This window comes from Aulonocara sp. 'chitande type north' Nkhata Bay, linkage group LG3, assembly GCF_057382095.1.
Source record: "Aulonocara sp. 'chitande type north' Nkhata Bay isolate Kocher_YH1m ecotype deep benthic linkage group LG3, A_spYH_male_GT1.1, whole genome shotgun sequence".
In the NCBI taxonomy this organism is placed as follows: domain Eukaryota; kingdom Metazoa; phylum Chordata; class Actinopteri; order Cichliformes; family Cichlidae; genus Aulonocara; species Aulonocara sp. 'chitande type north' Nkhata Bay.
The window spans coordinates 6,567,872-6,629,477 of NC_141346.1; the positions used below are offsets into that span (position 1 = coordinate 6,567,872).

The window sequence follows — 61,606 nt, forward strand, 5'->3', positions numbered from 1 at the left end:
GCGATAAGCAGAGTTCTGTCCTTTCCTTCTAAGATTCCTAATTATTTAAAGTAACACTCAGGTATGCCATTCAGCGTGTTAGTACGAGCTCGGGAGCAGCTTGGGAGAACAAGAAAACAGAGACTGCTTTAGGTTGCCTTCCCAATCGACTCAAAGGTTTATTAAGTATACAACAGCTTATATAGAGAAAAAAAGGTTCGTGTGTCAGCAAGTTCCGGTACAGACCAAATAAGGAAACGTCTTCCTGCCTTGTGAGCAAAGAAGTATCCTGTGTGTAGTTTATCAGTTCAGCTACATTTTATGATCATCCCAGCAAAATACACTCCTAGACATAGAATACAGAGTTCTTTCATTAGTGAATTCTGAAACAAACCACCTGGCCTTTAACGAGCCTTTTTCTAAGAGATAAAGAAAAAGGGAGGATGGGAGTAAGGAAGTGGTCTCGTCTCTGTGGTGTTTTCGACCTTGGGGTACCAGCCTGTGAGTCTTACACATCAATTCTTGGGTCAGAGAGAAAGAGAAAAACAACTAGTAAATGGGCCTTATTGAGTAACTCTTTTCTGTATAATATCACAATAAAACAATATCCTGTAAATGCTACGATGGTATCAAAATATCACAACACCACCTATTCCCCATCTTCTCGTAGTTCTGCTTGTGTATTTAAGCCTTGTGTTTCTCTGTTAGTTGTTGTGTTGTACCCTCACTGTACTGTGTTTTGTTTTCTATGTGCTTCTGGTAATGTTCTGGTTCACTCTTTCCTGGTTTGATTTTCTACTTTCCCGGGTTTCTAGTTTGGGCTTAAGTTTTGAGTTTCTAGTTTTGTTTTCTTCTATTTCTATTTGAATGTTCTCCAGCAATAAAGCTGCCACTTTAGTTAATCATTCTGTCTCTGGGTCCTGCGTAGTGATGGTGAGATGAAGCCTCATGATGAACTGAAGCTTTCCATCCAATTGGTCGACTCATGGTTCGAAGCATTGTGATGATTCATTTGTTCTACTACTCAATTCAAGTGAAGCGGGCTCTTTGATTATAATGATGTGTAAACCTTATGTACATCTGGATAATGACACAAACTAGTGTTTGGTGCTTCACTTTTTAATAAACTAAAAGACAGAAATCAGATTATAGGATGTGTAGTGTTGTTTATTTATATTTTGGTGTTTATCATTTGTGATATTTATTACTGTGTGCATACTTTATTAGGAGAGACAAAATTAAAAAAAAAAAATCTCTTCCTTGCTGGTTCCATCGAAGAAGAAATGCACAAGTAACTATGTAGCACGTACATAATCCAATTCCACAACACGGTGTGATGGGGAATCAGCTGTTTTCCTGCCCATGTTATTTCGAATCTGGCGCGAACCGGTGAACCAGTCCCTGAATCAGTTACGTGGTACGGACTGCCCGCGAGGCCTCGAACGTCACTGCATACGTAATCAAAGCAAGCCTCGATACGCGCTTCAGAAAAACGCCCCCGCGATTACCCGACGCACGATTCGAAGCTTCGACACACAGGACACATCACTAGTCCTGCGTTTGGGTCCTACATCCTGCCTGCCACCTCAACACCTTTAATTTTACAGCTTCTTAGTTATTATAAACTGCTGCAACTCATAATGTTTTCTAAGATAGTAAAACCAGATTTAAACCGACTACTTCTACAAAGATGGAGCTAAAGTGATGATATACATTTAGTGTTTGGACTTGGACACATACAGTCTGTTTTTCCTTATAACTACATGTGAGTTCAATTAACATTTTGTAGGAAAAGGGAATTTGTTTTTTAAAAGGATTATAGATTCGGAGCTGAATTACCCAACGGAACATCTCATTCACTGACGTTTGCTGGAGAAGCTGCTCTGCCTCTTTGTGATGGAGCAGCAGCGTGACGTACTGAAGACTGTTAACGGGGAAGTGCTGAAGCTGAAGGCGTCTCTCTGCTGCTCAGACTGACGTTCAGTCGTCATCCAGACAACATGAAGACTGCACCGGTCTCTCTGCTCCTCGGTGAGTCAAACACTAAAATCACCGATTTATTTATCACAGCTCCAACAAGCAATATGGCAGGAAAACAACCTTTCAGCAGTTACAAGCTTGCAGCTACTGACTTTAAAGTTCATGTAAAAATTCTGAAAAGTTTCGTCAAGGCGAGAGGAACAGTTCATTCTCCTTCTTATGTCTTTCTGGTTTCATTGGATTGGTGGCTGTGAAGTTGGGCAGGAACCAAGAAGTGATGTTAATGTTGAATAATGGAGCTCACAGTTTTAACTGAAATGTATGAAGAGTGATAGAAAATGGTTTCAAACATGCATGATGAAAGTTTTTCGGTTTAAATCGATCTCATCATCACTGCAAACCTCTCAGAGGTTCAGACTCTCAGCAGTTTAACCTGGAATCCTGCAGGAAAGTCACCATATAGTCTGGACTAAGTCAGCGATTAAACTTTCTGCCCAGCTAAGTGTCAGTAACATGAAGACCAAAAGAACAAAAGAGACTTGACCTCTTTTCATCAAACATCTCTTCAGTCAGGAAACCACAGCCTCTGACTGCATGAAGCACAGGGTCCTCTGACTGCGTCCCTTCTTTTATCTAGTCTTCACTTCCTCTATTCACAGCCAATTTTCCATTAAGAGGACTGAGTGTATTCAAACAACCACAGATGGTTTTGACTGTTAAAGTTCCCATTCCCATTGACATGATGACCTTTAAACAGCAGCAGTGTGGGAGTGAAACAGGCCGCAAATCTGAAAATAAAAACTGTGCTTTTGAAGGGTGGCTTCTTAGTCCCACACTTTCTTCTCTGCACATGAATGAAAGCTCATCCATGCACAGTTCCTTCTCCATTGTTTACAATGCTGTGCACTGTGATGTTTACCGTTGATTGCCATCTGATCAAAAAATGTATAGAAAACAGGAAAAGACAGGCTAACCTGCGTTGCTGTCTCGGTGGTATTTTATAACTTCCTGTTCCTGTTACAGTGCACGGTGGTGTTTGTGTAGTTTAATCTGCGTGGCTCACAGATCTGGCAAAAATACAGACCTTCCATAATTAAGTAGAAGTACAAATACTACTGTTCAAAAATACTCCAGTAAAAGATGAAGTACTGATTCAACTTATTAACTCAAGTAAAAGTAAAAAAAAGTACAGACTAGGAAATGTACTCAAAGTAAGAAAGTACAAAGTAGTAGCAGTAAAACCCTGGCTGATTGTGACCCACACCCATTACCACACCTTGGCTCATGTGATTAGGTAGAGGATCATCAGGGGGTCCATTGTCCCTCTCAGGGGGAAACTCCCACTGAGCTTAAATGTGGGTCTCTTCACCGTTTGATCCTAGAACTGAAGAAGCTTCTCAGATGAGAGGTGAAACGTCTTCAAGCAACTTAAAGAAGTCCAGACGCTTTTCTTTCCAAGCTCCTTAGATTGTGGCAGATACTTCAGGAGATTAAAAAGTTTCCTGAGAGAAAAAAAACAACAACAAAAAAAAACTGTGCAGCCTCAGTCTTTCTTTAAATGACCTCTGACCTTCAGTGACCTCTGACCTCCTGTTGCAGGTGTGTGTGTGCTGCTGCTGTCTGCACTGGCTGTTTGTGCAGGTGAGTAGATGAAGTGCACCATGGTCCAGGACAAACACTGAGTGTAAACACTGATAGAAACTGTCCGTCTGTCCTCCAGTCTCTCTGAGCGTCAGTCCAAACCTTCAGCAGTTCTTCACAGCAGCCTCAGTGTCTCTGACATGTGATGGTCAGCTGGGCTCTGATGGATGGACAGTGAAGAGGGACACAGGAAGTGGGACTGAGTCATGTGGAGCAGGTGGGCGGGGCTTCGGGAGGTTAAATGGTTCATCCTGTTTGCTTGATAAGCAAAGCGAGCCAATCAGTGGAGTTTACTGGTGTGAAGGTGAAGCTGGAGAGAAGAGTGAAGAAGTCAACATCACTGTATCAGGTAATGAAGTCATTCATTTCATCAGACTAACAGCAGACTGTTATACCACCTCTACATCACTCTGTGGGTCTTTTCCTCAGATAAAGAAGTGATTCCTGGAGATCCCTGCACTTCCTGTGAGGACAGGAAGTGATGTCACGCTACGCTGTAAAAAGAAAATTGGTGGCACAGCTGCAGCTTATTTCTACTTTAATGGACGTCCTGTTGGACCTAAATCAGAGAAAAACATCACCATTAACGTGCAGCAGTCTGATGAAGGTCTGTATTGGTGTGCTACTGATGAGTTTGGATCATCTCCTCAGAGCTTTCTGAGGGTCAGAGGTCAGAACACTGACATCACTTCCTGTTTAAAGCAAACCTGCTGAGCTTATAATAAATTCAATGACCCAGTTTTATCATCTCTCCTGCAGATGTCTATGACACCACCACCATTTCACCAAGTGCCACCAAACCACCACCAACAACAACTATCAATCTCAATTCCCCTCCTTCTACATCGTCCTCCTCCATCATCTCACCTGTAGCTGCTCTGGGTTCTCTGGGTCTTCTAGATCTTATTCTGGTTGCAGCTTTGCTGTTTTGGAACAAAAAACAAGGTATAAAGTGTGTCAAACCCCCCAGAGCTCATTAGATTAAACATTTTACATGGAAAAATAAATTTTCCTTAATAATTATGTAATTATATACTATAATTCAATTATAAACTGTCCCCATTCACATTGTTTAGCAGAGAACTTATCTTACATGAAAAATATAGATATATATTACACACAGAGAAAGACGTCCAGGTTAGGGATAGTCTCAAACTCACAGATACAGGTTCAGGTCCGCCGTCATAAATAGTGCTCCAAATCAGCTGGGATCGGCTGCAGGTGTGACGGTGAGCACAGGTGCGTGGGCCAGGGGCGGGAGCCCGTAATGAGCACCGCCCCAGCAGAGGAGAGAGAGCGCAAAGGAAACAAAACAAACAAAACATGTTGCCAAACACAGAGTGAGCCAGCGAGGCACGAGGACCACGACACAAAGCACGTGCAAACTCCAAAACACATTTCTAGCTTTAACTGAACTTCCAAACAGAGCTACTAGATCACTTAAATTACACAATTGAAAGCATGAAAGCATGTGTGTATTGTTTGTGTATTTATAGTCAAATAATTGAAAAAATATGTTCATTTACCTGTTACTACCACACACCAAAGAGTCAAAGAGTCGGCTCTGAGCGTTTCCTTCGCGACCGACACATCACTAGCAAAATCAAAGATGGCGCTGGAGTGACGGCAGCCTTTCCAAGTAGCTCTGCAACACCGCACCTTTTTTGTTAACTTTAACTTTTTTAGACTAGGCTTTTCAAACTTTTTTTCACCTTCCTCTACTTATACCTCTTAGATATAGCGATACAAGATGGATAATGCACTTTTCAAAACTTCTGGAACCAGCTCCTTCATCTATTCGAGAGCGGAGCTGCTGGCACTAAAAACAAAGGGACAGACCGGCATGCGACACAACATCCCGGCCGAGCTAAAGAGGAGCTACAGAGGCTGCAAAGCTGGAGCGAGGAGAGCGGATCACCGGAGGTGATTCAAACCATCAATCCCGACAGTGATCATGGGCAACGTGAACTCGTTACAGAATAAGATTGACGAACTGTGCGCTCTGAACAACCACAGACTATACCGTGAGTGCAGCTTGTTTATCTTCACGGAGACGTGGCTAACCGAGCTAACGCCGCAGGCTAACGTAGACCTATGCGGTTTCACATCCGTGAGAGCCGATAGGGACACGCAGCCCAGCGGAAAAAGCAGAGGTGGGGGACTCATTGTCTACGTTAACAACAGATACTGTAACCCTGGACACGTCTCCGTTAAAGTTTCGGTATGCCGTCCGGACCTGGAGCTGCTAGCTGTTAGCTTGCGGCCATATTATCTACCTCGGGAGTTCAGTCATGTGATCTGTGTGTGTGTTTACATCCCTCCGAGGGCCGACGCAACAGCTGCCTGTGAGAAAATACACACAGTCACAGCAAGACTTCAGACACAAAACCCTGAGGCTTTCATTATTATATCTGGAGACTTTAACCATGCCACACTGGACTCTACTCTGGCTGCTTTTCACCAGTTTGTGAATTGTCCCACAAGGAGCAACAGGACAATTGACCTACTGTATGCTAATGTGAGAGATGCATACAGAGCCACCCCCCTCCCCCCACTAGGGAAGTCAGACCACAACCTGGTTTACCTACAGCCACAATACACACCCCTCGTCCAAAGGCAGCCGGTCACAACGCGCTCCATCTGGAGATGGACCCCAGAAAAGGAGGATGCTCTGAGGGACTGTTATGACACCACAGACTGGGATGTGCTCCTGAGCCCACATGGTGAGGACATAGAGGGGGCGACACACTGTCTTACAGACTACCTCAACTTTTGTGTGGACACGGTCGCCCCTGCTAAGACGGTACGGTGTTATCCTAATAACAAACCGTGGGTAACACAGGAAGTCAAAGCTGTCCTCAACATGAAGAAGAAGGCTTTCAGGAGCAAAGTGAAGGAGGAGATGAAAGCAGCACAGCGGGAGGTGAAACGCTGCCTGAGGGAAGCAAAGGACACCTACAGGAGGAAGGTGGAGCAGAAGTTGGAGAGGAACAATATGAGGGAGGTCTGGAATGGTGTGAAAACCATCACAGGCCACAACACCAAGAAAAGCACAGTGGGGGGGACTGTGGAGAAGGCAAACGAACTCAACAACTTCTTCAACAGGTTTGACCAGCCCACAACCCCCCCACCCTCACCCTCACCTTCACTACAGAGTCCAATCCCCACTCTCCTACCTCCCTCGCTTCCCCCCCTTCCTGACACCATGACACCCCCCTCCTCCAATCCCTCTCTCAGCAGCAAGACATCCCCCCCCCTTCCCTCCTCCCAAACATCTCCCAGTGTCACAGTGGATCAGGTCAGGAGACAACTGAGGAAGCTTCGCCCCAGAAAGGCAGCAGGCCCAGACAAGGTGTGTCCCAGGATGCTAAAGGCGTGTGCTGCTGAACTTGGGGAGCCGCTACAACGAGTCTTCAATCTCAGTCTGCGACTGGGGAGAGTGCCCACCCTATGGAAGACATCCTGCATCGTCCCGGTCCCCAAAAGGAACCGGCCCAATGAGCTGAATGACTTCCGACCGGTGGCACTGACGTCACATCTTATGAAGACTCTAGAGCGGCTCTTCCTCAACCTCCTCTGACCACAGGTACAACATGCCCAGGACCCACTACAGTTTGCATACAAGGCGGGTGTCGGAGTGGAGGATGCCATCCTGTACCTCCTACACAGAGCCCACTCACACCTGGATGGGGGAAAAGGCACGGTCAGGATCCTGTTTCTTGACTTTTCCAGTGCCTTTAATACCATCCGGCCCTGTATGCTTCAGGAAAAACTGAACAGGATGGAGGTGGACCCCTGCCTGGTGGCTTGGATCTCCGACTACCTCACCGACAGACCACAGTACGTCAGGCTGAAGGACATCACGTCTGACACTGTGGTCAGCAGCACAGGAGCCCCACAGGGAACTGTGCTGTCCCCTCTTCTCTTCACCCTGTACACCTCTGACTTCTGCTACAACTCTGAATTATGCCACATTCAGAAGTTTGCAGACGACACAGCCATCATGGGGTGTATCTGGAATGATCAGGAAGAGGAGTACAGAAGTCTGGTGAGGAACTTTGTCGCATGGAGTCACACAAACCACCTGCAACTCAACACCTCAAAGACTAAGGAACTGGTTGTGGACTTCGGGAGGTCCAGAGAAGGTCCACTGCCAGTTCAGATAGAGGGGGAGGAGGTGGAGGTGGTCAACAAGTACAAGTACCTCGGGCTGTGGGTGGACAATAAACTGGACTGGTCATGCAACACAGAGCACCTGTATAAAAAAGCCCAAAGCCGACTGTACTTCCTCAGGAGGCTGAGGTCTTTTAACATCTGCAGGAAGCTCCTGAGGATGTTTTACCAGTCGGTGGTTGCTGGAGTACTTTTCTATGCTGTGGTGTGCTGGGGGAGCAGCACAGCAAAGAAGGACTCATCCAGGCTGGAGAAACTGATCAGGAGGGCTGGCTCTGTGGTCGGCATGAAGCTGGACACTCTGGTGACAGTGGCAGAGAAAAGGACACTAAAGAAACTGATGGACATTATGAACAATGCTGGGCATCCTCTGCACACGGCCATAAACAATCAGAAGAGTCTGTTCAGTGACAGGTTGCTTCTCCCCAAGACAAGAACTAACAGACTTAAAAACTCCTTTGTCCCACACGCCATCAGACTGTTTAACTCCTCTCTGGAGGGGAGAGGGAGGGGAAACAGGAGGACAAAGGAGGGGGGAACAACTAAGCTGTAGTGCCTCTTCACCTCACTGTGCAATACCTTTGTGCAATACTTTTGTAAATAGTCAACAGTGCAATAGACTCAATACTTGAAATGTGCAATTCACTTGTATTTTTATTTTTTATTCCTATTTATTCTATTTATCCCCTTTGTATATTTTATTTATATTGTCTCTGTATTTATATATGTGTGTGTGTGTGTGTGAATATATATATATATATATATATATATATATATATATATATATATAATATTCTGTAACTCTGTAACTTCTGTCGGTGCTGTGCTTTTTTGGAAATCGAATTTCCCAGAGGAACCCACCCGAAGCCTGGGGATGCTAGTGTTAATAAAGTTCTATCTAATCTAATCTAATCTAATCTAACTAGCTGGGATAACCACATTTACTCAGGGCCTTCTTGATGTGATGTTCCTCCTGGCTGCTGTGTCTGTGGGGATGGTGTTCGCTCTGTGTTGTAGCGTCCTGATGACTCCCAGTTTGTGCTCCATGCCGGCAGACGTCTTCGGTTTAGAATCTTTTATTATTTGTCTCGTGTTTAAATCCTCGTCTTTCTCATTCCTGCAGAAAGGACGCTGTCATCAAGTCTGAGTCAAGTCACCTATCAGGATATGAACTTCAGACAGTCAGCCAATAAAATTACAGATACACACTCACATGTTGTTTTCTCCAGTCCGAGGACACTGCAGGTACACATTCAGCTGTTATCCAACAAGTTATTGCTTCACAAAATATGATTATGACCCTTTGTCCACTGTGGGTCCTTGTGATAATTTCTCTGCTCCTCTATTCGTCTTGTCTTTCCATCTCCTGGATTCTCTTTTAACCATCTACTCATTCTCGTTCTCTTGCGCATCAGGGCTGAGTTATTGATGGAGTTTCCCAGATCAAATTTAAAGGAGGATGGGAAGAAGAGGATTTTCTCTCTGCCAGTCCCGTCAGCTCCCTGCTAAGATTTAGAGCTTGTCCTGTTTTTCAGTATGAAGGCCCTGCTCATCTGTTTTTCTTGCCATTGCTTAAAAAGTGTACATTCTGCATCCAAATGTCCAGCTGCCTTCAACTTTGATGTTTGTCTTGACCAAAAATAAGCCTTCATTTTATTACTTTGTTTAAATAAAAATCTCTTGCTGATAAACTGAACCCAGGCTGTGGCGTCACAGTAGCGCTATATAAGTGCTGCATAAGAACCAGTCCTTCTACCATTTACTAAAAGCAGGCTTTTGCCAGGGCTGCAAAGGGATTTGTAAAGAATGAATTTTTAGTGTACTATGCTTCAGGCAGTTGTTGCATGGAAGTGGCTGTTACTGAAAGTCCAGCACAGACCTGTAGTGACAGCCAGTGATTGGCATTTTGAAATGATAATAATAGCATAATGATTAAAAATTCCAGGTTCCTAATGAAGGTCTTGCAGATAAACAGTAACACATTCTATAATTTATTATTAATAAATAATAAACAGGTGGAGCCGGTAGCTCAGCATGTTTGATTTGGCAGTTTTGCACTAGATGAGCTTCCTGAGGCAACTCAAACGGGATCTGTGTTTCCAGGTGGAACTGAACAACAACCTCTCCATTGGAGCCAATAATAAAAACATGAATAACAATAAGCTTTATTTGGGGCTCTGATCTGAGGATGTAACATCATTTGTAATGTGGGTCTCAACAAGCTCAAGGAATGCTTTAAAAGTAGCCATTAATATGGTAAAATCACAGGTAGCCAGATTTCCTGATGTTGTATCTCCAATAACAGGTCACGGCATTTCGCTCTCGAGGCAGCCAGTGCCCTCCCTGCAGTCCCAAAAGGTTGATTCGGTTCATCTTGACGCACACCTGTGTGCACTTATATTCAAAAGGTTTTTCCGTGTAAAGATCTGATAGTGGGTGTGGGGAGCCATAGATTCTGCCCCCCCAAGGACCACCGGATGGGCGGATGCTCCACCCTCTTTGAAAGAGCTGAGGAGATGCCTATATGGGATGTCACCCAGCAGCCACAGTACAGAAGTCAGAGAGGGCCGGCAGCCAGCTGCACCAGAGCGGCCCGAGGTTTGAGGGCCCTCCACCCCCCAAAGTAGCCTGACAGAGTCACGGATGCCAAGCAGCCGCCGGGAGTGAGCCAGTATGTGAGACCTGACTTGACACATAGACATAGACAAACATGCACACACAGACACAAACATACACCACCCTCATACACACATATACAAATATTCAGCACTCACCCAGTGTGGAGACAAGATGAACCCACACTCCCCAAACACACTCTGAACCCCAAGTCCATTTCTTTTAGGGGAGAAATGTTTGATTTTGGGGTGGGGGTAAATTTCATGATACATGATCACATGGTCAAATATTTTTAGATGTTTGGCTCCTCCCACGGGATGGTGTGCATCTTTCTCTGCTTTCTCTGAGATGTGAGTATGGATATGTGTGTGTTGACTGTTGAGGCAGGTGGATGCTGCTGATTGCTGGTTTGAAAGAGTTCCTAAGTGTTGATTGGATGATTGGATGTACAGCAGCTTCTTAAACCCCAGCTCACAGCCACCTCCGCCCTCTACTTCCCTCCTCTGTACCAAATAAGGAGCCAGCTTTGATCCAAATCAGCTAACTGCGCATCACCAGCTCTTCCTCGTCCTCGCTGTCCAGAAGCAGCAGCGTGATGATCTTGACAGGGAAGTGGTGAAGCTGAAGGTGTCACTCTGCTGCCAGTCGTCGTCCCGACAACATGAAGACTTCATCTGTGTCTCTGCTCCTCGGTGAGTCAAACGCTGAAATCCTTCACTCACTCATAGCGTTCATTTATCTTATAACACAGTAACAGAGTGTGTGCTGGATGCTCTCACTGACTGACTCTAAAATGAAATCTCTTCAGGTCTGTCCAAAGTCTGAAGTTACGTTTATGCGAGAAGAAGAGTTCACTCTTCTTCTTTAGTGTTTTTGTTGTTTTAAAGTTCAGATCCATCGTGTGTTCTGGACTCAGAGAGTTGGACCTTCATATCCAGTTTGTTGTCTGTAACATGTTGACTTGTAGAGAAGTCAGGCAACCTCTTTTTTTTATCGAAGATCAATTTTCATTCAGGAAACCACAGCTGCTAGCTGCAGGTACCACATGCTCCTCTGGTCTGTTATGTAGTCTTCACTTCCACTATAGAGAGCAAACTTTCCTTCATGTGGACTCTAATGAAAGGACTGGAGACTGTTTTTGTCATTTACCTTACTTTTGTGTATTTTGTTTTCTCATGATGAGCTTCAAACAGAAGCAAACTGGGACTCAAACCTGTGAATAAAGATCAATGAAGCAGCTTCTCCAGGTTTTTATTCAGCAGCTGATGCTGAATAAACAACTAACCCTTATCCCATGGCTTTGGTTTATAAGTTCTGACTGTTTAATCCTGAGAATGCTTTTCTTGCCTGCTGTACCCCTTACTCTTTTATTCCCCATTGCCCATCCATCCAAACTGCTGAGTCTTCATGAAGCCTGAGTGGGGAGCAGTTTCTCTTCTGCTGCCAATAATCAACAATTCCCCAAAATCTGCTTAGTTTGGGAAATATTTAGGTGCAGGGTGTTGGAGTGTCAAAACAGATATGACGCCCACCTCATTCAGACCAAGTGTACCAACATAGTTTCGTCAGCATGTGTTAAAACTGAGCTGGCGCTTTGTGTGATGTTTATAAGTCTAAATGTACTTTTAAAACCTAAACAGAACCTTCAAAGCGAATTAAAGGTCTCCCCCCTTTAATGTGATGTTTTTGGAACAAGACCAGATTGAAACAGGTTCCGGCCCTCTGACCTTCAGTGACCTCTGACCTCCTGTTGCAGGTGTGTGTGTGCTGCTGCTGTCTGCACTGACTGTTTGTGCAGGTGAGTAGATGAAGTGCACCATGGTCCAGGACAAACACTGAGTGTAAACACTGATAGAAACTGTCCGTCTGTCCTCCAGTCTCTCTGAGCGTCAGTCCAAACCTTCAGCAGTTCTTCACAGCAGCCTCAGTGTCTCTGACATGTGACGGTCAGCTGGGCTCTGATGGATGGACGGTGAAGAGGGACACAGGAAGTGCGACTGAGTCATGTGGAGCAGGGGGGCGGGGCTTTGGGAAGATAAATGGTCCATCCTGTGTTTTTGATGAGTTCAGCCCAGTCAGTGGAGTTTACTGGTGTGAAGGTGAAGCTGGAGAGAAGAGTGAAGAAGTCAACATCACTGTATCAGGTAATGAAGTCATTCATTTCATCAGACTAACAGCAGACTGTTATACCACCTCTACATCACTCTGTGGGTCTTTTCTTCAGATAAACATGTGATCCTGGAGATCCCTGCACTTCCTGTGAGGACAGGAAGTGATGTCACTCTACGCTGTAAAAACAAAATTGGTGGCACAGCCGCAGCTTATTTCTACTTTAATGGACGTCCTGTTGGACCTACATCAGAGCACATAATCACCATTAACGTGCAGCAGTCTGATGAAGGTCTCTACTGGTGTTCTACTGATGAGTTTGGATCATCTCCTCAGAGCTTTCTGAGGGTCAGAGGTCAGATCACTGTTTCCTCTTAAAGCTTAAACCTGTTGAGCTGATAACAAACTGAATGACCCAGCTTCATATCTTTCCTGCAGATCCTACAACACCAACACCACCAACAACAAAAACATCAGCAAACATCCATATCTCCTGTTCTCCTCCTCCTCTTCCTAATCCCTCCTTCATCATCCCAGTCATAGTTACTGTAGGTTCTCTGGTCCTTGTGGTTCTGGTTTTGGTTCTAGTTCAGCTTCTTTGGAAGAAACGCACAGGTATGATATCTGTCTGACCCACCTGGGCTCTTTTGGTTCAAGCAGCAAATTAAAATATTTTGAAATTTCACTTGAGAAAATCTGAGGGACTTTCCTGTCTGCATTTATTTTGTAGAGCACTGGGTCCCAACATCTTTAGACTGATGCGTTCCCATGGCCCAATTGAAAAGTTTTAAAAGTTCTGGAAGTGGGTCCATAAAAATGAAAAGTATTACTGATATAAACTTGGCTTATCTCTCATTCAAAGTCACGTCCAGACAGCTTCCATCAGGGTTTCAATTTTAGGATCGCTCCCTAGAAATTAGATTCAGACTAAAACCCCACAGACACAAACACCAGTGTGGGTTGTTTTTCCTGATTGGCTGTCACTTGTTAAGGTGGTATGATACGGGAACAGTGTTCTGTGGTCTCATCACTCTGATGCTGCCATCATGGCTCTGCTTAATCCATAATCAACGAGTCTTTGCTCCTGAATCCTGTACCTGTAACATCAGACTGTCTATGAAAGTCTTCTAAACATCCTACAGCAGTGAAGTGATCACCAATGTTCATTCACATCACATCATTTCTGCAGGGAGACACCAGCCAGCCTCTACAAATGATGTCGCATATGCCGAGGTCACCATTAGAGAGTCAGCCAATAAGATGTCAGTCATCCAACCAGAAGTGATTTACTCCAGCCTGACCATAAACACTACAGGTACACATTCTAGCAGGTGACATAAATGAGCGATAAAAGCAAGAGAAATTGAGAGTTGAAGAAGATGAGACTTTTTTTCTCCTCGTCATGCTGCGATGTGTATTTGACCTCTGTCTCTAAATTAATCTGAAAGCTTCTTGTTCTGGACAAATTTAAATGTAAACCCATTTTCTAAAAATTTTAAATTTAAAAAATGTGTAAATAAACAAAGAATACAAAGATTTGTAAATCTTATATTTTAAATAAAATATTGTAAAAGCCAACTTCTTCCAGCTCAGGGCAAAAAATAAGAACATTTTGTAATCTGCTGACTTTAGAAAGTTATTCATGCATTTATTTAATCCAGGCTTGATTACTGTGATAGTCTTTATTTTGGTATCAGCCAGGCTCTGCTCTCTCATCTTCAGCTTGTTCAGAATGCTGAATCCCAGTGGGATAAGGTAGAGATTTCCTGTCCTCTGTTGATTTCCCCTCCACGATATTCATTTGATCTTAATGCGCCTTGCTGCTGCATTTATGGTGACCCATGAAGGATTCGCGAGACCCATCCTTCAAATCTGGGGAGACAGAGGACGCATTTGTGGGCCACATTTGGAGGAGCCTTCAAATATGAACAACCTTCATCGCCTCACTGTGACGTATTCGGCCTACAAATGCGGCCTCTGAATTTGGCAACAGCCAAAGACTATGTGACTGTAACATTAAATTAACAGTGTCTTTAAATGACCTTTGACCTTTAGTGACCTCTGACCTTCAGTGACCTCTGACCTCCTGTTGCAGGTGTGTGTGTGCTGCTGCTGTCTGCACTGCAGGTGAGTTGATGAAGTGAACCATGGTCCAGGACAAACACTGAGTGTAAACACTGAAGTGCTTCACTCATCTGTCACAGATAGACACACTAACAGAGTGTGAGCTCTCACTGACTGACTCTCAAATCAAATCTGTTCAGGTCTGTCCACAGTTTCATGTGTTGTTTAGGCGACAGGAAGAGTTCACTCATCTTCTTTTGTGTTTTGGTTTTATTTGATATTTGTTTGTCATATTGTGAAGAGGAAATCAAGTAGAGATGTTTTCAGTTTCTGTAACATGATGGTTTGTATAGATATCAGCCAACAATCATCAGATATCAGCTTTCACTCAGGAAACCACAGCTGCTAGCTGCATGTATTAAATGTTTGTCTGACCGGCCTTTGTTGTATAGTCTTCACTTCCTCTTCTGTTTACAAATTTTCCATCATGTCAACTGAGTCAAATTTAATTTCTCTCAGAGTTTGTATGCTTTGTTACTTTCTGATGATGAGCTTCAAATATGAGCAAAGTGAGACTCAAACAGGACGTAAACCTGCAAATAGAATCCATGAAACAGCTTTTTCACACTGTTCATCCCACAGCTGAGGTGGAATAAACATCTAACCTTCAAGAATGTGCTTTTTTATTTTGCAAGACCTGCCTGCAGTACCTTTACTGTCCACTTAGCCAAAGCTGCTGAGAGCCTGAGTGGGGAGCATCAACTCAAACAAACAACAAATCAGTGGAGTTTACTGGTGTGTCATTCCGTTACAATCGAGGTGAGTGGCTGCAAATTTCCACCAGGTTCTTGAACCTCTTTCATATCCGCCCCAAGCAGGCCCATAATCTCTTCATCTGCTCCACTCACCTGGAGCTGATTTTTGGCAATCAGGCTGGAGATATTTAAGCCTCACACTGACGTTCCTTCTCCACCAGTTAGTCAGCTACTCCATGTTGGAGCTGGCTTTTATGTCCCTTGTTCTCGTGTGCCTTAGTTTTCCACGTCTCTTACTCTACCTTAAGCTCATCCCTTGGACCTCGAACAACTTACCTTCACTCTGGAAATCTCTCCGTGCCTCACCGGCCTGCCATCCCGCTCCATCCAAACCTGTGGAACGTAGATCAGCCAGCTCACACCATCCAACTGACCTGGACTCACACTGCCCCTCCCTCAAAGCGTTTTTCACTCCAACTCCCAGTGAGCTATAAATACAGCTAAACTTACCCTCTCCAGTGTTTCCCCTTCTTCTAACTCCGTTCTCCTGACAGCTAGACCTAAGCTGTCACGCTCCAGTTACCCTTCCAGCCCAATTTCCGCCTTTGGTCCACAACCACGTTACCAGGTTTCTCACGCCAAGTCACTGTTGCATTCTGTGTGGCTGTTTTCTGCTACTGCCAAGTGTTAACCTGTGCTAGACCAATAAATGTTGTTAAACCCTGCTTCTCCTCCAGGGTTCTGCTCAGTTCTGGCCCTCATGACACGTTCATTTAATCATCAGAATAACAGCACGCTGTTTTAATTTTTATATAAAGAAAGGATCCTGACATCCTGACACTTCCTGAAAAGACAGGAAGTGATGTCACTCTACGCTGCAAAGACAAAACTGGTGGCATAGTCACTGCTTATTTCTACTTTAATGGACAACTAACCAAAACAGAGCATCATGATTAATGTGCAGCAGTCTGATGAAGGTCTCTGCAAAGCGGTCATTAAGAGTAACTGTGTCTGTTTCTACATTGAAACTGTGACACTAACCTCTGTCCTGAAGGTCATTGACCGAATATTGATCATGTGAGTCATCACACGAGCAGAGGTGTGAATACAGGCGTAGGTCATTACAGGTGAACAGGTGACGCCTCCATGAGACATTGATCTCAAGACTACTGAAAAACGTGATCTTCTTCACAGTGCTGCTTCAGCTCACTGACGTTTATGTACGTTATGCACAGCTCTCTGAAATCCCACCAACACATTTCATTCAATGTTAGGGTCTCGGCTTTGGACTATCGCAGCACCTCAATTTCAAAAATGGACAAATGAACAAAAGCATTTTGTTCTCAGACATTCAGACTGTCTCTAAACATTTTCAGTAAATAAAAAATTACAAATAATCTGAGTTCAGTTCAACAGACAGAAACTCAAACTCAGTCCTTCACTCACTCATACACAACAACACTGACGTCGCCACACAGGTGAGAACGAAGGTAGGCTGGGCGTACATGTATGTGGACTAACCACAGAGGTCCAGAGAATCATGAACAAATGAATTCATCTTTAGAAAGTGAACAAATCCTGACTGTGGTTTGTATTTATGCACCAAACAACAGTTGAGAGCAGCCAGTCTGTTGGGGGTCACTGGGTGGGGTACTCAAGGGTTCTTCATCCAGTGAATCTTTGGAGACTTTAGAGCTCATGTGGACAATGACAGTGAGACCTGGGTGGCGTGACTGGGCACATCATGCGAAGGCCCAGGTCTTTGGGGCCTACAGACACCACAAAAGAAGAAGATCAAATGGAAAATGAATGATGGAAACTGAGGTCAGAGCTGCAGACTTGCTGGTGAGGAGAGGTAATGATCTTCAGGCAAGGCAAGCGCTGTTCAGTCCTCTCCTCATCTTCCTCGTGCTCCTTTGTATATTCCATGTAGCATTAAAGGCACAAATGAGTTTAAACAGGTAAAGTCAGGTAAATGGATCCTGGTTATTGATTCAAAGTGACTAAAGTCAGTAAAGATAAATGTTTAGGCTTTATTGTGTCAGTCAGACAAACATTAACAGTAACCTGTCTCTTCTATCAGACACAGAGATGAGTGATGACATCAGAAATAAACCTGAGTGCAAACAAAGGGAAATGTTTCTTCTGTGAGCTGTGTGACGTTAGCACTGACCAGCAGAGGGCGTCGGAGTCACATGATTGAAAATAAATAAAAGAAATCTTGCCTCCTTGTCTCCTCCCTCCTTCCACCATGTCTTCTCCACTCTCACATTCTTACTTCTCCAGTCTCATTGTTCCTTCCTCCTCTATGTATGTCTCCTTCATCGCTTCTTTACTCTTTTTACCCTTCTCTTCTTTCACTTTATCTCCTGCCTCCTCCTATGTTGCCTCTATCTTCTTGTCTCAAAGTTTCCTTCATCCTTCACTCCTCCTTCGTTGCCTACTCTCTCCTTGTCTCATTTATTTCACTCTTCTTTATTTTCTTCTTTTCAGTTTCCTCCTTGTCTCTCATTGGTTCCTGCCTCCCTGTCTCCTCCACCCTTGACTGTGAGGATTCGTGAAGGTGAAACATGTTCAACACAAACTGATTCTCCACACACATCTATGGGCTCAAATTGTGGTCATAAATATTTTGTACTTGTAAATCTGACCGACTAGTTGTGAACTGAGCTTTGTAACCTTGTAAACCAAAATATCTAAAACATTTATGTTTGTGCATCTATAAATGCAAAGATGCAAATTGGTGTGTGTGCAAAAAAAGATTTGGGTTTTTTTTGTTTGTTTTTTTAAAAGAAAGAAAAGAAAACTAATAATAACAATAATTATTATTGTTACCAGCCTAATAGTAATTAGGCTGAAGAACCAACAATTTTAGCCCATAAGAACCATAAGAATGAACTACCTCCAGGACCTGAAGCTCAGTAAAGCACCCCTCCAACAGCCAAACCTATCTGTTCTCTCATTGGATTGTTAAATTTGTGATTGACATGACGTTAACCAATCAGCTCAAAGGAAGAAAAATTCGGTCAAAATTTGTACTTTGAGGTTGTGTGATCCCCTTAAAGTCTGAGCACACCCTTCACTCCCCAATATTTAAATATGGGGACCACTACCCGAGTCTGAGAGTCAAGGGCCCCAGATATGCAACGTTGCAAAAGCCTGTCAACCAAGTGAGCCCTACAACATCGAGAGCCTTCAGGAACTCAGAGTGAATCCCATCCACACTACAGGCTCTGCCACCAACCAGGTGTTTAATTGTGTGGATATTGAGTTCCTGTTTCTCTTTAATCTTTATACTTTATTATTCTAGTTGCTTCCGTACACTTTTTGGCACTTAACTACTTCCACAATTTTCAGCCGATTTTCACGGTTTAAATTTTAAACTATTCTGCTATTTTTTGCTAATGCCGGCTATATCTTTTGGTGCTCATAACTTCTATACTTTTTGAGATATTGAATTTTTTTTGGCAATATTTTTGCCCATTGAAATGAATGGAACACATTATCAATGTGGTCACTTATTTCTGCTCGCCGGGCTGAGCTGTGTTTTAGCTCAGTGAGATGAGCATCCGTTCTCAGACTGGGAGGCCCGGGTTCAAATCCCGCTTGTGGCAACATTTCTTTCAGTTAACAGTTAAACTTTTTTAACTCTTTTCAACACAAATTTCAGCTTTTTCATCCCTTTTCAGCAGAATTTTCAGTTTTTTCACCACTTTTCAGCACAAATCCCAGCTTTTTCAGCTGTTTTCAGCAAAAAACTCTTTTCACCTCAATTCTCTGCAGCTTCTGCTCATTTCAGCAGAATTGTCAGTCTCTCCACCTCTTCTTTGTGAGAAAGAGTTTGGCGCAGTGAGATGAGTAGCTTCCTTGAGACTAGAAGGGCCAGGTTCGAATCCTGCTCAGGGCAGCATTTTTTTTTTTTTTCAACTTTTTCAGCTTTTTTCAGCAGACAGCTTCAGCTTTAAAGCATCCACACTGCATTTTCGCAGGAAATGCAAATTTTTCTAGTTGCCTCATTGATTCCAGACTCACTTCCCTTACAGAAGATCATCTGTGGGATTAGGACGGCTTGAAAAAGTCTTCATACCCCTTGAAAATTTACACATTTTTTCACCTTAAAACCACAAACTTAAATGTTTTTATTTATGTTTTTAGTAATAGGCAGAGGCTAGCCTGTTTGGCACCCTGGGCAAACACTCCATTAAAAAAAGATGATCTGATGTCTTCTCAGCTTAATAAGGTAATTAAAGAAGCACTGACACATTTTTCTGTATGTTTTTACATAATTCCACCATTTCTGGTTATAGATGCAGAAACTTCATGAAATGAAAAATCTTCCTGATCACAACCTCAGTCTTTTTCTAAATGACTTCTGCATACTATTGTGAATAAAAAATGAAATCTGACATTTGTGAAACAGTTCTTTCTGTTGTTATTTACATTTTACGAAGGCCCCCAGATCTTGTGTAACTGGGTTTGTAAAGGCAGTTGTTCAAGCTCAGCAGCCTTGCAGTGACAGTCGGTCACGGGACTTTCATAGCGATCTGAAACTGCAGCTTCCCAGTGAGAAGCTTACAGGCAAAGTCACAGGGGTCATAATTTAATAAAAAGATTTACTCAATCTAGCCTTCCCTAGTTATTGTCTGTATCCTGTAAATGTTCTTTTATGTAGTTTTAATTATTTTATTTTATTGTTAAATAATCTCCTAGTCGAGTTGTGTTTGTATTTTCTTTTACATATTTTCACTGCACTGCAGCAAATTAGTGCGCTCCACCTGTTGGTGTATTTATTGGCTTTTAATGTTTCCCTCCTATAAATGATCGTATTACTGTAAAACACTTTGGGGTACTGCTGGTTTTAAATGTGCTATATAAATAAAGTTGTATTCTCTTTGTTATTTCCTGTTCTCAGAAGGAGCATTGAGCTGTTCATAGACTGCATAAACTGCAGTATTAGCAAACTGCACATATAATTTATGTCCACTCAGGACTGTATGCTTGTCTTTTCACGTTCATATGTATATTTATATTTAGTCCCATGTCTCTGTATTCATCTGTGTATCTTAATAGTTTTGTTATCATATCTCTGTTTCTACACTGATTTTATATGTTGTTTCTTGTATATTTGCTGCTATGATAACTCAGTTTCCCTCTGAGATCAATAAAGTTTCTCTGATTCTGATGAAGACGAGTGTATTAGAAACAGCTCGTCCTTGTGGAGAAGCAGCAGCGTGACGAGCTGATGATGTTAACAGGGAAGTGGTGAAGCTGAAGGTATCACTCTGCTGTCGGTCTCCAACATGACAACATGCCGACTTCATCTGTCGCTCTGCTCCTCGGTGAGTCAAACCCTCCCTTCTTCAATTCTTTATCACAGCTCCAACACACACTAAAGGTCAAAGGTAAAGAGCCTATTTTCAGCAGCTGGAAGCTCTCGCTGATAGTTTCTCTCACATGAAATCTGTTCAGATCTGTTGGTTTTTTTTCCTTAGTGAGAAGAAGTGATCACTACTTCTTTTGTTTATCTAAGGCTGGTTGTATCTGATATTTGTTTGTGTGTTTGGACACAAATCAAGTAGTGTATTTCCTGTAAGCACCTCATATTTAACTCGAGTGTATGAAGATACAGCAAATGACAGAAAACTGTTTCAATTGCATAAACTCTTTAAAATTTAGAAGTTTAACTCTGCGTTTCTCTGTCCTGTAATCTGGACTGACTCACAGAGCTGAAGCTTCATGTCGTGTCTGTAAGAGAGGAAAGTGACCTGTTTTCATCAAACATTAACCTTTACTCAGGAAACCACGGCTCCTAGCTGCATGTACCACATGTCCTCCTTATCTGCCTGTTGTAATCATCACTTCCTCTGTTCAGACCAGATTGACTGAGTCTAACTAAATGACTGAAGATAGTTGGTTTTTCAGAATTAACGTCGGATTTTCCTCATTTTCTGTACGCTTTGTTAATTTTCTGATGGCGATTTAGACGAGCGGGACTCAGACGACTGTAATGTTTACTAAACAGATTTTTCAGGTTGCTCACTCAGCAGCTGATATTGCCAAAGTCGCCTAACTTTAATCCAGTGATCTCGGTGGTTTGATGGTTCATTAACTCTGATTGCTTTTTAAATGTCTCTGTTTTACTTAGCCAGTAAGAGCTGATTGGGCCTAACCTACCTTTGCCAGCACTGGCTATGGGAACCTGCTAATGTTGGGTTTAATGTTGTGATTAGTAGAATCTGTAGTTTTTTACTTACTGAACAACTACTTAGAAACCTGCAGACGTATCCATATAAAAGAATTAGGGCCTGCAAAACAAGCAGGTCAACCCCACCAGTTTTAACTGGTCCTGATATAAAACTGCTAGGACAGGTTACTCTCTCCTGGGAAGTTGGCTGCAGCCATGCGGATTTCTGAATGGAAGAGATCCATGTACATGCCGATTTTTTAATCATCCAATGCATTAAAAAAAATAGTCATAAATAAAGTGTTTTGGCTTGTGATTCCTAAATAAACACACTAACACTAGCTACACATTTTTAAAGGGTGCAAATCCAAGTCTCCTATTCAGTGACTCTGGTCTCCAGAGCTGAAAATAGGTTTGAGGTTCTTTTGAGAATTCTGAAGTTGGTTTAGTCTAAAATGCCTGAGTTGAGAGCAGGTTCGTGTAATTTCAGAATTTCTGCCTAAAAAGAAATTAAAAGGAAAAATAGACCATTTTCCATCCCCAATATTTGAATCCATAACAATGGGAATATAACAGTTAATACTAAATGTTAAACATTATTGTGCAGCACATAAGATCAACAGAACACAGTGTGCTTTGAGGTAGGAGCCAAAAAGGGTGTAGTTTGTGTGTGTGATCACCCGTGTGTACACCTGTGAGCATGGACGCGCTTGTTTTTAAAAGGTTCCTTCATGTAATGATCTGCTAGAGGGTGTGGGGGGGCCACAGCCCCGTCCTCCAGGGTATGAAGCAGGTATGGAGGAGATCAAAACTCCAGACATCCAGTGGCCCTCAGAACACAAGGGACCAAGGAAGACCAACAGAGGGGCAGCCGTGCCACTGTCCCAGTAAGAGCTGAGGAGAGTCCCAGATGAGGGCTCACTCAGCAGCTGCGGAGCAGAAGCCAGGGTGGATTGCAGTGACGCGCCCGTGAGCTCCGCCGGCAGCCAGCTGCGCCTGAGTGACCGAGCCCCAGGCCGAGAGGCCGGGGGCACCCCACCTCCGAAATGGCCCGAGCGAGCCCCAGGCTCCAGGCCCCGACAAGCACCCACCAAGGAGTGAGCCGGTGTGTACCTGGACGCCCATCCCCGGACACAAAGAACCAACAACGCACTGATGTCTGAGGGCGTCTGCCACCGGATATGAACTTTTTTTAAGACAGTGAATCTTGAAACCAGAGAAAAAATAGAGAATTTTAACTTGTTCCATTGGCAGATTTTTTTCACTTATTTCAAGCTAAAATATTTATTAGAATTCAAATTTAGACAGAAACAAAGTGAATAATATTATTTTATTATCACGTTGATGCAGCACATGGTTCAGTTAGCTTTGTATAAACACGTGTTAGAAATGTTCTTCAATCAGCTCTTTTTACTCTCATTTCACAGCCAGTACTTTTTACTTTTACTTGAGTAAAGAAGTTGAAACAGTACTTGGAGTATTTTTAACAGTAGTACTTCTACTTCAGTACAGACTGTGTGTACTTTTACCACCTGTGTCTGAGACCTCCTTCAGGGTCCACCTGAAGCTCTCAGTCTGCTGTGGAAAAAGGAAATCCAGGTAGTTTCTCCTGATCACCTGAGGCCGTCATTACTGTGTGAACCCACACACCACTCCTCACTCCTCCCACCCGCTGCACACAGTCACTGAGTACAGACCGGCTGATTCCTGTAAAGGGAGAGGCAGGAAGAGGCGGAGCAACACCTGAAAAACAAGAAGCTCAACGTCATTTTGCAGAAGTGAAAGTGTGAGAGAGCAGCAGCAGAGCTGCAGTCGAGTCCTGTTTGTCTCTAAAAGAAGATTCACTGGAGTCCATCAGGTTTCTCTCAGCAACAGTGGTGAGTGCAGCTGATCACACTTCCTGCTTCTACACAAATCTTCACTCTGTTCACTTCATCAGGGTCTAGAGCGCCACCTCATTCCTCCATGGTGCCACTTAGGCTACGTCCACACTCGCCCGGATAGATTTGAAAACAGCGCTCCGCGTCCACACTGGTGTTTTCAGTCGTTTTCACAGAGTTGTGTGTCCACATTAAGACGGCTGAAAACGCTTACGTTCCAGTCCTGCGCATGCGTGAAACGCAAGACGATTCGACCGGTCTCATTTCTGTCTGCTGCTGATTCACTTTCTGGCTGTTTGAAACGTCGCAGCAGAGGTGGAGGAAAAGCACCGAGTTTTAAAATGGACTAACAATGAGGTGGAGTTGTTGCTGCGAGTAACACAAAAGTACAAAGTTGCAAAAGCGAGAGAGAAATAAAGAATTTGAAGAAAAGCTCTGTGGAGCATGTGCAGACTGATATTCATCTTTAATAGGACTGTCAAAACTGCTGCTGTATAATGCTCTCCACTATCTTTGTTTAATTGGTCACATGCCTGCATCACATGACTAACATGCATCATTGTTTTAGAAAGTCTCTGTTTTCACTGTTCACTGTGACACAAACGCACCGTCTCCAAATTATTTACTTTCCGGCTGTTTGAATCGTCGCAGCAGAGGTGAGCAGCGTGATAGGAGTGGATGTAGCTGTGGGTAATGAGAAAAGATGAAAAGAACGATTGATAACTTTTTCGTTAAGGCCGGTGCTCTGACACGGAGCCATCAACCTCTCAGTGTCTAACACTGGTCTGCAGACGGCATCAGATAATGAGCCACATTAGATGGACTCTGAGCCCACTGACAGTAAAAGGGTGAAGTGTAGACATTTGGAAGAGAGCGGCCTGACCAGTTTCTCTGACTATGATACTGTAAAGCTGACAACATGATGCATTTACTGTGGTGAGTGTGCAAAGACCATGGCAGGTGTTGTGCCAAGGTAGGGATCCCCAACAGGATCTGTTTCCCTGCGTCAGGAACATCGGCTGGGCAGGGAAAGCGGACCCAACGCACTCCGCCTCCATCACGACCAACTAGACGTGGAAGGAGTGATGTTTTAGTGACAACATGAAAGATGAGTGTGACCGTTCAGTTTGTGGGTTACAACAGAAAATTATACATTTATTGTTCTCGTGTGTTATCGGACGGGATCATTTTAACAAACCGAGGACATTTTCCTGATAATTATCTGTATCCTCCTGTAACTTTACTGTTTAAAGAGCTAAAACCTCCAACATTTCAGGATCAATAAGTCCTTATAAGACGTGTTTGTGAGCTAAAAATCAAGAATGTGGGATACTGTTTGTCTGTGTCAGCCAAACAACTTCACATCTTTGTAACGACTGTTAAAAAGATGTTCATCCTGTTGATCCTGTTCATCTGGACGCTGCACTGTACAGCAGACACGACGTTGTTCAGTTTGTGTTTCGGATGAACCAGTTTGTGTCTGAGTGTGTTGCTGGGTCTCCACCAGTTACTCTGACAACTGAAGGTTCAAGATTTTTATTTTGACATTTGCACACAGGACCAACAGTCCATGCACAGTGGAATACTTGTGCAGAGCTTTCCAAGTCAAATCACACTTTAACAATATAAAGACAGAAAAAGCAGAAGGATAGAAATGAAGTCCGGAGTAGGGTAGTCGTACTATTTTCTATATACAAAGAAAAAGAAGAAAATGTACAGAGAGTGTGTAGTTCTCTACCTCTTATCGCACTCACAGTGTTGCACATTTGTTCCACAGATCTGTTTCACAAGTCTGTTGTGAGTGTATTGCCCGATGGTCAGTGAACCGATGATACATTCAAAGTGAGGTTAAGTAGTGCTGTGTTATTTTAAGTGTTCAGTGTGTTTTTGTTTGCCGTCAGTCTGACAGTTGTGGGGAAGAAGCTGTTGAAGAATCGTGTTCTGTGTGTGATGCTGCTGTCCGCTCTGTTGTGTCTGAGATTGTATGTGCAGCTTTGTATGTGCAGGTCCATGGATGCAAGTGTTGTTCCCATAATCCTCTCTGCAGACTTTATGACTCTGCAGAGCCTTCCTCTCTGTCTGTGTAGTGTTTCCATACCAGACAGTGATGCCTGCGGTGAGGATGCTGTCTATCAGTCCTCTGCAGGCCTGGGTGAGAGGGTGGTGGTTCATGCCAGCTTTCCTGAGCAGCCGAATGAAATAAAGCCTTTGCTGGGCTTTTTTCACAGTTGCTGTAGTGTTGAGAGTCCAGCTCAGGTCTGATGTAACCTGCAGTCCCAGGAATCTGTGGCTGTTTGCCCTCTCCACCTCCGTCCCTTTGACGATAAGAGGCTGCAGGGGAGGGAGTTCTTCCAAAAGTGCAGTATTCATTCCTTGGTCCGTGTTGAGGATGAGGTGAAGAAGCTTCTGTGATGAGTAGAAACTTAAAGAAGTCCAGACGCTTTTCTCTCCAAGCTCCTCAGACTACTGACGCTTGTTTCTCTCTTTGTAAAATGAAATTTAAAGTGAATTTTGAATCAAATGTTTCTCTTCTTTCTCCCTCAGAGTGCAGACATGTCTGCTGCCAGCAATCTGCGATCTGAAGATCAGTTTCTGTGCTCCATCTGTCTGGATGTGTTCACTGATCCAGTCTCTACACCATGTGGACACAACTTCTGCAAAACCTGCATCAGTCAGCACTGGGACATGAGTCAGAGCTGTCAGTGTCCCATGTGTAAAGAGACTTTCTACACTCGACCTCAGCTGAAGATCAACACTTTGTTCTCTGAGATGGTTGCTCAGTTCAGACGTGAAGCTCAGCAGAAAGCCAGCAGCAGCAGCTCAGAGCAACAAGCTGCCAAACCAGGAGAAGTTCCCTGTGACGTCTGCACTGGAACCAGACTGAAGGCCCTGAAGTCCTGCCTGGTGTGTCAGACCTCCTACTGTCAGACTCACCTGGAGCCTCATCTGACACTGAAAGGTCTGAAAAGACATCAGCTGGTTGATGCTGTGGAGAACCTGGAAGGCAGGATGTGCACGAAGCACGATAAACTCCTGGAGCTGTTCTGTAAGACCGACCAGACATGTGTCTGCATGCTCTGCCCTGTTTTAGACCACAAGAACCACGAGTTTGTTCCTCTGAGAGAAGAATATGAAGGAAAGAAGGCAGAGCTGGAGAAGACAGAGGCTGAGATTCAGCAGATGATCCAGAAGAGACGACTGAAGATTCAGGAGATCACAGAGTCGGTGAAGATGAGTAAAGATGCTGCAGACAGACAGAAAGCAGAAGGTGTTCAGGTCCTCACGGCTCTGATGGAGTCTGTTGAGAGACGCCTGAAGGAGCTCATGAAGGAGATCGAAGACAAACAGGAAGCTACAGAGAAACAGGCTGAAGGTCTCATCAAAGATCTGGAACAGGAAATCTCTGAGCTGATGGAGAGAAGCTCTGAGGTGGAGCAGCTCTCACGCTCTGAAGACCACCTCCACCTCCTCCAAAGCTTCTCCTCCCTGAAAGCTGCTCCACCCAGCAAGGACTGGACAGAGGTCAAAGTTCATCCACCATCATATGAGGGGACTGTGGGGAGAGCTGTGGATCAGCTGGAGGAGACAGTCTGGAAACCCATGAAGAAGAAGCTGTTTGAGGCTGAGCTGCAGAGGGTGCAGCAGCATGAGGTGGATGTGACTCTGGATCCTGATACAGCTCATCCTAATCTCATCCTGTCTGATGATGGAAAACAAGTTTATCATAGTGATGTGAAGAAGAAACTTCCAGACAACCCAGAGAGATTTTCTTACTGTGTTTGTGTTTTAGGAGAGCAGAGTTTCTCTTCAGGCAGATTTTACTTTGAGGTTCAGGTTAAAGGAAAGACTGAGTGGACTTTAGGAGTGGCCACAGAGTCGATCAACAGGAAGGGAGGAATCACAGCGAGACCTCAGGATGGTTTCTGGACTGTGTGGCTGAGAAATGGAAATGAGTACAAAGCTGCTGCTGACCCTCTAGTCCCCCTCTGTCTTCATCCTGGTCCTGAGAAGGTGGGGGTGTTTGTGGATTATGAGGAGGGTCTGGTCTCCTTTTATGATGTAGGTGCTGCAGCTCTGATCTACTCCTTTACTGGCTGCTCCTTCACTCACAAACTCCACCCATACTTCAATCCCCGTACCAATGATGGAGGTAAAAACGCTGCACCTCTGATCATCTGTCCTGTCAATCAAACTGATCAACGACTGATTTTATTGGATGAATGATTGATTTTTCTTGAAGGGAACAAATGAACATGTTGAGTGTAAATCCTCTACAGTCTCCATGTTTCTATAGAATCTGATCATCAGGACTCTGATTCACACTTTGATTCTCATGGAGTTTGATTTGAACAGAAGAAAAGTTGAATCAGGAAATGTTCCCACTGATGGAGACTCGAGCTGAAGAGCAAATATCAGAGAACAAATGTCCAAAAGCTTCATTTCCAATAAAGTTTGTTCAATGCTTTGAGTGAATCCAGACTCATGTGTGGCTGTTATACGGAGCATCAGAGTCCAGCTGAGTTATGTTGGATACAAACTGCTTATTTTGGCTCTGTGAGGAGTTTTGTTCACTGAAAACTGATGAGACGGATAATATTCAAAGAACTCTGTAGAGATTCATGCATCCATGTTCTCCACCTGCAGGTGTGGAGGAGAAAGGTGGAGCACAGACTGCTGCATCCTTCCAGTCACATCATTTTGATGATTATATTTGCATGTTGTGATGATTTGGGTTAAAGACAAACAGAGTTGAACGGCTGCAGTCACAGCATGAAGACGATGCTGAAGCTGAGCTGTCAGTGAACATGTTTCACTGTGATTTGATTTGAAGAATAGAAAGTGTGTGTGGCTGCTGACAGCTGCAGTCTCTGCTAGTCTGCATAACACACACACAACTTTCCCCCTGAGGCAACGATGCAGCAACAACACAAAGAACAGCTGCAGACACACACACACTGTTAAAGAACACTTTACTGTTTAAGGCAGAATTCCTCAGTAACAATGATTTGAGTCTACTGTGTCTACTGTGGTTTCCAACATACAATCTACTGAAACATGTTTTTCTTTCTGCCGTACAAACTATTTGATCACAACATCTTTGCTTTTTTCCTCCAATCGTTTATTCTGATTATTTTATTTAGTTTAACTAAGAAAAGCTTAAAATTTAACTCTTAACCTGATTTAAACGTTTAATTTCTCATTAACTCAGACTTTTAATTTATTTCCTTGTTTAATGTATTATTTCTTTATCCTTGTTTAAGTTTTGCCGATCCTTTCTGTGTAACCTGTTTAATCTGACCTTTGACCTTTTAATTTTAACTTAACAGTACTCTTGTTTTGACCTTTGACCTCTTTATTCCTTATAACCAAAAAAACCCTTTTATCTGATATTTTCACCTTATTGATTGATTATATATATCTATTATATTTTCTCACCTTACCTTATTTTGACCTTTGACCTATGTCCTTGTTAGCCTTGATCTTCCTTCATCAAACGTGAAATTTCTTTCACCTTTGAACTTAAATCTTAAATCAAACCTTTGTTAAAAAGCTTCTTACCAACTTGTAATTCCAACTCTCTGCATTAAACACGTATCTTATCATATAAACACTGGATCACTGAGAGAACTTTAGGCAGAACCAAATGAAGCAGCTGACCTCGTCAAACTCACAGCGACAGTAACTGACAGTGAATTATTTTAATCTTCTTCATTGTATTTGTTAGAAACATTTATTTTCCTTTAATTGGACTTTGGTTAAGTTAAATCCGATGTATTAACCGACCTTTGAGGTGAAGTGCAGCTGCGAAGAACGCTACGGCAGGCAATGAGGTGCGTTTAATGTCGCTCTGTTAATTTGAGCGTCCATAAATTGAATGTCTTATTTTTTCTTACTTTATTATTGCTAATTTATTGGAGAATTTGGCCATTTAATTAAGATAGATTTTATGTTGTTGGTGGTAAAGATCTGGATGGATGCTTTATTCTGTGTTTCTATTTTTCAGTTTTGCTTTTCAAGACTTGGTGAATTGCCTTTTTCTACTTTTTGTTTAGTTTTGTTAAAATTAGCAGCAGTGAGAAGTGTTGTTGTCGGTCTTGAATATATTTGATGTAGCCCATACTGTTAAGGTAAGTGTCATGTTTTTAGTTGTTAGTCTGATGAAGAATCTTTTATTTTTCTCCAAAAGTTGATTGTGTTTATCTGGACATAGTGTTTTTCAGGTCCAGCTGAATGCAGGTTTCCCCAGTCTTATACGTGTCAGGAGCATCAGCACAGCTGAAATGCATTTTTCCTAAGCACCGCGTCTCTGTGGCTTTTAAACCCCAAAACACGCTAAAACAAAAATGGGTCCACCCCAAGGATGGGGTCCCCCGGTGTAGTAACCTCGTTTCTTCGAACATCGACGTTCATTGAGTAAACCACAGCTGCTAGTTGCACTCACCACACGTTTGTCTTATCTGCCTATTATGTAGCCTTCACTTCCTTTAATAAGAGCAAATTTTCCACTATAAACACAGAGTCTAACAAAAGACTGGAGACTGTTTTGGTCATTTCCCTCAGAGTTTGTATGTTTTGTTGTTTTTCTGGTGATGAGCTTCAAACAGCAGCAGATTGAGACTCAAATAGAACCTAATAAAATCAGTGAAGCTATTCATTGCTCATGTCATCCATCAGGGAGTTACTTTAATATCATTACATTGTTTGCTTTTAGTAAATGTGGAAATTGAATATGAATTCATTTTATGTTTTTCTTTTCTTTTTTATTTCTTAATACCTAACTGCTGCACCTGTACTGCCCGTATCTCTGCAGATATACTGTATAGCCACTCAAAACTGATGTTCAGATAGAGGGTGGGAGCCGCCTGTTTTCTCTCTCCACTATAATCCCTGACAATTTTATTAGTTTGGGCGACCTTTACATGTCGGTTGTTGGGATCACAGCAGAGATAGAACAGAGGGGACATGGTGTTTGTTAAATGTCCGAATGGCCCGGGTGGAAGAAGCTGTTAGTGAATCTGGAGATGTGGGACCTGAGGTACCAACATACAACACTGTAAAAAATGACAGATGCCACCAAAGAGTCACAGAAGGTCTTCAAAGCGCTCCCTGGACTCCAAATGACCTCAGCCGCCTCAGCAACTGCGTTTTCTAAGGACAGCGCTAGCAAACGCTCTCCGCTTGCGAGTGAAAAAGAAAAAGCACCACTTCCCTTCCTTATTCATGTTGAAGTGTACCATGTCCACCAATCAAAAAATGATATGGCAACATGAGGCGTTTGGTTGTTTAGGAAGAGGGAGAAGTTTTAGGAGTGACACCAATGAGAGAGAGAGAGCGAAAGACAGAGAGAGAGCGAGTTTTCACATGTGAGAGATTAGTGACGTTTAGTGTGTTTGGAGGCTGTAGTTAGTGTGTTATGCAGTTATTGGGTTTTTGTGAGTTATACTAGTGAATGTCACAGGTGCTCCTGCTGTCAGACCTTGTGGTGTTCTCCTCTGTTTTATAGTGGACAGGACCTATTCTTTGGGAGTTGCATGAATACTTTGTGTGCCTTCTTATTTGATGCAACACACCTGATTGTTCTGTAAATAGTTTGAAATGATTGTGCAAAAAATCTGAGGCCTTGGCTGCATTTTGGGGTAAATAGCAACATTTTACTTTGTTGTTTGCATCATTTTTAAAAATGTATCATTTCTATTTGCATTTCAAGTTATGAAAGGTATTCATTAAACATGTTTATGTTTTAACTGTTTTCCACTCGGAGTATACAAGAGGTTGAAGATACTATTACATACGGAGAGAACTCCACACCGGGTGTAGGCTTGCATAACTAAGAAACTATTTGAGGCAATTTTGTGGAGTTTGAGGTTGGACTCAGCTGCACATGTGTGCTTAAGCCGATCGATGGCTGCAGCCTCTGTGGGAACTGAAATCAGCCCGTCATCGATGCAGAAGTGTCTCTCGACAAAGTGTCTTGTGTCTGCTCCAAAGTTTGTCTCGCCTTCCCAGGTGGCTTGTCATAGGTAATAGATGGTTACTACTGGTGACGGGCTATTACCAAAAATATGCACCCAGGCGTGGTCTTCCTGCACTTTGTCACATGAGTAGAAGTAATCAACAACTTTTTATTCATTTCTATTCTTATGAGCACGAGAGAGGGGGGGCAGGTACACAGTCACTAAAGATAAATAGCACAGCATTTAGTTGAATAGACGTTAAAAGAGAAGGTGTTTCAACAGCTGTTGTCTGCACCCTTGACACAGGAGAACAGAAGACTTCACCACCAGGACCTCCCCACCAACTGGGTGTCACCAACTTTCTCACAACACCTAACTGTAGTGATGGCCAAATGAAGCTTTCCGAAGCACTGAAGCTTGTATTGAAAAACAGTTCATGACTCGAAGCTTTTCAACACAGTCCTCTCCGGTGACATCTGGTGGTGAAAATTTTAAAGAGCAGCTTGAATCTGCAAAATAAAACGGACTGCTCAATCATCGCTGCTCACTCAAGAGTGGAGTTCTCTCTGATATTGGGCCACCGTTCCGTTGCTTTGAACATGTAATTGGTTTTGTTTTCTCGATTGGGGGGCTGAAAAAAATGTAATGCGTATTTGCGTAATACATTTTGATCAATAAACTTTCCCTATTTAAACATGCACTATGGTGTGGCCTTTCTTTGCTCATAACTCCTTGATGTTGGTAAATACAATAAGTGAGCAATATATATAATATACATATGAGAATGCACAGCACATTATGGAGTACGCCCCTGCTGTGAAGTCCTGCCTCCATCTACTTGTCGTTTAATCACTGGACAGCTGGACAGGTTCATACAAAATATTAGATGAGGCCAATTGTCCTATACATATTTTTGACCTAGGGGTGGGATTGATTGTGAACTGGAAAGGGAAAATGCTTAGGGAGCTGAGTACGGCTGCATCGTCACTGATTTGTAGAATCATTTTGATTCGATACAGGATCCGATTCAATTTGATTGGAATCTGGAAAGTTTTGCCTCAGTCAGAAATATTACAATTCTGGTCATTTAACAGTATATATCCATAATTTCGTATCTATTAAAAGAAAGCTGACACATGTGAGACTTAATTAGAGATGTAAACAGAGAGTTATGAAACCTGCAGCTGCAGAAGCCAGCGAAGAAAAAAGAGGCAAACACAGCGCGGACCCGACGACACACCAAAATCTGACTCTGACGCGTCGGGTCCGCGCTGTGTGTTCACGTTTGTATGCAGAATCCGTAAACCTGCTCCCAGTTACTGTTTTAGCTGCATGGTGTTTGACGACATGTTGTGAGGTTTAACCTGAGATGCTGGCGTTTCAGGCATAATAACGTTAATTTACAAATCGACACGGGATTTTAATGAATCAATATCACTTCATTCAATTTAGCATGGATTGTAATCAGAAAGGCGATAATCAAAACCCACCCCTAATCAAGAACTTGCAAAGTAAAAACATGATCTATGTCAGGTAGCCCTTTTGTTATTTACATTTAAAAAGAGGATTAGTGTTACTGTGCGCTGGCTGAGTCTGTTTCTTTTCTTAGAAATAGTTTCTCCTGCCCTGGAGAAAATCCACTTGCATGGAACAGAAGAGGCTGTGGAGTGCAGGAACCACACTGCAAGCTGGTAGATATGCAGGTATTCCTGGGTCCTGCAGACTATCACCTAAAAACAATAAACAAAATGATTTTCTAAACTGTAGCAATGTAATGTACGTATAGTGTCAAATACATTTTTGTAGTCTTCATCAGCTTTAATTCACATGGAAGTGTTCCTAAAGTCATATGCTGTAATGATATTTACATTATGAAAACATGATTTTGGACATTTCAGGTTTTTCACTTCAGCAGATAAAATGAATTGAGCAAAATCAACTCAAAATATTCCCACATGCCAGAACGTCCTCTCTTCCTCGCTGGCTCCATATCTGTCAGTGGAACGATCACCTCGTCGCTATCTGTCACCATCAACACACTCCACGAATCCCGTGGATGATTCACTTCCTTATATCCGTTTGAATCAGGTACCGAAGCAGTTACGTGCGTAATGAAGCTTCGGACGTCACTGGTCACGTGACTTTTGCCAAACGAAGCAAGCCTCGACACAGTGCTTCTGAACCAGTGTGTTGTTTTTTTCGACACACGCTCTGGAGCGTCAGCTTCAAGCGGGCCATCACTACCTAACTGTGACCTACACAGATAACCAGTGTGCAGCTTTGAAATATAACATCCAGAGTCTATGTGACAAATGGCTAAACAAGTGCCATCATAGCAGGGTGAAGGGTGAACATGGTAACATAGAAGATGCTCTCCCAGGCCTATTACTGCCTTCTGGTCATAATGTCCAATGTCTTTCAGTGACCTCTCACCTTTAATATCCTATGACCTTCATTGACCTCTGACCTTCAGTGACCTCTGACCTCCTGTTGCAGGTGTGTGTGTGCTGCTGCTGTCTGCACTGACTGTTTGTGCAGGTGAGTAGATGAAGTGCACCATGGTCCAGGACAAACACTGAGTGTAAACACTGATAGAAACTGTCCGTCTGTCCTCCAGTCTCTCTGAGCGTCAGTCCAAACCTTCAGCAGTTCTTCACAGCAGCCTCAGTGTCTCTGACATGTGACGGTCAGCTGGGCTCTGATGGATGGACGGTGAAGAGGGACACAGGAAGTGGGACTGAGTCATGTGGAGCAGGTGGGCGGGGCTTCGGGAGGTTCAATGGTTCATCCTGTTTGTTTGATGAGTTCGAGCCAATCAGTGGAGTTTACTGGTGTAAAGGTGAAGCTGGAGAGAAGAGTGAAGAAGTCAACATCACTGTATCAGGTAATGAAGTCATTCATTTCATCAGACTAACAGCACACTGTTATACCACCTCTACATCACTCTGTGGGTCTTTTCTTCAGATAAACATGTGATCCTGGAGATCCCTGCACTTCCTGTGAGGACAGGAAGTGATGTCACTCTACGCTGTAAGAAGAAAACTGGTGGCACAGCTGCAGCTTATTTCTACTTTAATGGACGTCTTGTTGGACCTAAATCAGAGCACATAATCACCATTAACGTGCAGCAGTCTGATGAAGGTCTCTACTGGTGTGCTACTGATGAGTTTGGATCATCTCCTCAGAGCTTTCTGAGGGTCAGAGGTCAGATCACTGACATCACTTCCTGTTTAAAGCCAATCTGCTGAGCTGATGATAAACTGACTGAACCAGCTTCCTCATCTCTCCTGCAGGTCCTTCAACCACAGCCTTGTTTACAACAACAAAAGAAGAAACAACAACCATAACGTCACTGACAAACACTCATATCTCCTCTTCTTCTACCCTTCTTTCTCCTCCCCCTTCTCCCTCTCCCCCCTCCTCCCTCATATCCCCAATTGTAGCCGCTATAGGTTCCCTGGTGCTATTGGTTCTGGTTCTGTTTGTACTTCATCTTCTGTGGAAGAAGCGCACAGGTATAGCGTCTGTCTCAAATTTTCATCCAAAGTCATCATCTTGGACACATCAAGACAGCCTCCATCAGCGTTTCTATTTTTAGAACACTTAGAAAGTAGATTCAGACTAAAACTCCACAGACACAAATACTAGTATTCTTTCAGATCACTTCATCTTTGCAGGGAGATACCAGTCAGCTCCAGTAAATGATGTCACCTATGCTGAGGTCACCAGTAGAGCCTGGACCAATAAGACTCCAGCCAGCGAACCTGAAGTACTTTACTCCAGTCTGAGGACAAACACTGCAGGTACACATTCACCTGTGTTCTAGCGAGGGACATCAATGAGAGATAAACCCAAAAGTAGTTTTCATTGGGCTTGTAAAATGTGGTCAGTGAAACAATGAGAATCTTCTTCTCACATTTATCAAACTAGTGTTTTGAAAGTGGGATTGACAGCAGGTGCAGTTCACTCTTCAGGTTCCTGTTTCCTCAGTAAAACCTGTCACTGGTTTCATAATTAAAGCTGTACTGTGGTTTCGTTGGTCAGTTCAGTGTTTATAACATGAGGCAGTCAGCAGAGAGAGACGTGGCACTGAGACAGGAAATCCTGCAGCTTAAACAGATATGATCGGTGTTTGATGGGAGTCAATTCAGGTTTGTGTGTATGACACAGTGTAACAGGAGCAGTCGGCCTGAACTGAAGATTAAAAATAATCTGAGCGGATTTGGTTTGTTTTTAATCCAGATGTATCTTTTCAAAAATAAATCGGAGAAGCACACGTTGGACAGTTTAATAAAAATACTGTACAAACCAGCAAACCAGCAAAATTAGGAAAATAACAACCAGTACAAGGTGAGAATGTACTGCTCGCGTTCTGACTCTAATCTGAGGAGCAAAAACACATTTTAAGACATTATTTAAAGACAGGCAGCGAGTGGGCTGAACTAACGAGGGCAGGGTGATGCTTCCACAGTTTAGGCTACAGCTGAAAAAGCCCAGTCAGCTCTCACTTTGAGTCACGTTTTTGGGACTAGCAGGAGAAGCTAGTTCAGTGACCACATTATTTCTTTTATTGCCATGTAAATCTGAGGGTTATACACAGTAGTAGCAGTAATCAGATGTAAAAGCACATAAATAGTGAAGTCACCTGAGTCAGTAGTTCATATTTCCCGGAGTCGAGCGTTCATTCACCCACATCAAAACAGGTGCTGCTGGTGTGGTTAACTGCTGAGAGAAGCTCTCTGTGACGGAGCTTCTTTGTTGAGATCAGTGGGAAATGATCAAAGGTAAAACACATAAACCATGAAGTGTTTTATGTGTTTAAGATCAGTCTAGCAGCTATTTGAATGTTGTGGACTCTGTAGAGGTAAACAGTGTCTGAGAGTAGAGAGAGTGCATGTCAGCAGATACCGGTGCTGAGATGCAGGACTGAACAAAGGAAGATGTAAAGTTACCACACAGCAAAAGATGTTCTTAACTTTGTTTCTTGTCTTCATCTCTTTGTGTGACTAGTGTTTAAAGTGAAATAAAATGAGTTCTTTTTCAGAGAGAGATTCATGAAGCCCCTCACAACGTCTTCATAAGAATTAAGATTTCTCTGCAGGATTATTATTAAATGAAAACAATATATATTTGAATTCAGTTCAGCAGGCAAACAGGGTTGATGGGAAATCCAAGTTCAGTGAGTTGTAAATAAAACCCGGATATTCAGTCACTCATTGGCATGTTCTTGTCTTGATGATGTCATCCCAAAAACACACATGACCAATGCTGACATCATCACTCAGACCCCTGAGAACACAGGTAGGGAGGCTGCACCTATATGACTCATGTCCCAGTGTTATTACATGCTGAACTATCGGGGCGACTGTGGTTCAGTGGATTGGGAAGCTCCTCTATAAGTGGAAGGTCGCCGGTTTGATCCCTCCTGCTCTCTCTCTGTCCTGGTGGTTGTGTCCTATGGCAAGACACTTCCCCTACCGCCTACTGGTGATGGCCAGAGGGGCCGATGGTGCGATATGGCAGCCTTGCTTCTGTCAGTCTGTCCCCGGGCAGCTGTGGCTACAACTGTAGCTGCCTCCACCAGTGTGTGAGAGTGACTGTGGAACTGTACTTTGGGTGCCTAGAAAAGTGTTATATAAATGCAATCCATCATTAACTTTTTTCTCTTTAAGCTTCAGTTTAAAAATTAGGTTTAAAATTTCATATATTTGTTACATACATATACATTTTAATTAGGTTTTAAAGTTGGTAGGACAATAAATGCCTCACCCTTCTAGTGACCTGCACCATGACTGCACACTCAACTGTCCCATTTTTACAGAAGCTAAAGGAACCACAGACACCACAGAAGAAGTGTAAACAGGAAGCTGAGGACAGACCTGCAGACTTCCTGTGGACAGTCTCACTCTGTCAGTCACCGTGGGAACATTTACAGGCAGTCATCAGCTTCCTCCTTTCTTCATTCACTCCCATTCATTCACACAGTGATGTCATTGTGGGAGCAAGTTCCTCCTGAGGAACCAGGATTGACGGGGAACTAAAGAAATCAACCTGCTGCTGGTTTGAGTCTGTGCAGCTTGAACTCTGACAAAGGTCTACTGCGAGGTGAAGAGTCGTCACTTTCAGGAGCTGCTTCCATCATTTCAAACTGATCAATACTCTGAACTTATGAACACTCATGTTTGACACAGAGTGTCCTGTGATGGTCCTCAGTCTTTGACCTAGTTTTTGTGTTTGTTATGGACTATGTGTTTATTTGTTCTCTTGTTTCAATGACCTTTGTTCTGGTTCTATATTGGTGTCTCTTGAGCTCAGGTTCCCTTATTTGTCAGAGTCGTCATTATTTATATTTCTTATTCTCTATTTCTTGTTGTTCATGTTTATTTCCTTCGTGTCCAGTCTGTGCCAGCCTCTTCTCTGTGTTTTGTTATTCTTTCAGTCTCCCCGCTCACGTACCTGCGTTTGTCTGTTTTCTCTGTGTTCTGTCTCATTGTGTTTGTAATCCCATCCCTGTGTTTAGGTCCTCAGTCTCCCTCGTGCCTGTTTTGCTGTGTTCTTCTGTGAGTTCTATGTTTCCTTCGTAGTTTCCTGTTTATATTCTCTAATTTTCTTTTTTTGTTTCTCTTGTATTTTTATGTTTCTTTCTGAGTATCTTCTAACATTAATAACGCTGCCTCTTTTAGCCGACCCCTTTGTTTCCAAGTCCTGCATTTGGGTCTTGCCTCTGCCTGCCACACAGCTGTTCATGACAGGCACAGAAAACGATTTTGAGCCTAGAAGTAATAAATGCATGAACTTGTTTTTCAGCATCACTCTGAGACAGGATATTTCTAATTTTAGAGATGTTGCTCAGATGGAAGAAAGCAGTCCTACATATTTGTTTAATATGTGCATTAAAGGACATATCCTGGTTAAAAATGACTGGTTTCATCTCAAAGCTGGCCAGTTGGACAGGAAACAAAACAAGATGTTATTTACATATGAGCATCACACTTTACCTGAAATACACAAAGAATCTTTCTAATAATAGAAAACAGTTTCAAACCTGCAGGATTAAAGTGATGAAAGTTTGTGATTTAAATTTGTCTCATAAACGTCCAAAACCTGCTGAAGGTTCAGTTCAGTTAGTATCTGTAACATGACGACTGAACATGAAGGCAGACGACCTGTTTTCATCAAACAGGAAACCACAGCTGCTGTGTTTAGCATCGCTCCTGCTGATTGGGTCTGTTATGTAGACGATGTTTCCTCTATTAAGAACAAATTTTCCACTGTGTGGACAGAGTCGATAATCGTCCTGTGTCTCTCAGAGTTTCATTGTTTGGTTTTCAGTCTAAATGTTGCCATCAGTCACTGTCAGTTTGGGCACCGAACCTTAAACACGCATGTCAACAATAAATCTACATTAGTAATGCATAAACAGCAAACCAGCAGGATCTCTCTGTGCACTGTGAACACTGACTGAGGCTCATGTGATGCAGTGGGTTGTCTTCTAAATGTGTCTTCTTGTCTGCATGCTGAAGTATTCTTAGGCAAGATACTGAACCCCAAATTTCTTCTGACGCCTCCATCCAAACGTGAGTGTTTGATAAAGGTGCTTAGAAAGCAGTGTGTGAATAGCTGAGTCTTGAGTGCTCAGCTGGATTAGAGCAGTAGCAGCAGTTCGTTTACACAAACAACCAGTTTACATGTATAAATGATGATCAGTGAACTGCCATCACTCGTGGTTGAAGCGTTTCTTATGTAGAGCTGGAAAATAAACCACAAGCTTGAACACTATTTTTACTGACCTTTATCTGTGTAGCCTTCCTGTATTGAGCTTGGCAAGGACTAAAATAATTTCCCAGCATTATTTTTCTAACTAATTGTTTTTTTGCTTTAGTTACACTCCAAATAACAGCTGACATGGCATTTCAGACTTTTGCTGTAATCAAATTTGTAAACTTGTATTTAAGTTGGTAGATAAGCTACATGTGTGCAGAAAGCACTGAAATAGATTCCTTTGTGATACTAAAGTATTAATAGTTACTGATGTTCAATCTTTGTGCAAAAGAAAGAAATGTATGCGCATTTTTCCACATGTATTTTGTTAATGTTGTGTCAAAGAGTTACACGTTTATAATATTTGATAGATAGCTGTGTATTTTTGTAGTTCTGTGCACAAGTTTGGATTGAACCCTCTGATTTAATCTAAAATAATACTCTGTGTTCTTTTGTTAGGCCAACATGAAAGACAAATAATTATCTTCAAAAAACTTGTTGGAGAATTAAAATTGTAAGAAATGGAAATCACATCTCTCAGCTACATCTGTGTGAGGTACTATGGGAACGTGTGATTTCAGGCTGTAGATAACAGATTTCTAAGAGGTTTCGTTAGAAGATGTAGGAGGTTATCCTGTAACTCTACAGACGTGAGGTGGGCTCGTCCAGGATTTGAACCCGGGACCTCTCGCACCCTAAGCAAGAATCATACCCCTAGACCAACGAGCCACATAAACGCTGTCACCAACTTCTTTTCTGAAAGTCACACATCAGAGCACGTAGCTGAAGCTGAATATATGAAACATTGTCTTGAAAGCTGCCAGTCAAAAGTCTGGAAACACATCGCCGTGGTTTTTCCACATTGTGGACACAAACAGTTTCAGGACATCAGCTCAGAGCAACGGTCATTTTAAAGAACTTGCCTCATTCAACCAGACAAGCACTGGTTTCTATGCTTTAGTGCTTTCTAGCTAAGATATGCTAACATTCATTCTTTGCATCAGAGAGCAACTTGGGGTGTTAATCTACCAACTCAGGAGGTAAAGCAGATCATTTCCCAGTTGGAAAATTGATGGGATCATTTCCTGGATGCTCCAGTCTGCATATCCATGGACAAGTCATCTTTTCATTTCCAGTCAATTTTATTCATATAGCGACCAATCACAATAACAACCACCTTTATATTGTAAGGTAGACCCTACAGAGAAAAACCAAACAATCATATGATCATCTGACCAGACCATATTTCACTGGCTTCTCTAAATGTTCAGCAAACTTTAAATGCTCTTCATCATGCTTTTTCTTCAGCAATGGCACCATGGATGGTGACCTACATGCCATGCCTTCTTGAAACAATTGTACCTGCTGATTCCAGGTTTTTCTGTAGCACCTTGGCTCTTCAACGACTCTTCTGATCATTATTATATATGGTGAAATGATGTTCTTTCTACCTCTGCATTAAGAACCCAACAGTGCTCACTAGAACCTCCAGTAGTTTAGAACCAATACCTTCAGTATGTTTTGCAACAATACGGTTGTGAAGGTTTTGAGACAGCTCACTGGTTTTACCCATCATGAGATGTTTCTTTTGTGACACTTTGGTAATGACACGGATCTTTATAGGTCATCAGTTGGGACTGAACCTGCTAATATTAATTTGTAATAACTGTCAGGATGGCTTTCAATTATTGATAAATTTCATTTGCCATGAATCATGATTTCCTGTCTCATTGCACCTTCCTTTTGTTTTTCTCTGTTATTTCTCATTATTACACGTTAACCCCTGACCTGAACTTTCAAAGGTGAGTGATAAAACATTAATTGAATTACAATATTATCCAAAGAACAGAAGTAAATACAAAATGCAGTTTCTAAATAAATGTGTTTATTATTAAGGGGAAAAACCCAAACCTAGATGAACATGTCAGAAAAAGCTATTGCCCCTGAATTTAATAAATAACTGCAACCAAGCATTTGTAACAACCTGCAATAAATCTTTAACAGCACTGTGGAGGATTTTCAGCCCACTCACTGTTGCAGAATTGTTGTAATTTAGCCACATTGCTGGGTTTTCAAGCATGAACCACCTTTTTAAGGTCATGTCACAGCATATAAATCAGATTCAGGTAAGAACTTTGACTTATTTGGGTGTTTTGCATAATTATCCGGCTGCAGAAACCAAGTGCGCTTCAGGTCAGATGAGAACGGATGGCCAGATAGTCTCCTAAAGAATTGTTTCTTTAAGAGGGCCGAATTCATGGTTCCATTTAGGGAGGCAAGTCTTGCAGGTCCCGAGGAAGCAAAACAGCCTCAGACTATCAGACTATCACCACCATATTTTACTGTTGGTATGAGCTTCCTTTTCTGAAATGCAGTGTGTAATGACACACACTCATCAGTCCAGGGTTTTTTTCCCCCAACAGTCTTGGAACTCTGCCATGCAGGCTGGTGTGCTCCAGTCCCTTTCTTAAAGTGTAGTCATGAGAAAGGGACTTTAATTTTAGCTTGAACTAAAAGCTGATCCTAAACTAAGCACAGATCAAACTGATTGATCAGCCATCAGAGGAGTCGGATCAATGGAGCTGCTTCTGTTCCTGATGTCCCCTGTTTGATCCTGGACCTGAACTCTCCCTGCAGAGACAAGACAGTCAGACAGGGACAGACAACAAGAGACAAACTTATATTTTCATACTGACCTTTGACCTTTAGTAGCACATACTGCAACTACAGCCAGGACACCCAGAGCCACTGGGACACTGATGGGAACTTATAACACAATGAAAACGTGAAAATTACATGATGTTAACATAAAATGATTAACACTCTGTGACACTACATGTGATTTTGAATCTCTTTGCACTGACCTCCACCTTTGACCCGCTGAACCTGCAGTTCCACTCTTGACTGACCCAGTTCTACTCCAAACTTACGGACGGTGCAGGTGTAGCTGCCGCTGTCAGACAGCTGAAGCTTTTTCAGAGTGAGACTGAGGTCTCCGGTTTCCAGAGCGTCAGGATTCATGGATGTTCGGCCGCTGAACTGGTCATTTTGGTTCTGGAGGTCATCGCCTTCTCGTCGACGCAGGTGCACTGTGGAGGGATTGAGGTCATAGCGACTCCACACAGCTGTGGATTCTTTTTCTTCAAAAGTAGGATACTCACAGGGCAGGAGAACAAACTCCGCCCCCTCTACTACCTCCACACCTGAGGCACACTGGGAAACTGAGGACACAGACATAGACAAAGACCTTATTGATCCCACATAAAAATAGAAAAAATAAATAATAAAAAGATTCTGTGCAAATGGTTGCTATGTGCAGAAAAATAACACAAGATGTTTTATGTGCACATAAAGTGCAGGCAGTGATAGTTATACACACATATTTCTAAACAGTGTTTATCCTGTTTATAATGTTACAGCCTGGCTTCTGTCGGGATGAAGGACCTGTGATAGCGCTCCGTCCACAGTCTCCGTCCACAGTCTCCGTCCACAGTCTCCATCCACAGTCTCCATCCACAGTCTCCGTCCACAGTCTCCATCCACAGTCTCCGTCCACTGTCTCCGTCCACAGTCTCCATCCACAGTCTCCGTCCACAGTCTCCGTCCACAGTCTCCATCCACAGTCTCCATCCACTGTCTCCTTCCACAGTCTCCATCCACAGTCTCCGTCCACTGTCTCCGTCCACAGTCTCCATCCACAGTCTCCGTCCACTGTCTCCGTCCACTGTCTCCATCCACTGTCTCCGTCCACAGTCTCCATCCACAGTCTCCATCCACAGTCTCCGTCCACTGTCTCCGTCCACTGTCTCCATCCACTGTCTCCGTCCACAGTCTCCATCCACAGTCTCCGTCCACAGTCTCCGTCCACAGTCTCCATCCACAGTCTCCATCCACTGTCTCCTTCCACAGTCTCCATCCACAGTCTCCGTCCACTGTCTCCGTCCACAGTCTCCATCCACAGTCTCCGTCCACTGTCTCCGTCCACAGTCTCCATCCACAGTCTCCATCCACAGTCTCCGTCCACTGTCTCCGTCCACAGTCTCCATCCACTGTCTCCGTCCACAGTCTCCTTCCACAGTCCCCGTCCACAGTCTCATGCAGGGATGAGAGATGTTGTGCATAATAGCCCACCCACCTCCTTTATGGGGTCTAGGGGACTGTCCAGGACAGAGCTGGCCCTCTTCACCAGGCTATTTAGCCGTTACCTGCCCCTCTCTCTGCTGCCGCCTCCACAGCAGAGCTCTGGATAAAAGATTGCAGACATCCTCAGTAATGTCCTGCAGACTTCAGCCTGTCAGCACAGTCGACTTTGGTCCTTGTGCCGAGTTTGAGTGTTTTCTGAGCAGTCCAGGTTATTGTTAAGGTGAACACCCAGCAGCTTGTACGTGGTGACCACCTCCATGCCCAAACTTTGGATGAGGTGTGGTTTGCTCGGGAGGTTGACCACCACCTGCTCCGTCTGATCATTTGCCTCAGATACACATCCAAGGATGGCTGTATCAATGGATTCAGTTTATCTGCCCACCAGTGACAGATGTGGATTCTTCATGCTCAAAGACTATTTCCAAGACGTTTCTCCTGTCTATAATAATGCCGTGTGTGTGTGTGTGTGTGTGTTTACCTTTGCTGTTTTTATATTTTGTCTGTCATCTCTCCCCCTTGCCTGTGATATTTTACCCACTGACTGTCTTACTGTTCAGAACTCAGGCCTGGATTACAGCTGGACTTCAGCTTCAGTGTGTTTGTGTTTGAGTCCCGTCATTGTTTTAAAAGAAATGAGAGGACTACAGTTCAGTTTTTTCTCATTTACATACTTCTTATGGTAAAAGTCTGGTGCAAACATACACTTGGTCCTAAAACAAAAAACAATTCTCTCTTTTGGCTTTAACTATGCGAGAATAACCTGCGGCATTTGAGAACTTATCTTCCTGATCAACATGCACAAACCTGTCTGACTGTTTCTGTAAGCAAAACCAGTGTGTGTGTGCTTGTGTAAATATGTGTGTGTGTCATAAGTTTAAAAGAAACTTTTCTTACCGTACAGGAGGATCACAAACAAATCCAAAATCTTCATGTTGCTATACAGAGAGTAGACATCTACAAAGTTAATCTTCAACCTGAACCGACTAAGAGATTAAATAATCCTGCCAAGAAGCCAAAGGTGTTTTCTGGCTGCTCTCCATGTCACACATCACACCTGTGGACTGCTTTCATTCAGGAAGAGGAAACACTTTTTTAAAAGCAGGAGGAGGAGGAGTGTTCACAAAAGCCTCAGCCAGTAAAGAAGAAACTGTTTGAATGAAAGAAGCATTCATTAGAGTAAAAACCTAAATAACCTATTTGCACATTTAAAAACTTCCTGCTTCAAATCTGTGATTTTAATCTGTTATGCGTAACTTTAATCATGACACTTTTTCAACATGAAACACTAAAATTAAATGTTTCCAGTTTTGGATCTGTTGATTCCCACTCTCTTTTAACTATTTCCCCACCATCTAAGTGCATCTAAGCACAGCTGGGATTGATCTTTATTTTCACTTCTCTTTAAATGTAACTTTTAATCATAAATATTATAGGATAGATTTAAATTCTAGTTACAAAACTGAAGAAAACAGCAAAAACAACAACAAAAAAATGCCATTCACATGTAATACCTGTACAGCCCACCAGAGGGAGTGATACTCAAATCAAACACAGCAAAGGCTGATGGTGACCAGTGGGAGTTCATTCAGTAACAGAAAGGAACTGAGTGGGTAACACTTCATAATGGCCACTGTTATTTAACTGTGAATTATAGGTGTTAATTTAACTTTACCATACTGTATGATACCATCTTTATTTATAAAGCCCTTTAAAATAAAACCAGGGTTCACAAAATGCTGTACACGCCAGCAAAAAAATGTGTTTTAAGAAGAGTTTAAAACTCAGAAAGAGAAGAAGCCTGCCTAATGTGCAAGGGCAGATCGTTCCACAACTTTGGAGCTGCTACAGCCAAAGCAAATTAATGCTTACTAAGGGAGTGGGAAGGTGTATATGGCTGTTGCATCTCAGAGAGGTGGGGGCAGGCTATAAGAGATTTAAAAACAAATAGAGAACTTTAAGAAGGACCCTAAAATGTACAGGTAGTGTCATGGTCTCCGTGCCTGCCCGGCCGGCCCACAAGACTGCTTGTGGTGTTTGGTTTTCTCTCTCTCTGCCTGGGCGGAGCTCACTGTGGGCTCCCGCCCTTGGCCCACACACCTGACAACAATCAGCTGTCATCACCTGGAGCACTATTTGAGGCTGGAACACAGATCCTCTCATCGCTGGATGATTGTACTACAGACGTTAGTGATTCTCCCAGCTCCTGTGAACCTGTGCTTGAGTATACCTGTGATTTGTGAGTGACTTCCCTTTCCTCTGCTACAGACTTTCCTGACCTCCCTGTCATGTGAGCGTGTGTGAGTTTGAGCAAGAAGACGTGTGTGAGTGTGAGAGAGCTACCCTGTGATTCCCTGGAGTTTGGATTTTCCCTTCACTGTATATATCGTGCACTGGTGCTGTAAATAAACTGTTTTTGGAGACGTCACACCGCTCTGCTCTTGAGTTCCTACTACCAGTTTGTGACAGGAAGCCAGTAAGTGAAATTAAAATGGGGGTAATGTGCTCAGACCTTTTTGTTCCAGTTAAAAGATGCGCTTCATAACCTGCAGATGCCTAACAGATGCATCACTAACCCCACTATAAAGTGCGTTACAATAATGGAGTCTAGAAAATTCCCACATGTGGGACTAATAAAGGTACATCTTACCTCATCTCTTATCTTAGATGTAACAAAGACATGGATTACTGTCTCAAAAAGCTGCTCTGATAAGATGGGCTTTATTTTTGCCAGTTGTCTCAAATGAAAAAAAAGACAGATTTTACAACAGCTCTGACCTGGCTTTCAACTTCATCATCTGCCTCCATTTAAACTCCCAGGTTAGTGGTGATTGGTTTAACAAACTGTGCCAGCAAACCAAGATCCATAGTAGTGGTCTCAGAAGTGCCACCAAAAACCATCACTTCTGTTTTCTGCTCATTAAAATGTAAAAAGTTCAAAGCCACCCAGGCCCTTATTTCATCAAGACATCTGAGCAGAGGGTCTACTGAGAAACCATTTATCTTTTAAGTGGGAAACAAATCTGGGAGTCATCGGCAAAACAGTAGAAAGAAATCCCATGTTTCCTGAAAATATACTCGGGTGGTATCAGATATAAGGAGAAAAGAAGCGGGCCTAAAACTGAACCCTGTGGAACCCCACATTGAAAAGAAGCAGCAGAGGATACAAGCTCACCAAGTTTCACAGAGAAAGTTTGGTCTGCCAATTAGGATCTGAACCACTGCAGTGTGGTTCTCCTAACACCCACCACCTGCTCTAAACTGCAAATTAAAATCTTATGATCCACTGTATCAAAGGCAGCTGTTAAATCTAAAAGCACGATCATAACACAGTCATGTGATGCAGTTCCTAAAAAAATTATTAAAAACTCTTAAAAGGGCAGATTCTGTACTATGCAAAGCTTTAAAACCAGATTGAAAAACTTCCGAAATACAACATTCTTCTAAAAATGGATATTCATGGCTTGTAAACTACCTTTTCAAGAATCTTTGAGATAAAACTCAATTTGGAAATAGGTCTGTAATTTGCAGTCATTTCAGGATGTGAATTCCAGTAATACTGTAATATTTGCTGACACCTGAAGTTCATCCTTCTTCCGTTTACGTTCAGCTCTCTACACTTTCTTCTGGCTTCACAGGTGCCTTCATTCAGCCATGGTTCAGATATGGCTTTTACTTATCTAAGATTAAGGAATCCCAACAGCCACTTCATAAATGTATGGCACAGCATAGAAGAGCCACCTCCACAGGACAAGACTCAGCAGTCCATCTGCATCTAAAGGACAAAGGTCACTCTTTTGAGGATGCCAAAGTTCACAAGCACAAGTTCACAATGAACTCATCCAAAAACCTTGGCTGATTGTGACCTACACCCGTTTTCACGCCATTGTCCCTCTTGGGGGGACACTCCCACGGGGCTTAAATCTGGGATTTTCCACGGTTCGACCCTAGAACTGAAGAAGCTTCTCGGATGAAACGTCTTCAAGAAACAGCTGTGAGGACAGAGCAACTCCTTGGTAAATAAATAATGCACTTGATGGTGACTTATGAAGGTCCTTGCAGTCCAGTTGATCTTGCGCACTTCCAGGATCCCTGTGTGAGGCTCAGAGTCATAGGCTTTCTTGTAGTAAATGCAGGTGGTGCAGATGTTGGTCAGTGTAGTTTTCCTTTGTGTGCCCCACTCACATATTAATCCTTATTCCTCTTTGTTGCTATGCCTAACAGGAACTTATATGAAGTACCGAGGTATTCTGGTGAGACCACTTGCTTCTTCAATTGAGCTTTTCAGGTCTATCTTTTGTGTGTGTGTGTGTGTGTGTGTGTGTGTGTGTGTGTGTGTGTGTGTCCTGTCTGGCACTGTAGCAATCAGAATTATGTCTGAAGGCCAAGACAAATGCCCAACAGATTTACTTTCCCAAGTGGGCCTTTTGCAATACTGGTCCACTTGATTGTCATAGTTTATTTGATCTTTATTAGTTATTTTTATAAGTTATTGTAATCAGGCCAGACTGGACTCGGGGACGGGAAAGAAAAACAAGAAGAAAAGTTCAGAAGAAAGTTAACAGAAGGAGAGAGAAAGAAAAAGGAGAAAAGAGAGAGAGAGAGAAAAGACGATGAAAATCTGCTTCATCACCTTTTTTTTTCTCTTTTTCCTTTCTCTTGATCACCTGTTGAGAAAGAAAAAAGAAAACAAGCAGAGGAAGACTAGAGCAATAGTATAAACAACATCACGATGATCTATGTGACTATAACAGTAATACTAAATATTAAACATTATTGTGCAGCACGTAAGATCGACAGCGCACAGTGTGCTTTAAGGTCTCAAACTTAGTGTCAGTAAACAGTCACAGGCCTCAGGTACTTTTTAACGTTCTTAATCGCTTTCTTAGTTTATGTGATAATTCTGGAGTCACTTCTTCACCAAGTATGTGCGATGATTTTTTAGCATTTTTTTAATGACAAGATCCTATTGATCAGGGCCCTTGTCTCGTTGTCTGCTGCCTCAGATCAGAGTCTTTCTCCTGTGTGCTCAGCTGTCTTAGAGCAGTTTGATCCCGTCTCCCTTAAGGACTTGACCGCGGTAGTTAGTAACCTAAGATCATCACACTGCCCCTCTGATTGTCTCCCCCGAGCTTGCTTAAAAGCACTTTTAATACTGTTGGGCCTTTTATCCTGAGATTAATTAATACGTCCCTTGCTACAGGCTGCGTCCCATCATGCTTTAAACAAGCTGTAGTTCAGCCTCTTCTTAAAAAACAAAACCTGGACCCAACTGTTCTGTCCAACTACAGGCCTATCTCAAAGCTTCCTTTTCTTTCTAAAGTCTTGGAGAAAGTGGTCTACCTACAGTTGCAGGCACACCTTGATTCTTATATGATCTCTGAAAAATTTCAATCTGGTTTTAAATCCCTACATAGCACTGAGACGGCACTTTTAAGGATTTTTAACGCTATTCTTTTAACTCTGGACTCTGGCAGCCCTGCTGCCCTTTTATTGTTGGACTTGTCAGCAGCTTTTGACACGGTCGACCATGACATCCTGTTATCACGGCTAGAATTTCATGCTGGCCTAAAAGGATCTGCCTTACAGTGGTTTCGGTCCTATCTGTCAGAAAGGTTTTTTTATGTCAGTATGGGCCCCCACAACTCCAAAATAGCCCCTCTTAAATACGGTGTACCTCAAGGCTCTATTTTGGGTCCTGCTCTGTTCGCACTCTATTTGTTGCCATTGGGCTCCATCTTCTCGTGGTACAACATTTCATTTCATTGTTTTGCTGATGATTTGCAGATTTATCTACCTTTAAAAGCAGGGTCAGACCATCCCCAGCTCTTATTACGCTGCCTTGATGATGTCAAACAGTGGTTGTCATTAAATGTTTTAAAGCTAAATGAAAATAAAACTGAGGTTGTCATTTTTGGCAACTTTAATCATATCGACAGCACTCTGGGCCCCTTTCCTCGTATTGTAAAACACATGTAAAAAACCTCGGTGTCTATATTGATGGTTCTTTTAAATTGAATAAGCAGGTGAGTGCAGTAGTTCAGTCCTGTTTTTTTTAGTTAAGACAGCTAGCCAAGGTAAAGCCATACCTTCCGGCTAACGTCTTTGAGCGTGTTATTCACCTTTTTCTTACTTGCAGATTGGACTACTGCAATTCATTGTATTATGGTCTAGATCAGGCCACCATCCATCATCTTCAGATGGTTCAAAATGCAGCTGCTCGCCTACTAACTGGTACCAAACGGAGAGAGCATATAACCCCACTTTTAGCTTCTTTACACTGGCTTCCTGTCTCCTACAGGATCCAATTTAAACTTTTACTTTTTGTTTTTAAGTCACTCAATACCCGAGCCCCTCCTTACCTGTCTGAGCTCCTCTCTGCCTATGCTCCAGGAAAAACCATGAGGTCTAGCTCAAAACTAATGCTGTCCATCCCACGGACTAACCTCAAATCCCGTGCTGATAGATCCTTCTCTGTGGCAGGTCCCAGACTTTGGAATAGTCTCCCCTTAAATATGAGATCTGCACAAACACTTGAGCAATTTAAATCTTTACTAAAGACACATTTCTATGCCCTGGCTTTTAACACACTATGACCCAAGCATTTTGGTCTTATTTGAATTAGTTTAGTTATTGTTTTAATTCTTTTACTGTCCTATTATTGTTTTTTATTGTTATTATTGTATTACATTGTTGCTTTTTAATACCATTTCTATATTGTTAAGCACTTTGTGCAGCATCGGCTGTTTGAAATGTGCTATATAAATAAATTTGACCTTGACCTTGACCTTGAGGTAGGAGCCAAAAAGGGTGTAGTTTGTGGGTGTGATCACCCGTGTGTACACCTGTGAGCATGGACGCGCTTGTTTTTAAAAGGTTCCTTCATGTAATGATCTGCTAGAGGGTGTGGGGGGGGGGGCCACAGCCCCGTCCTCCAGGGCATGAAGCAGGTATGGAGGAGATCAAAACTCCAGACATCCAGAGGCCCCCAGAACACAAGAGACCAAGGAAGACCAACAGAGGGGCAGCCGCGCCACTGTCCCAGAAAGAGCTGAGGAGAGTCCCAGATGAGGGCTCACTCAGCAGCCGCGGAGCAGAAGCCAGGGGGAGTTGCAGTGACGCGCCCGTGAGCTCCGCCGGCAGCCAGCTGTGCCTGAGTGACCGAGCCCCAGGCTCCAGGCCCCGATAAGCACCCACCAAGGAGTGAGCCGGTGTGTACCTGGACGCCCATCCCCAGACACAAAGAACCACCAACGCACTGATGTCTGAGGGCGTCTGCCACCGGATATGAACTTTTTTCAAGACAGTGAATCTTGAAACCAGAGAAAAAATAGAGAGTTTTAACTTGTTCCATTGGCAGATTTTTTCACTTATTTCAAGCTAAAATATTTATTAGAATTCAAATTTAGACAGAAACAAAGTGAATAATATTATTTTATTATCACGTTGATGCAGCACATGGTTCAGTTAGCTTTGTATAAACACGTGTTAGAAATGTTCTTCAATCAGCTCTTTTTACTCTCATTTCACAGCCAGTACTTTTTACTTTTACTTGAGTAAAGAAGTTGAATTAGTACTTGGAGTATTTTTAACAGTAGTACTTCTACTTCAGTACACACTGTGTGTACTTTTACCACCTGTGTCTGAGACCTCCTTCAGGGTCCACCTGAAGCTCTCAGTCTGCTGTGGAAAAAGGAAATCCAGGTGAGTTTCTCCTGATCACCTGAGGCCGTCATTACTGTGTGAACCCACACACCACTCCTCACTCCTCCCACCCGCTGCACACAGTCACTGAGTACAGACCGGCTGATTCCTGTAAAGGGAGAGGCAGGAAGAGGCGGAGCAACAGCTGAAAAACAAGAAGCTCAACGTCATTTTGCAGAAGTGAAAGTGTGAGAGAGCAGCAGCAGAGCTGCAGTCGAGTCCTGTTTGTCTCTAAAAGAAGATTCACTGGAGTCCATCAGGTTCCTCTCAGCAACAGTGGTGAGTGCAGCTGATCACACTTCCTGCTTCTACACAAATCTTCACTCTGTTCACTTCATCAGGGTCTAGAGCGCCACCTCATTTCTCCATGGTGCCACTTAGGCTACGTCCACACTCGCCCGGATAGATTTGAAAACAGCGCTCCGCGTCCACACTAGTGTTTTCAGTCGTTTTCACAGAGTTGTGCGTCCACATTAAGACGGCTGAAAACGCTTACGTTCCAGTCCTGCGCATGCGTGAAACGCAAGACGATTCGACCGGTCTCATTTCTGTCTGCTGCTTATTCACTTTCCAGCTGTTTGAAACGTCGCAGCAGAGGTGGAGGAAAAGCACCGAGTTTTAAAATGGACTAACAATGAGGTGGAGTTGTTGCTGCGAGTAACACAAAAGTACAAAGTTGCAAAAGCGAGAGAGAAATAAAGAATTTGAAGAAAAGCTCTGTGGAGCATGTGCAGACTGATATTCATCTTTAATAGGACTGTCAAAACTGCTGCTGTATAATGCTCTCCACTATCTTTGTTTAATTGGTCACATGCCTGCATCACATGACTAACATGCATCATCGTTTTAGAAAGTCTCTGTTTTCACTGTTCACTGTGACACAAACGCACCGTCTCCAAATTATTTACTTTCCGGCTGTTTGAATCGTCGCAGCAGAGGTGAGCAGCCTGATAGGAGTGGATGTAGCTGTGGGTAATGAGAAAAGATGAAAAGAACGATTGATAACTTTTTCGTTAAGGCCGGTGCTCTGACACGGAGCCATCAACCTCTCAGTGTCTAACACTGGTCTGCAGACGGCATCAGATAATGAGCCACATTAGATGGACTCTGAGCCCACTGACAGTAAAAGGGTGAAGTGTAGACATTTGGAAGAGAGCGGCCTGACCAGTTTCTCTGACTATGATACTGTAAAGCTGACAACATGATGCATTTACTGTGGTGAGTGTGCAAAGACCATGGCAGGTGTTGTGCCAAGGTAGGGATCCCCAACAGGATCTGTTTCCCTGCGTCAGGAACATCGGCTGGGCAGGGAAAGCGGACCCAACGCACTCCGCCTCCATCACGACCAACTAGACGTGGAAGGAGTGATGTTTTAGTGACAACATGAAAGATGAGTGTGACCGTTCAGTTTGTGGGTTACAACAGAAAATGATACATTTATTGTTCTCGTGTGTTATCGGACGGGATCATTTTAACAAACCGAGGACATTTTCCTGATAATTATCTGTATCCTCCTGTAACTTTACTGTTTAAAGAGCTAAAACCTCCAACATTTCAGGATCAATAAGTCCTTATAAGACGTGTTTGTGAGCTAAAAATCAAGAATGTGGGATACTGTTTGTCTGTGTCAGCCAAACAACTTCACATCTTTGTAACGACTGTTAAAAAGATGTTCATCCTGTTGATCCTGTTCATCTGGACGCTGCACTGTACAGCAGACACGACGTTGTTCAGTTTGTGTTTCAGATGAACCAGTTTGTGTCTGAGTGTGTTGCTGGGTCTCCACCAGTTACTCTGACAACTGAAGGTTCAAGATTTTTATTTTGACATTTTCACACAGGACCAACAGTCCATGCACAGTGGAATACTTGTGCAGAGCTTTCCAAGTCAAATCACACTTTAACAATATAAAGACAGAAAAAGCAGAAGGATAGAAATGAAGTCCGGAGTAGGGTAGTCGTACTATTTTCTTTTTTTTTTTCTTAAATTTTTTTTTATTTTTGCATTTAAATTAAACATAACATGCTTATACAAAATCAACCAAGAACAATTACTGTTTTTAACATTTGTGAACTTATGAGCATGAAAGGAGAAAGGAGAAAAAAAAAAAAGAAAGGAAAAAAGAAGAAAAAGAAAAGGAAGAAAAAAAAAACTATTTCAACAATTATACATCCTAATCAAACAGGTTTTATTCCTGGTAGATGGTCATTTAATAATGTCAGTTTATTATTAAATACAATTAATTTAGGTTATGGAAAAGAGGTTAAAACAGCAGTACTTTCTCTGGACGCTCAAAAAGCATTTGATCAGATTGAATGGTCTTATATATTTGAGACTCTAAAACAATTTGGTTTTGGGGAGTACTTTAGGGATTGGATTAAAATGATTTATCTGTGTCCGGTGTCCTGTATTCTCACTAATGCAGATAAATCCTCTCCCTTTCAATTACAACGCGGGGTGAGACAGGGGGATCCCCTCTCACCGCTTCTTTTTGATATAGCCCTGGAGCCCCTAGCCATTAACATAAGAAACCACCCAGGTATACAGGGAGTTAAATTTGGGAATGTGGAAAGTCTTGTTAACATTTATGCAGATGACTTACTGATCTGCCTTTCCAAACCAGAAATCTCATTCCCTAATCTTTTAAATTGTATTAAACACTTTGGGAAATTATCAGGATATATGATCAATTGGGATAAATCTGAATTTATGCCAATAACAGATAATCTATGCCCAAAGTTCCTCAGCTCACTCCCATTCAAATTAGTAACTACGTCTTTTACCTATCTTGGTCTTAAGATCTCTAAAAATCCCAAACTCCTTTATAAATTGAATTTCCTGGAAATGCTGGATAAGTTCAAAGATGATATTAGAAAATGGAAGCTGCTTCCTCTGTCTCTGATCGGTCGAATAAATCCAGTTAGAATGGTGTCTTTGCCACGATTTTTATATCTTTTTCAAAACCTTCCTATTCACTTGCCACTTAAATTTTTTAAGCAGCTTGATTCATTGATTCACTCATTCATTTGGGCAGGAAAACCCCCTCGGATATCCATGGCTCATCTTCAAAAAAACACTTCCTGCGGGGGGTTAGGTCTCCCTGTGTTTAGACATTATTATTGGGCAGCAAATTCAAGAGCTCTATTGCACTGGCAGTGGGGCTCGCCTATTGATTATTGTCATGACAAGCTTCCGATCTGGCTCCAGGTAGAGGCAGCAACAGTATCTGAAGCCTCATTACCGGTCTTATTGTTTTCTAACACGGGTTCTTTTAACAATTCGCTCAGTCGTAATTTTGTTGTTAAACACTCCTTAAAGATATTAAGTCAAATTAGGAAATCTCTCAAACAACCTGATTTTTCAGTAGGAATGCCAATAATACATAACTACTTGTTTAAACCAGGTAAAATGGATAGGGTGTTTTTAGAATGGGGGGGAAAAGGGATTGAAATACATTGAGGACTTATATACAGATGACAAATTTATGTCCTTCCTTCAACTTCAAGAAAAGTTTCAATTACCTCAATCACATTTTTTTTCGTTATCTTCAAATAAGGAATTTTGTTCAACAAAACTTTTCAGACTTTCCACTGAAGCCACGAAGTTATACTTACTTTGATATAATTCGGAAAGCAGATTTTAAACATTTGATATCTCAGTTTGTTAAGTGCTTTACAATCCCAGTTGATTCCGACCGAATTAAGAAAACATGGGCTGAAGACCTCGGGGTCCCTCTGTCTGAAGACCAATGGTCAAATTGTTTGTCCAATATTCAGAAAGGCTCAATAAATGCCAGATATAAACTAATCCAGTTTAAAGTCATTCATAGACTACACTTTTCTAAACTTAAACTTAACCGGATCTATAATTCTGTATCCCCCTTATGTGACAGATGTAAAGTCGGTGAAGGTTCCCTTGCACATTTATTTTGGCATTGCCCTGTTTTGAATGCTTTTTGGAGCCAGATTTTTTATGTGGTTTTCAAACCAATTTAGGAAAAAAGTACCACGTGATGGTACATTGGCTATACTTGGATCATTTGCATCAGTCGAATCTTTTTCCTTTTCACAAAAACAGATAATTACAATGGGTGTGCTGGCTGCAAAGAAACTTATTCTTTTACAGTGGCGGTCTTCTTCGGCCCCGTGTTTTAACAGGTGGCTTAATGAGATGGTGTCTGTGGCCAGGGTGGAGCAGATAAGATTTGATAGAGAGGGGAAACTGGCGAGTTTTTGTATGATTTGGCAACCATTTCTAGAATTCTTAAAAAAATTACTGATCATAATTCATGCCTCACACTCCGCGTGAATTATTTTATTTGTACTATTTTCTATATACAAAGAAAAAGAAGAAAATGTACAGAGAGTGTGTAGTTCTCTACCTCTTATCGCACTCACAGTATTGCACATTTGTTCCACAGATCTGTTTCACAAGTCTGTTGTGAGTGTATTGCCCGATGGTCAGTGAACCGATGATACATTCAAAGTGAGGTTAAGTAGTGCTGTGTTATTTTAAGTGTTCAGTGTGTTTTTGTTTGCCGTCAGTCTGACAGTTGTGGGGAAGAAGCTGTTGAAGAATCGTGTTCTGTGTGTGATGCTGCTGTCCGCTCTGTTGTGTCTGAGATTGTATGTGCAGCTTTGTATGTGCAGGTCCATGGATGCAAGTGTTGTTCCCATAATCCTCTCTGCAGACTTTCTGACTCTGCAGAGCCTTCCTCTCTGTCTGTGTAGTGTTTCCATACCAGACAGTGATGCCTGCGGTGAGGATGCTGTCTATCAGTCCTCTGCAGGCCTGGGTGAGAGGGTGGTGGTTCATGCCAGCTTTCCTGAGCAGCCGAATGAAATAAAGCCTTTGCTGGGCTTTTTTCACAGTTGCTGTAGTGTTGAGAGTCCAGCTCAGGTCTGATGTAACCTGAAGTCCCAGGAATCTGTGGCTGTTTGTCCTCTCCACCTCTGTCCCTTTGACGATAAGAGGCTGCAGGGGAGGGAGTTCTTCCAAAAGTGCAGCATTCATTCCTTGGTCCGTGTTGAGGATGAGGTGAAGAAGCTTCTGTGATGAAAAGAAACTTAAAGAAGTCCAGACGCTTTTCTCTCCAAGCTCCTCAGACTACTGACGCTTGTTTCTCTCTTTGTAAAATGAAATTTAAAGTGAATTTTGAATCAAATGTTTCTCTTCTTTCTCCCTCAGAGTGCAGACATGTCTGCTGCCAGCAATCTGCGATCTGAAGATCAGTTTCTGTGCTCCATCTGTCTGGATGTGTTCACTGATCCAGTCACTACACCATGTGGACACAACTTCTGCAAAACCTGCATCAGTCAGCACTGGGACATGAATCAGAGCTGTCAGTGTCCCATGTGTAAAGAGACTTTCTACACTCGACCTCAGCTGAAGATCAACACTTTGTTCTCTGAGATGGTTGCTCAGTTCAGACGTGAAGCTCAGCAGAAAGCCAGCAGCAGCAGCTCAGAGCAACAAGCTGCCAAACCAGGAGAAGTTCCCTGTGACGTCTGCACTGGAACCAGACTGAAGGCCCTGAAGTCCTGCCTGGTGTGTCAGACCTCCTACTGTCAGACTCACCTGGAGCCTCATCTGACACTGAAACGTCTGAAAAGACATCAGCTGGTTGATGCTGTGGAGAACCTGGAAGGCAGGATGTGCACGAAGCACGATAACCTTCTGCAGCTGTTCTGTAAGACCGACCAGACATGTGTCTGCGTGCTCTGCCCTGTTTTAGACCACAAGAACCACGAGTTTGTTCCTCTGAGAGAAGAATATGAAGGAAAGAAGGCAGAGCTGGAGAAGACAGAGGCTGAGATTCAGCAGATGATCCAGAAGAGACGACTGAAGATTCAGGAGATCACAGAGTCGGTGAAGATGAGTAAAGATGCTGCAGACAGACAGAAAGCAGAAGGTGTTCAGGTCCTCACGGCTCTGATGGAGTCTGTTGAGAGACGCCTGAAGGAGCTCATGAAGGAGATCGAAGACAAACAGGAAGCTACAGAGAAACAGGCTGAAGGTCTCATCAAAGATCTGGAACAGGAAATCTCTGAGCTGATGGAGAGAAGCTCTGAGGTGGAGCAGCTCTCACGCTCTGAAGACCACCTCCACCTCCTCCAAAGCTTCTCCTCCCTGAAAGCTGCTCCACCCAGCAAGGACTGGACAGAGGTCAGAGTTCATCCACCATCATATGAGGGGACTGTGGGGAGAGCTGTGGCTCAGCTGGAGGAGACAGTCTGGAAACCCATGAAGAAGAAGCTGTTTGAGGCTGAGCTGCAGAGGGTGCAGCAGCATGAGGTGGATGTGACTCTGGATCCTGATACAGCTTATCCTGAACTCATCCTGTCTGATGATGGAAAACAAGTTTATCATAGTGATGTGAGGAAGAAACTTCCAGACAACCCAGAGAGATTTTCTTACTGTGTTATGGTTTTAGGAGAGCAGAGTTTCTCTTCAGGCAGATTTTACTTTGAGGTTCAGGTTAAAGGAAAGACTGCGTGGACTTTAGGAGTGGCCACAGAGTCGATCAACAGGAAGGGAAACATCACACTGAGACCTCAGGATGGTTTCTGGACTGTGTGGCTGAGAAATGGAAATGAGTACAAAGCTCTTGCTGCTCCTTCAGTCCCCCTCTGTCTCCATCCTGGTCCTGAGAAGGTGGGGGTGTTTGTGGATTATGAGGAGGGTCTGGTCTCCTTTTATGATGTAGGTGCTGCAGCTCTGATCTACTCCTTTACTGGCTGCTCCTTCACTCACAAACTCCACCCATTCTTCAGTCCCTGTCTGAATTATGGAGGTAAAAACTCTGCACCTCTGATCATCTGTCCTGTCAATAACATTAATCGATCCCGTTCATTGGAAGAATTGCTTGATTTCTATTCTGATTCTGATTGAAGGGAACAAATGAACATATTGAGTGTAAATCCTCTACAGTCTCCATGTTTCTATAGAATCTGATCATCAGGACTCTGATTCACACTTTGATTCTCATGGAGTTTGATTTGAACAGAAGAAAAGTTGAATCAGGAAATGTTCCCACTGATGGAGACTCGAGCTGAAGAGCAAATATCAGAGAACAAATGTCCAAAAGCTTCATTTCCAATAAAGTTTGTTCAATGCTTTGAGTGAATCCAGACTCATGTGTGGCTGTTATACGGAGCATCAGAGTCCAGCTGAGTTATGTTGGATACAAACTGCTTATTTTGGCTCTGTGAGGAGTTTTGTTCACTGAAAACTGATGAGACGGATAATATTCAAAGAACTCTGTAGAGATTCATGCATCCATGTTCTCCACCTGCAGGTGTGGAGGAGAAAGGTGGAGCACAGACTGCTGCATCCTTCCAGTCACATCATTTTGATGATTATATTTGCATGTTGTGATGATTTGGGTTAAAGACAAACAGAGTTGAACGGCTGCAGTCACAGCATGAAGACGATGCTGAAGCTGAGCTGTCAGTGAACATGTTTCACTGTGATTTGATTTGAAGAATAGAAAGTGTGTGTGGCTGCTGACAGCTGCAGTCTCTGCTAGTCTGCATAACACACACACAACTTTCCCCCTGAGGCAACGATGCAGCAACAACACAAAGAACAGCTGCAGACACACACACACACACACACACACACACTGTTAAAGAACACTTTACTGTTTAAGGCAGAATTCCTCAGTAACAATGATTTGAGTCTACTGTGTCTACTGTGGTTTCCAACATACAATCTACTGAAACATGTTTTTCTTTCTGCCGTACAAACTATTTGATCACAACATCTTTGCTTTTTTCCTCCAATCGTTTATTCTGATTATTTTATTTAGTTTAACTAAGAAAAGCTTAAAATTTAACTCTTAACCTGATTTAAACGTTTAATTTCTCATTAACTCAGACTTTTAATTTATTTCCTTGTTTAATGTATTATTTCTTTATCCTTGTTTAAGTTTTGCCGATCCTTTCTGTGTAACCTGTTTAATCTGACCTTTGACCTTTTAATTTTAACTTAACAGTACTCTTGTTTTGACCTTTGACCTCTTTATTCCTTATAACCAAAAAAACCCTTTTATCTGATATTTTCACCTTATTGATTGATTATATATATCTATTATATTTTCTCACCTTACCTTATTTTGACCTTTGACCTATGTCCTTGTTAGCCTTGATCTTCCTTCATCAAACGTGAAATTTCTTTCACCTTTGAACTTCAAGCTTAAATCAAACCTTTGTTAAAAAGCTTCTTACCAACTTGTAATTCCAACTCTCTGCATTAAACACGTATCTTATCATATAAACACTGGATCACTGAGAGAACTTTAGGCAGAACCAAATGAAGCAGCTGACCTCGTCAAACTCACAGCGACAGTAACTGACAGTGAATTATTTTAATCTTCTTCATTGTATTTGTTAGAAACATTTATTTTCCTTTAATTGGACTTTGGTTAAGTTCAATCCGATGTATTAACCGACCTTTGAGGTGAAGTGCAGCTGCGAAGAACGCTACGGCAGGCAATGAGGTGCGTTTAATGTCGCTCTGTTAATTTGAGCGTCCATAAATTGAATGTCTTATTTTTTCTTACTTTATTATTGCTAATTTATTGGAGAATTTGGCCATTTAATTAAGATAGATTTTATGTTGTTGGTGGTAAAGATCTGGATGGATGTTTTATTTTATTCTGTGTTTCTATTTTTCAGTTTTACTTTTCAAGACTTGGTGAATTGCCTTTTTCTACTTTTTGTTTAGTTTTGTTAAAATTAGCAGCAGTGAGAAGTGTTGTTGTCGGTCTTGAATATATTTGATGTAGCCCACACTGTTAAGGTAAGTGTCATGTTTTTAGTTGTTAGTCTGATGAAGAATCTTTTATTTTTCTCCAAAAGTTGATTGTGTTTATCTGGACATAGTGTTTTTCAGGTCCAGCTGAATGCAGGTTTCCCCAGTCTTATACGTGTCAGGAGCATCAGCACAGCTGAAATGCATTTTTCCTAAGCACCGCGTCTCTGTGGCTTTTAAACCCCAAAACACGCTAAAACAAAAATGGGTCCACCCCAAGGATGGGGTCCCCCGGTGTAGTAACCTCGTTTCTTCGAACATCAACGTTCATTCAGGAAACCACAGCTGCTAGTTGCACTCACCACACGTTTTTCTAATCTGCCTATTATGTATCCTTCACTTCCTTTAATAAGAGCAAATTTTCCACTATAAACACAGAGTCTAACAAAAGACTGGAGACTGTTTTGGTCATTTCCCTCAGAGTTTGTATGTTTTGTTGTTTTTCTGGTGATGAGCTTCAAACAGCAGCAGATTGAGACTCAAATAGAACCTAATAAAATCAGTGAAGCTATTCATTGCTCATGTCATCCATCAGGGAGTTACTTGGAGGCTGTAGTTAGTGTGTTATGCAGTTATTGGGTTTTTGTGAGTTATACTAGTGAATGTCACAGGTGCTCCTGCTGTCAGACCTTGTGGTGTTCTCCTCTGTTTTATAGTGGACAGGACCTATTTTTTGGGAGTTGCATGAATACTTTGTGTGCCTTCTTATTTGATGCAACACACCTGATTGTTCTGTAAATAGTTTGAAATGATTGTGCAAAAAACTCTGAGGCCTTGGCTGCATTTTGGGGTAAATAGCAACATTTTACTTTGTTGTTTGCATCATTTTTAAAAATGTATCATTTCTATTTGCATTTCAAGTTATGAAAGGTATTCATTAAACATGTTTATGTTTTAACTGTTTTCCACTCAGAGTATACAAGAGGTTGAAGATACTATTACATACGGAGAGAACTCCACACCGGGTGTAGGCTTGCATGACTAAGAAACTATTTGAGGCAATTTTGTGGAGTTTGAGGTTGGACTCGGCTGCACATGTGTGCTTAAGCCGATCGATGGCTGCAGACTCTGTGGGAACTGAAATCAGCCCGTCATCGATGCAGAAGTGTCTCTCGACAAAGTGTCTTGTGTCTGCTCCAAAGTTCGTCTCGCCTTCCCAGGTGGCTTGTCATAGGTAATAGATGGTTACTACTGGTGACGGGCTATTACCAAAAATATGCACCCGGGCGTGGTCTTCCTGCACTTTGTCACATGAGTAGAAGTAATCAACAACTTTTTATTCATTTTTATTCTTATGAGCACGAGAGAGAGAGGGGGGGGCAGGTACACAGTCACTAAAGATAAATAGCACAGCATTTAGTTGAATAGACGTTAAAAGAGAAGGTGTTTCACACTAGGAAGGCCCAGGCTTCTACCTTTCTACCTTTAAAACCCGGAGAGCAGCCAAATGGCTGGTAGGCTTTTAGCTAAGCTTTAGCTTCAGGCAAGTGGAAGCTAAATTGGCTAGTCATTCATATGTAAATTGGGTTGTTACCTGGGAATTCTGGAGGGAGGGGAGTGGGGGTGTGTGGATGAGGGGGTGGGGGAGCTGCTAAAAGCGGTGAGCTTCCTTTTGTTTCATCTTGATGCATTCTCAATCATCCAGGGAAACAAATCTCCAAAAGTCACCAACTTGGAGTGTTTCAGTTTGCCATCTTAGGGAGAAATCAACACACATGGGTGTATGTCCTTTGTTGCTGAGATTTATTGATAAAAACAGTACAAAAAATCAACCATTTGTACACATTTTTACAAATAATTATAAAAAGTGAGTGAGTACATTTCAACATTTTCAGCAATCACTCACAATCC

General features: G+C 42.6%; 5 protein-coding genes, 1 long non-coding RNA gene and 1 other non-coding gene across 8 annotated transcripts; 4 read left to right on the forward strand and 3 right to left on the reverse strand.

Annotated features, from left to right (window-relative positions):
- Positions 1-3,173: 3,173 nt before the first annotated feature.
- LOC147333695 (uncharacterized) lies at positions 3,174-4,975 on the reverse strand. The gene is made up of 3 exons (XR_015125776.1): positions 4,761-4,975; positions 4,468-4,523; positions 3,174-3,910 (listed from the first exon to the last, which is right to left on the reverse strand). It is a non-coding gene; the product is annotated as an uncharacterized LOC147333695 (long non-coding RNA).
- Positions 4,976-10,932: 5,957 nt separating this feature from the next.
- Positions 10,933-17,878, forward strand: LOC147333696 (uncharacterized). Its single transcript, XM_086285829.1, has 7 exons — positions 10,933-11,081; positions 12,146-12,187; positions 12,267-12,533; positions 12,614-12,853; positions 12,937-13,113; positions 13,688-13,813; positions 17,811-17,878. Exons 1-7 carry the CDS (start codon positions 11,051-11,053, stop codon positions 17,876-17,878), a joined length of 951 nt encoding a protein of 316 aa, XP_086141955.1. The 5' UTR covers positions 10,933-11,050.
- A 5,471-nt stretch (positions 17,879-23,349) lies between these two features.
- LOC147333697 (E3 ubiquitin-protein ligase TRIM21-like) lies at positions 23,350-30,290 on the forward strand. The gene is made up of 2 exons (XM_086268823.1): positions 23,350-23,378; positions 25,926-30,290. The coding sequence occupies exon 2, from the start codon at positions 25,935-25,937 to the stop codon at positions 27,603-27,605; it is 1,671 nt and encodes a 556-aa protein (XP_086124949.1). The 5' UTR covers positions 23,350-23,378; positions 25,926-25,934; the 3' UTR covers positions 27,606-30,290.
- Positions 28,152-35,162, forward strand: LOC147333698 (uncharacterized). The gene is made up of 7 exons (XM_086285830.1): positions 28,152-28,176; positions 29,435-29,473; positions 33,833-33,874; positions 33,954-34,220; positions 34,301-34,540; positions 34,630-34,851; positions 35,014-35,162. Exons 1-7 carry the CDS (start codon positions 28,152-28,154, stop codon positions 35,160-35,162), a joined length of 984 nt encoding a protein of 327 aa, XP_086141956.1.
- Positions 35,163-39,754: 4,592 nt separating this feature from the next.
- trnap-agg (transfer RNA proline (anticodon AGG)) lies at positions 39,755-39,826 on the reverse strand. The gene has a single exon. It is a non-coding gene; the product is annotated as a tRNA-Pro (tRNA).
- A 1,927-nt stretch (positions 39,827-41,753) lies between these two features.
- Positions 41,754-44,291, reverse strand: LOC147333700 (butyrophilin-like protein 2). 2 transcript variants are annotated; one of them, XM_086269473.1, is made up of 4 exons: positions 44,135-44,291; positions 42,259-42,318; positions 41,962-42,186; positions 41,754-41,863 (listed from the first exon to the last, which is right to left on the reverse strand). In XM_086269473.1, the coding sequence occupies exons 1-4, from the start codon at positions 44,169-44,171 to the stop codon at positions 41,784-41,786; spliced, it is 402 nt and encodes a 133-aa protein (XP_086125599.1). In that variant the 5' UTR covers positions 44,172-44,291; the 3' UTR covers positions 41,754-41,783. The 2 variants fall into 2 exon arrangements, with proteins under 2 accessions (XP_086125599.1, XP_086125589.1); XM_086269463.1 differs by having other exon boundaries at positions 41,962-42,318.
- An 11,734-nt stretch (positions 44,292-56,025) lies between these two features.
- LOC147333701 (E3 ubiquitin-protein ligase TRIM21-like) lies at positions 56,026-57,954 on the forward strand. Its single transcript, XM_086268798.1, has one exon. It carries the CDS (start codon positions 56,105-56,107, stop codon positions 57,830-57,832), a length of 1,728 nt encoding a protein of 575 aa, XP_086124924.1. The 5' UTR covers positions 56,026-56,104; the 3' UTR covers positions 57,833-57,954.
- The last annotated feature ends 3,652 nt before the right edge of the window (positions 57,955-61,606 follow it).

Excerpts from the sequence above, each read along its gene's own strand:
- LOC147333696 (XM_086285829.1), top strand. The coding sequence starts at position 11,051 with ATGAAGACTTCATCTGTGTCTCTGCTCCTCG. Across the intron at positions 13,114-13,687 it reads TCTTTGGAAGAAACGCACAG|GGAGACACCAGCCAGCCTCT; the intron begins GTATGATATCTG and ends TCATTTCTGCAG. Across the intron at positions 13,814-17,810 it reads CCTGACCATAAACACTACAG|TTTCCTCCTTGTCTCTCATT; the intron begins GTACACATTCTA and ends TCTTCTTTTCAG.
- LOC147333697 (XM_086268823.1), top strand. The coding sequence starts at position 25,935 with ATGTCTGCTGCCAGCAATCTGCGATCTGAAGATCAGTTTCTGTGCTCC.
- LOC147333698 (XM_086285830.1), top strand. The coding sequence starts at position 28,152 with ATGAAGACGATGCTGAAGCTGAGCT. Across the intron at positions 34,541-34,629 it reads GAGCTTTCTGAGGGTCAGAG|GTCCTTCAACCACAGCCTTG; the intron begins GTCAGATCACTG and ends TCTCTCCTGCAG. Across the intron at positions 34,852-35,013 it reads TCTGTGGAAGAAGCGCACAG|GGAGATACCAGTCAGCTCCA; the intron begins GTATAGCGTCTG and ends TCATCTTTGCAG.
- LOC147333700 (XM_086269463.1), bottom strand. The coding sequence starts at position 44,171 with ATGAAGATTTTGGATTTGTTTGTGATCCTCCTGTACG. Across the intron at positions 42,319-44,134 it reads GTTTGTGATCCTCCTGTACG|TTTCCCAGTGTGCCTCAGGT; the intron begins GTAAGAAAAGTT and ends CTGTGTCCTCAG. Across the intron at positions 41,864-41,961 it reads TCAGCGGGTCAAAGGTGGAG|TTCCCATCAGTGTCCCAGTG; the intron begins GTCAGTGCAAAG and ends TTGTGTTATAAG.
- LOC147333701 (XM_086268798.1), top strand. The coding sequence starts at position 56,105 with ATGTTTCTCTTCTTTCTCCCTCAGAGTGCAGACATGTCTGCTGCCAGC.